This window comes from Thermobia domestica, chromosome 11 (genome assembly GCF_964235325.1).
Source record: "Thermobia domestica chromosome 11, izTheDome1.hap1.1, whole genome shotgun sequence".
NCBI classification, from domain to species: Eukaryota; Metazoa; Arthropoda; class Insecta; order Zygentoma; family Lepismatidae; genus Thermobia; species Thermobia domestica.
This window is the reverse complement of record NC_137464.1, coordinates 220345654-220417742: the sequence shown is the minus strand read 5'-3', so window position 1 is coordinate 220417742 and position 72089 is coordinate 220345654. Positions and strand designations below refer to the sequence as shown.

Here is a 72089-nt window from a genome sequence, read left to right as displayed (position 1 = left end):
TTGCTGTGACTTCGCATGCTTGCTTAACCAGTAAAATTTCAGACGTAAACCGAATCAATTCAAAATGTACTTCATTAATATTCACTCGCCTCCTAAATGCTTACAAAAAAAGAAAAAAAAAATACATACATATGATGTTATTAAATTCCGAAATTAAAAATGCATTAAGAAAGTATTTTATTTCTTCCTTCATGATAATGTATGTATAACCGTCGCAAAGAATATTGCAGAGTTGTACCTTGAAACAACACGACTTATGTCAGTCTATTTCCCCAAAAAGAAGGTCTTTCCCCCCACTTTCATCTTGTGGAACGTACTAAATCAGCACAGCGCTGAGAGGGACATTCTCCCGCCTCCTATTCTCTCCAGCGAGCCGCAAGGAAATAGTTAAAAAAGCATGTTTTACGTTAAAATTGTGATTACATTGCGGATAAGAGCAGGCGTTTAAAGATTTTTTTGCGTGAAGTACAAACTAAGCTGAAAAAGAGCCAGGTGCTAAGACGTGAACAGAGAGTAACATCATGTATTATGACTTACGCTATGTTGCCAAATCTCTAATGGATATTAATCAAGGATACAGACTCCATACTAAATGAAACCATTAGACTTTCGTTCGATCGCTCCTCATTCCTATACTGAAATAAATGTTCACAATTATTTTTATATTATTCCTTTTTGTATTTATTGGGAAGCCATGTGACTTTATGATAGCATTACAAAACCGCCTCTGGTAGTTACACATTTGTTTTGATTTCGTCTTGTATTAATGTGATATGTTAAAACTAGAGTAGAATATTTATACTATAAACTCTACAGTTAATGGTATAGTTCGTAACCCACTTGCAACATCATACATAAATCCACGAATACGGATACTTGCAACACTAATATTCGAAAGCGAGTATATATATATATATATATATATATATATATATATATATATATATATATATATATATATATATATATATATATATATATTGCATCAACATTAGCACCCACCTAGTTTCGAAGCGCCTAGTTTCATTTCCTTTTTAGAGTAAAACATAATTTTTGATACATATTTTACAGTGTCATATGCATGAAAGTGTTTCGGAGTTTTGAACCCTAGACCAAGGTTTTATATAACTATTTCAAATATTTTGGAAACAAATGATAAAAGTAATATTAGCCTCTAATTAGATACATTATCTTTCTCGTTTCGTTTATGTATAAACTTTGTTAATGTTAATTTATGCGGAAAGACTCCAGTGCTTAGAGAAACATTAATTAAATAAGTAAGTTCATCAATATAGTTTTTGGAAATGAACCTTGGTATTTCATCTGGCTAACATGATTTCTTATTCTTAAAGTTTTGAGTGATAAATGATTTCTTTGATTTCTTTTCTATCCACAAGTGTAAAATACAAATTATCATCATTGAATTCCATGTTTTGTAAAGATTATTTATATGCTTGTTGAAAATGTGAGTTTTGTAATTCTTCTAGTGATTGTATGAAATAATTATTGAAAATATTTGATACTTTATTATAGAGGAAATTCGGGTATTGTGCCGTGTTTCTTCCAGGCATGTTTTTTTGGGGGCACTGCCCCCCGGAGGAGACCAAAATAATACCTTTATAATATAATAATAAATAGAATAGTACCCGCAGCGCCCCCAGGAATACTAAGTGTGCTCACCCCGGAACATTGCTTCTGAAAGAAACACTAGTATTGTGGAATACTGTTTTTATTTTCAATGATACAAGAGACACAAATAAACTTACAATAATGGGTTTTATGCTAAAATATGGTGTAATGTATGCTCTTTAAGAAAACAAAACTGCAAAAGCTATACACGTTACATTCTCTGAGCTTGACAAGTATTTTCAAAATATGACAGAATTTGAGGTCACCCAAAAGTGAAGGGTAATGTGGAATAGTTTTCCAAATTATTCTCCATCAGTTTCAAATAAATATTGATATTACAATCTATATTTTCATGACTACTGAAATTTAAAATTCACAAAGAAAGTATGGAATTTCAACTGTTGTTCAATTTAATGAGTACATATAAATATACAACGTAAGAACTGAGCTTGAAAAAAGAAGCAAGAAATAATCAAAACAATAAACGAATTGTGAAGAAGAACACGTACAATACTGCATGGTGTGTAAAATTTACGAGTAGTCATAATAAATGAAGTCCACTCTGTATCCTCCAGTGCACTCAGTATGACATAATTGATTACACGAGAGACACCGAATCCACTTGTCACCTGAATTGTCTTCGAAAATTTTCCCACAGTGGTAGGTGCAGTGAGTATCATCATTCTTATTCGCTCTTTCGGTAGCATCACTGTTATGATTGTCTTCGGTTCTTCTTTCTGAGTTGCAAATGAGAGTTCTCGCTGTTCGGATATAGATAACAAACGCTTGTGGATTATGAACATAATTCTGATAGTCCCACTTGCTGTTATTTGAGTGTTATTGAGGTTGACGTCGTCATTCACTTGTCTGCTATGCAATAACGTGTTTACTATCTTATTAAAGTAACATTTGTTTTTTTTTTAAAAAGTTTCTCTCTCTCTCTCTCTCTCTCTCTCTCTCTCTCTCTCATGTAAACCAACGAAAATGTAATGTTCCTCTGGTTCTCATACCACGATATGTCAAACAAATACAATTATTTTATAAACTTTATTGGCATTTTTCATTAATTGTAAGGCGAATTATAGATTTAGAATCAATTTCCTGTTTCTTTTAGTTTTAGATAAGCAAAATCTCAATGCGGAATATTATATAACATTTGTGTTTCTTCTCTTTCCTTCTATAAAGGTAACGAAGAACGTTTTGTCGTTTTTCGTGACGGTCTGTGTTACATTGGCCCTCACACCGTGAGTTGAATGCGAATGGAGATATGGCGAAAGCCTGTTGTTGTTGTTGTTGTTGGTATATCCAACATACTACTTGGTTGTGACAGTTCAGTTACACCGTGAACTTACTTAAGGACACAGTGAACATGGGACCTTCACAGAGCGTCATAAGGGCTTGTATTTTGTACGAGTTCAAATTAGGGTCAAACGCCACTGCAGCGAGGCGGAAGATATGCCAGGTCTTTGGTGGGGGTGTCGTGACTATGCGGACAGTGCAGTGGAGGTTTAACAAGTTTAAGGACAGTGACGAACACTCGAAGACGCACCACGTGCCGGAGGACCAATACATGTACAAAATGAAGGTCTTCAGGCAGCAATTGAGGCGAACAGTGGCCAGACATGTGAAAAACTGAGACTACAATTCAGTGTGAGTGGACAAACCATTCGGCAGCACCTCCATCAACATGGGAAGCACTATAAGTTGGGTCTCACTTGATTTACTCTGCGCCAGAAGATAACGCGAGCAGACACTCTTATGTCTTTGCTGTCTCGCCTGAGGAAGGAGCCATTTCTGGACAGGGTGTTGACATGTGATGAGAAGTGGGTCCTGTCCGAAGCTCCATGGCACTGTCATCATTGGTTAGCGTTCCAAAACAGCCGAAACCAGCACTGCATCAGAAGAAGGTCCACCTGTATGTTTGGTGAACTGCTCGCGGCATTGCGCATCGGGAACTGCTACCGTCAGCAGTTGAGTCGTGTTCAAGGAAGCTCAAAACTCTGGAGCCAGCACTTCTGTATCGCAAAGGGGTTCTCCTCTTACAGGACAACGCTAACCCTCACGTGGTTAGAATGGCCAGGGACACCACTCTACGCCTTGGGTGGAAAATACTATTGTTATCGCCATACTCCCCGGACATTGCACCATCCGATTATCACCTCTTTCATTCCTTGGACAATAAACTTTAAGGACGCCAGTTCAAATCCCTAATAGAGGTGCAAAATGCACTTGATATCTCCTTCGCTTCATGGCCCACCAAGTTCTACCGCGATGGAATCCATGGCCTTCCAGAATGTTGGCAAAAGGTCGTCGATACTCCAGATAAAATAATGTAAATATCACAGGGAAATTTATTCATTTTCGTTATTGAACACTTGTTTTAAGGCACGGAGCTCACCGTAAGTTTTTCCGGTTGCCCTTCGGGCAGTGTTGCCACAGTCCTAGCTCTGGAGTGGGCTGAAAAATAGTACCAAATTGAAACAAAAAGGGCTGAATTCATTATTTTATACCAGTGTAATACATGGCTCTATAACACGAAACTAAGAGAGGTAAAGTTCTAGAACACCTACCCCTCCTCTTCCAAGAGTCCAAATCAAGAAAGTGCTCTTTCTTTAATGAAAAAATACTTTTTAAAAATATCCAAATTGGAGGAGCCCGAACAACCGTGGAAGTAGATGAAACTTTTCTCGCACGTAGAAAGTATAACAGAGGGAAAACAGTTATCATGTTCGGTATGTATTGTAAGGAAATCAAACGCGCCTCTATTTCAAAGTGACCAGTAAACCAAAACGGTATTATGGCCATATATGAATATATATATATATAACGAGAAACAATTCAATCATCTCCGAGTTCGTGTGTAAACAATGAGTTATAATAAAATATTAAAATATAAATTATTACACCTTATTCTCGCTTATTTCACGACCGAAGGAGAATAATAGAGTGTAAGAAGAATAGGTCAGTAAATTAACATTTGAAAAAAAAAAATGTAAAACCGGTCCAGAGTCCTAGAACCTTCCCTGAAAGACATCACAACACATTATTAATAACTTTAAGTCACAATGGTATCTATTATTTCCAACTAGCGCAACACACACATACATAATACACATACAGAAACAGAAAACATATAACATCACACCAGTGCATTTTTTATAAGAAATCGCTACTGGGTATCCAAGCACAAAAGGGCCCTTGACACAAATACCAAAATTCAAATGTACAGTGATTTTTTAAAGTGTATTTTTGTATAATGTACACTTTTGAATTAATTACATACAATATGACGTATTTGTCAGACTTCTGCTAACCGTTTCGTTTCCGATTCAACACATCGCCATCAATACAGGAGCGAACATTTTCTTTTTTACATTTTGGCTCAGATACGTCTTCAGTCCGGTACTTAAAGATAAAACCGAGCTGTCATAATTGGATATTTTTCTTCATTCATTTATTTATTTATTTTTATATCTATAGTTTTAAGTTGGACATAGGTAGGACAACGACAAAGAAACACGACTGACACAAATTGAGAGGGTACAAGACACAAACTACACAACAAGGAAATAACAATACGTGAACTTGACTAAACATTTCCCTAACGAAATCATTTTGTGTGTTTAGGCCTACCTATGTATTCAATACTAAATATTACCACCAATACTTTATTTTTTAAGAAACAATATAATCAAAAATTTATTTTTATGGTTTAAATGTTATCAATGGTTTAAATCGAAGCATGTAAGAATTTTTGTTAATGGTTAAACTTCAGCTATAATTTTTACACTTTAAATCACAATCTATTTCACATTGTTTAGTTTTTCTCCTGTTTTAAAGCGTTATTCCACTTGTAATTGGTAAATTTCTAGTATTATTTTCACACTTCAATTGCATTGCTTGGTTTCTTACATGTTTAGAACATAATTGAGTAAGTTTCTTACCTGGTTATCATAGGTTTGACGGAGGCGTTAATATCGTTAGCAGTCTTGGCACCTCTATTACTGTTACGACAATTGATACATGATCTACTATCACCGAATAAAGGACATTGACTCATTACCAAAGAAAAAAGAAAAATTTCGGCAATATTTACGAAAACTCGCGCTGAAGAAAAAAAAACAACGGAAAAGTACCAGTGACTATAATCTGAGTATTAGAGATTCTAATATCTGAGTATAAGGGAAAAAGGGGATGGGCACAATGGTAACCAGCGACAGATTTAGAAAAATATTTTGGTGAGGGCTTCTCTTAGGAATACTTCATCTTTAGAAATCACAAAATTTTAGAGGGGGGCTTGAAGGTTATGAGTAACACTTGATTCGTTTTCTATAGAAATCCTAAAATTTAGGAGGAGTTCAGCCCCCTTCCCAGCCAGTGTAAATCCGCCACTGAAGGTAACTGTGCAACAAAGAGGAACAAAAATTGTTAAAAGTAGCGCTTTGTATTTGATAGACAATCCCTTACTTTCTTACAAGTTTGTGCCATCTAGGCCTATTAATTATGTCAGAAAATTTACCTGAACAAATATTAATTACCGATATTGTCCAGAACAGACACGAAATGATTGCTTGCCAAGAAATGTTAGGCCAAGATAAAACAGGTTAGGTTAAAGAGAACGATCTTTGAGAAGACTGGAATTGGGCGATAATGAGAATGGGAAATCTCTGGAAAGCAAACCAAGTAATTCTAGTAATTTATTGTTCAAGCACTCTTCCAGTAGTTTAAAGATCTATGAAGTGCACTGGGTATCCAAACTGCTGGGCCTGGGTATCCAAGTGCTGGGCCTGGGTATCCATTTGGATACAAAAAGGTAGCTTAAAATATGCCCTGCATCACACCTTATATGCAGTAAGACAGTACACAAACACAGAACACACATAAAGTAATAATAGGAAATACATGACATCACATCAAGTCTTACTGACACATTTGAAAATGTGACAAGTATTTGTTAAATGGTGCTGAATTGGGTAGAAATGTACCAACTTTTTCACAAAAGAGGCAGAAAATGCCTAATGGTACCAACGGGCCGATGAATGGCAAAAAGGGCTGAATTTGGTACAATCGTACAAAGTGTGGCAACACTGCCTTTTGGGCAGTCTACCTCTGCTCTGAACTCTTGTGAAAACGTTATAGGAATTGTATAGTTGAGATTGTTGCGTAGGATACCGCATGTTTGTTTCAAATAATTTTATATTTTCTTATTACAGGAGAGATCTACAACGCCACTCTGAACATGAAAGGCAAGAACCCAGTCATGGCCTTAAATGAACTTTGTGCAAAGATGAAGTGGGATTGTCCTTCGTTCAAACTAGTTAAGGAAGAAGGCATGCCTCACGAGAAGAGGTTTCTAATGCAGGTCAGTTTCTAATTAATTTCTGTACCATCTGATGAGTTAAAACACACATAGCGACTGCAACAGAAGGAAATGAACGCTCTGAAGCAATAATAACATGCTGGCTGGATACGGTCTGCGAGTGAGTTTCACACGGGTCGCAAATAGACGTAACAAAAATATCGTACGATTAGTTTCGTTTTTTAAAACCGTTAATAGGATACATATATTTTTTCTTGCACAGACGATCGCATTTGTTTGCTCTATATAGCAATTAGAATGAATGTGTATTTGATGAAATGGAAATGAAATATTCACGTAAGTCAAGTAATAACAGTGATAAAAAGAAACTTAATCGATTAATTAATGTTTTTAACGATTAGTGACTTTACATGACCATCATTATATACGTGTTTGTATGCTTAACTTGTAACCTGAAAATATTTTCTGTAATCTTTTGGTTACGAAGATCATTGGTATCGGTCCAATTTTTGAGAAAAAATGCATATTTCATTAAGTTCCTTTCAAATCCGGCGTTCCCAGACACATAGAACTTAACTTATGGAGTTACCTGATTAATTGGTGTGTGAAAAGAGAACAACGTAATACGTATATCTACAAGGAATGACCCAGCAGGACCGCCGACGACTTTCACGCGTAGACACCGGAAGTCGTTTCACACCTGATCTGAATTGCTACAGCTCGGGAATCCAGCTTCATCCCAAGCAATTTGCGGAAGGAACTTCATACAATGGCCACTTTTCAATACCACCAGTGATGCTATTCAGCCAGTTCGCACCGGTTCGCTAGAACAGTTTGTTAAAGTAGTTCGAGTTCGCATAACAGTTTGTTATACCAAAACATAACAGTAAATTTTATTCTGTTATACAGGGGTGCCCACAAGGGGGGGGGGCTATGACGCAAAGTGCGTCATTGAAGTATTTGGGGGGGGGTAAAAATCTGTATAAATATGTTTCAGGGAGTGTAAAAATTAATCGAAAAGAAGATTTTTTTCATGGAAGAACACTTACGGCTAGACAATTGGGAAGGGGGGGGGTTCGTCATGGACGTAAGGGGGGGTGGGCACCACTGTGTTATACCTAGAAACAGTAAAATTTATTTTAACTATCTTTGTTTTTAGGAATTCTCACAGCTACAGGGTTAAAGTGTGATCTCTCAGAACAAGGAATGAGGGTTGTCCAGAAAGTCCTAGAAGTTTTTTCCTATTGGGGCAGTGAGCAGGACCAGGATTGCTATCTTGGTGTCAGAACGTTGCCACACTCAGTACACATCCAGCTATGTTAGCGTGAGGACTGAAACTCTTGCTGTGCTTTCTGAGACGTGTTACAATGTGCGCTGCAATAGACAGTAATGTCAATGACTTTTTGAATAAATTAGAAAGGCTTATATCGGAATTCTCGTCCTCTAAAAAGTCGTTTGTAATTTGTGGTGATATTAATATTGATTTTTTACTAAATAATAGCAAAGAAAAAGAAGATCTCATTTCTCTCTGCACATCATTTAATCTGAAACCTATCGTCAATACTCCTACCAGAATAGGCAAAACAAGAATCTCTGCTCTTGACCAAATTTTAATTCCACGTGATGATTTCGTATCTCATGTTGATGTACTAAACCTAGGCTATTCTGATCATAATGCTCAACTTCTCTATTTTTACACAGAAATAATTAATAAGAATACAAACGTGGGCGTGGAATGGTCTGAACGGCGTTCATTTACACCCACTAACGTAGCATATTTCAGATACTTGTTGAAAACTGAGTCGTGGGAAGATGTTTATATTGAATGTAATGTTAACGACCAATTTAATTCCTTTTTATGCATATTTACTCATTATTTTAATATTGCTTTTCCTAAACAAAAAATTAAGATAAATAAATCGGTAAATGTCAGTTCGAAGTGGAAGACTTCTGGAATAAAGGTTTCTCTAGAAAAAATGCGCTATTTACATCAACTATCCCGACGGTGCCGTACTCCCGTGTTTAAACGATACCACAAAATGTACAGACGAGTTTTACATAAGGTCATAAAACAGGCAAAAATGTTAGAGAATGATACTTACATTGGGACAGCTTCCAATAAAATGAAAGCTACATGGCAAATTATTCGGAAAGAATCTGGGGAACGAAAACCCTCCTCTAAGATAACTAGCGTTTCTTGTCAAAATAAAATTATTAAAAATCCGACTGAAATTGCAAATGCTTTTAACGATTACTTCACGAATGAAGTGGAAAAGCTTATCACTAATAACGTGAACAATAAACTACCTAGCAAACAATACGTTAGTAGACACAACGATATTTTTGAAAAATCATTGTTCTTGCACCCAGTAACTAGTCAGGAAATCTTAAATACTACACTGAAAATGAAAAATATGAGTTCTTCAGGATATGATGAAGTTCCTGATAAAATTCTAAAGCAATGCTCCTATGAAATTGCTGATATCTTATGCTTCATAGTAAATAACTCTTTTAGTAGTGGCGTTTTTCCTGAGGCATTGAAGCTAGCAGTTGTTAAGCCCTTATATAAAAGTGGCAAGAAAGATCTTACATCGAACTATAGACCAATATCATGTCTGTCTACCTTCTCTAAACTTTTTGAAAAACTTATGTATATAAGACTAGTTAGCTTTCTAAATAATTTTAACTTAATATCTCCTACTCAAAATGGCTTTAGATCAAATAAGTCTACTGAAACTGCTCTTTACTCCTTTCTCTATTCTGCTTTAAATTCAATAAACGCTAAGAAATATACAACCGGCATATTTCTTGATCTTAGCAAAGCTTTCGATACAATTGATCATCAAATTTTACTTAAAAAATTGCAAGATTATGGTATTAGGGGAAATGCTTATGACTGGTTTAAATCGTATATTTCCAACAGAAGGCAGACTGTTGAAATTAACTGTCAAACTCAGGGAGTAAGCAAATGTTATTCAGATACAAAAGAGTTAAAATTTGGAGTTCCTCAAGGTTCCATCTTAGGCCCTATTCTATTTTTAATATATATAAATGATTTGCCACAATGTTTAGACTCTGCTAAAATTGTTCTGTATGCTGACGATACAAATATATTAGTAACTGGAGAAACTTACGTTGAGTTATGTGATGCAGTAGATTCCACCATGTCTGCCGTCAGTGACTGGATGGATAGAAATAAACTAATACTAAACACAACAAAGTCTTCGTGCATGTGCTTTCACGTAGTAAAAAACGAGATAAGAAAACGCCCTTGTGTAACAATTAACGGCAAAACGTTGAATTACGTCTCGGATATAAAATTTCTTGGTCTTTGGGTGTCAGATACATTAGATTGGAAAATTCACATTCAAAAATTATCTAGTAAATTGGCTCAAACCTGTTACATGTTAAAGCTTTTACGAAATAGTGTCAGTCAGCATGTTCTGCTCACAACTTATTTTGGACTTTTTCATTCTAAATTGAAATATGGTATTATATTCTGGGGATCTACTGCACTGCTAAATTCCATATTCGTTTTACAAAAGAGAGCTTTAAGGTTTATGACCGGAAGTAAACCTCGAACTTCTTGTAAACCTCTATTTAAATTTCTTGAAATCTTACCTCTTCCATGTTTATATATATATGAACTTCTAAAATTTGTAATAAAAGATATACAGACAGATACAAGCAGCTTCCGGTTGAACTCAGATATTCATATGCATAATACAAGACAAGCGTCTGATCTTCATGTAGAGTCCTCACGTTTAAAAGTACATAAGAATAGTACATTTCCTATGGCAGTGAATATTTATAACAAGCTTCCTTCCACTTTAAAAAACAAAACATCTGGTTTCAATAAAGCAGTCAAGTCCTACCTACTCGAGTACTGTTTCTATTCTGTAGAAGAATATCTCGCCTGTAATAAATAAGGTTTAAAGTATATATATTTTGTATATCTATAATGTAAGGTTTTATTAACTGTTATGTTGTTTTATATCGATGTATGTAAATTAGAATAATGAAAAATTGTACCTTTTTTGTATATAAATTCACACTATTTTAATATTGCATGTAGATCTAAATGTATACATATGTACACATTCAGTGTTCTTATGACGTGTCCAACTCATACGTTCACGTTGTGAACAATTTGTATGAAAAAGGATGAAAATAAATACAATACAATACAATACAATACAGAAAATCCCACGTCTTGTGATTAGGTTTACTCGGAATCCATTGCCAACTGTGTGAAGTGTACGGACATGGTGTAATCAGTAAAGGCTGAGTTCACACACGGTCAAGCTTACCCGAGAGCTCTTGGTTGGTTTTGGATGGAACGTGATCGAACAACATGCAGCCCGGATTTCGCGCCGAGCGACTACCACTTCTTCCCAGCGATGAAGACGTGGCTAGTCAAACAATGGTTTGATACGGATACCGAACTGCATGCTGGGAAAAGCAAGCGTTAAAATCGCAGGCTGCAGATTTCTATCGCGACGGTATTGAAAAACTTGTGCCAAGGTATGATAAGTGCCTTAATATGCATGGCGGTTATGTGGGAAAATAGCCTAAGAGTGCACCTTTCAAATGTATGTAATACAATGAGATTTGTTAATTCTGTTACTTTTTTTTATTGCAGAACGAATTCTTTGCTAAATCTTCCTACGCCGCGGAAAATTTACCTCAAACTAGCATCACTGATTGTAAATTGAAATAGAATAAATAAAACACAGGTGAAGTTAAAATAAAATAAATGAAACAAAAATGAGTTTACTTAATTACATATATCTTCCTGGAAATTATAAAACCAAAAAGATAATAAAATTTTACAGTTTAAATTTTCGTCATGTTTTTTTTTTTTTTTTTTTGCACCACGAAATTGCATTCTACTATATAATCTATACCTCTATAATATCTATATTATATCTCTACAATCTCAATAAAAAGAAATGTAAGCCTGTCTAATTATTTGCGTTATTGTTTGCAGAATATTTAAATTTAGGCCTTACAAACAAAATTACACCATGCGCCACAATTGGACGAATCTCCAGCTCAAATATTAGATCAGCGCCACACAAAAACAACCACTAATCTTCATCTCATCTGCTTGTCAAGTACCTCTACGTATGTAGCGTGCCCAACTGAGTAAATAATGACGCCTTGTCACGTCATTTATCAGATACGTATTCGCAATAGGCCTAGGTGGGTGGCGAAATTGAAAACTTACCCATTTATGCATACCTACCTTAGATTTCAAACCGTACTATTATTAGTTTAATTTATATGTAGAATATTATACAACCTGTTTCAAAAAGAATATACGTATTTCGAATGCATATATTTACTAAACTTTAAGACATACGAATATGAAATTTTACACACATATTTACGAACCTCTCAAGTTCAAATTACAGTTCAAAGCTCAAATTACAGATGTTCAATATGTCTTCCATCAGCGACACGAACAATATCACATCGATACTCAAATTCCTCCCATACTCGGGCAAGGATGTCCTGCGTCACTGATGTTATGGCAGTACGGATCCGGTTCTTCAACTCTTCCAGGTTCTGTGGAAGTGGTGGTACATAAACGTTGTCTTTAACGAAACCCCACAGGAAGAAGTCACAGGGTGTAAAATCCGGTGACCGTGGAGGCAAGCTCGCACTTGGCGACTCCAGTGAGGCGGTGCCCCGTCTTCTTGAAAAATGAAGTTGTCTTTGTGCTCTCGGAAACAACCAGTTTTGTAAAATAGCGAGATACTGTTGATTGTTAATTGTGTTTCCATTAAAGAAGAATGGGCCGTAAACAGGTGATCGGGATATTGCACAAAACACATTGACTTTGGGCGAATCTCGTACATGTTCAATGACTGCATGTGGGTTCTTTAGGCTCCAAATTCGAACATTTTGCTTGTTTATCTGACCACTAACACGGAAAGTTGCTTCATCACTGAACACGATGCGTTGTGCAAAAGTGTTATCATGGTCAATAACATCCAGAATCTCGTTACAAAATGCTACACGTTTGCGTTTGTCATCAGGACACAGAGCTTGTAACAGCTGTAACTTGTATGGCTTCATAACCAACCGACGTCTCAAAACACGCCAAATTGTTGTTGTCGGCACTTGTAACTCCCGACTGGGACGACGATTTTGGAGGACTACGTTGGAAAGCAGTTTAATTCGTGTAACATTTTCTGAAGAAACACGAGGGCGGCCAGAACTCTTTCCTTTACATACACATCCTGTATCTACAAACTGTCGATACCATCTGCGAATGTTCCATCCATTCGGAGGATCAATTTGGTACCTCAACCTGAAACGTCTTTGCACTGTAGCCACGGAATTGCACTACTCAAACTCGAGAACACAAATGATTTTTGCTGCGGAGTAGCCATTTTAAACATATGACGGTTACCAAGCAAAACAGAAGACAACTGATATCTAGCGGCTATTAATATAAACTAGACTATCTATTCGTTTCTCCAATAGCCAAGCCGAAGCGTAGCGATCGATAGTTTGGACAAAATAATTCTTCGTAATACGTATATTCTTTTTGAAACAGGGTGTATATTTGGCAATGTACAATGTTTTGTTGTGTTGCAACAGGTGACGGTGAAAGGTAAAGACTACGTCACAAAGAAGACCTACAGTACAAAGAAGGAGGCGAAGACGAAAGTAGCAAAACACGCACTGAAGAGTATGGGATTTCTTTAAAGGGAATATTTTATAAAAATTTAGAATACTTTATTTTAAGAGGTCATTTTTGTTTATTTCGGTTGAGAAAATCTCAAGTGTATACTTTTAGTGAATTATTTCAACTTTCCAATGTGTAAATATTAAATTGCTTTAATTGTATTCAAATTTATGAATGTGGTTATTTCTCAGTGATTCTAAAAATGAATAATCGGACAATGAGATCTTCATTTGATTAAGTTTAAAAATAAAAAAAATAATAAAATTGAATATAGTGGCGAAAAATGAAAAGAATAAAAATTTTTCATATTTTAAAATGTGTTTGAAGTCAATTTTAGAATACAACAACTTCTTTTTAGATAACTTAAGTGGAGATATGCCATATAACAATCGCTTAATCTCACCGAACTCAACAAAATGGTATACCGTATTTCTTCGAATATAAGGCGGCATCGAATCTAAGGCGCACCTGAAATTTCACCTCATCGAATTTAAGGCGCAGAAATAATGTAAAAATGGGAGTAATTTCGATAATCATTTTCTTATCAGTAAAACGAAATGTTCATTGTTCGTGAGCGATTACATCTTTGTGCAGTCTGTCATTGTTGTAATACAACCAATTTTAAGCAAATTAATTGTAACTACCACTATTAAAGACTGCAGTAGATTCTATGTTGTAACCTACGTGCAATGAATAAATATATATATATTGCAGTATATACATCGAATCCAAGACGCCATCAAATCCAAGGCGCACCTGAATTTTCGACGTCTAAAAGCTGACAAATGATGCGCTTTATATTTGAAGAAATAGGATAAGTAAGACCAAATCAACATGCATAGTTTCTTTAGCAAATAAAAAAAAACAATATGTCCTTAACTTAAAAAAAATAATGCTGTATACGAGAACGATGGTATCAGTCATCAAGCTTTTTATTATGACAAGTAGCTGAACCTGCGCTCTTTATACAGGCATCATTCACATATGAGCATGAATCTTCTTCTCATTCCTCACAACATATGTACATGTCCTTTTGCAGGCAAAAGTTAAAGACGTCGTGATAAAAATCGGCAAAGGATAGTATAAAGGGGAGTTTTTTTCTATAATTTTTTCAATATCTCACACCGTTTGAGCCTATTCATGTATGATCAGTGTTTTCTCTCTTCTTGCATGCAGTGTGTAATAATCAAATACATACACAATTAAGTAGAATGTCATTTATATATGGTGTTCATTGGGTAAAACACTCCAAAAATAAAGATCCATCTTAGACTGGAAAAATGGTTATCCTTCCTTTTTCAATATTATTTGTCAATGAAACAAACGCCTGAGACATATACAACCCTTATATACAAACATGTGGTGTAGCATTGTATAATGAGTAGGATATGGTGCTTTAGTTTTTTTTTTAAATTTCAACACTTTCAGTGTACCCGTAAAATGTAATAAAGAAATAATGGCCATGTTTTTTTTAAATATTCAATTAGAACTGGACAATCTATTCAAAATTTGGAATCGATCAGTGAAAACGTCATCTTTCTAGAGCCTGTAGTTTCCAAGATCTCATTGTCGAAAGGATTGGCCACAAACATATAAACGTCCACAAGCATATAGTTTAAGCGAACTCCAAAGATGGCAGCGCCCCTCATTTCCATTGATTTTGGACAAGGCTTAGTAAAATACAAAGGCTTTGAACAATAATTTCAAAACATAAACTTTATATAAAACAGATGTATTTAATTAATTTATTTAAAGTACACACACATTAAAATATTTGTCTCTGTTAAACGTGAAAGTACAAATAACCGTAAATCTAAGGTTTCAAATCCAAAGTTAGAGATTGGAATTCAGGCATTTTCATTCTTCATGGTCGCTAGTAATATCGACCGTATCAACTGTGACGTACCAAACATCAGAACAGTTGCATTTTGAGAAACGTTTTCCCACATCCTGATCGAAGAAGCTCAAAACTGTGTGTAACCGCTGAGAGACTCATCAAGCCCAACCTAGCTGATACCAACGCAATTGGCAAGCGTCTTTAGGTCCACCTAGGCCACTATCCGAACTATGCCGCTACATACCAAGATCTTCGTCAGATCTATTTACGTATTTTGAAATACGTGCCTAGAACTAACGTCAAACAACTCATTCATACCAAGAATGGTATCATTATCCGCTCGCCAGATCCAAGTCTAGCTTCTACCATACGTAACACTTACTCTTATGAAATTTTCGGACCATCATCAGATCTTAAGAAACTAAATCCCAAACTAGCAAAGCAACCTCCGCCTCCACGTAAACCGCCGGCACTTTCTGTTGTCATACGAGATGTAGACCCGCAATTCAGCGATGAGGAAATCGCTAAAGAATTGCAGCTGGAGGGATATTCGATATTAAAGTGCATCCTTATTAAGAACGCTAATGGTTCTACCTATATGGTGCGGGTTCTTACGACTTCCCAAGACACCATAGAGAATCTTCTTAGCGACGGTGCATATATGTATTTAAAACGTCATAAATTTGAATCCTGTCGCCACCACTGCCAGTTAGATGCGAGCGCTGTCAGTCGTATAATTCACATTCTACATCTGACAAGTAAACCTTACGTTTGGGTGAATCGAGTTGCTGACTGAGACTCATATGAGAAAGTAGTACTAAATGTGGTCAGTATTTCAGTGAGGTTGTAGGTGCGAAGCTCCAGGGGTTTAGGAGATACAGCTACCAGAACATCACATGGAAGTACAGAATAGTCTTCATACACTTGGAGGTAAAAGCTCTGTAAGACCTCTTGTAACAAAAAAAGGTGAATAACAAATATATGGGTACATATTAGGACTAGGGGGAAGTCATATAGTAAGGGTATACCTGACGGCGGCCATCTTGAAATCCGCCATTTTGAATTAAAGTTAAGTTTTCAAAATAGGAATAGGGTCATGTGATACATGATTTAAGGCGCAAATTTAATCAGAAGAACAATGGTGACGTTAATTTTGATTTACGCGCAGTTGGTAAAAAGTTACAGGGAAATTAAATATTGTTGCTGCATATGTATGTCCTTTACCCCACCTTGTAAATTTTGTGTTAATGATAATTATTAAATAAAAAGCAGGTGGATAAATATTAGGTCTATGGTAAGATTTGCCTTGATGGCGGCCATGTTCAAATCCGCCATTTTGAATCAGACAAAAGTTTTAAACAAAAAGCATACCAGTGACATTTTATTAATAGCAAATTTTACCATAAATCCAACGGTATAACCATTTTTGCTTTATCATTAACCAGCATTTGTTATCGCAATAAACAAGTTGCTAATTTAAGGAAAAATGACCAAAGTGGAATTGAGTCATAATTGAACTTGGTTCTTTCTTCCAGAAAAGTCCTCAATTAGTACAATCAATATGTAGTTCAGAAAAGAGTGCATGACTTGCACAAATGCTCTGCTCACAGTGAGCACACCTGACAAAGGCAATCGAGTTACACTTGACACATTTGTCGTTAACAATTCCGTCAAAGCAGTGGTCGTAAGGAGCGATCCATTTAATTTTGTGCTGATTAATGATAAAGCAAAAATGGTTATACCGTTGGAGTTATGGTAAAATTTGCTATTAATAAGGTGTCACTGGTATGCTTTTTGTTTGAAACTTTTTTCTGATTCAAAATGGCGGATTTGAACATGGCCGCCATCAAGGCAAATCTTACCATAGACCTAATATTTATCCACCTGCTTTTTATTTAATTATTATCATTAACACAAAATTTACAAGGTGGGGTAAAGGACATACATATGCTGCAACAATATTTAATTTCCCTGTAACTTTTTACCAACTGCGCGTAAATCAAAATTAACGTCACCATTGTTCTTCTGATTAAATTTTCGCCTTAAATCATGTATCACATGACCCTATTCCTATTTTAAAAACTTAACCTTAATTCAAAATGGCGGATTTCAAGATGGCCACCATCAGGTATACCCTTACTATATGACTTTCCCCTAGTCCTGATATGTACCCATATATTTGTTATTCACCTTTTTTTGTTACAAAAGGTCTTACAGAGCTTTTACCTCCAAGTGTATGAAGACTATTCTGTACTTCCATGTGATGTTCTGGTAGCTGTATCTCCTAAACCCCTGGAGCTTCGCACCTACAACCTCACTGAAATACTGACCACATTTAGTACTACTTTCTCATATGAGTCTCAGTCAGCAACTCGATTCACCCAAACGTAAGGTTTACTTGTGAGTGTAAAAATCAATTAAAGTGCGGCTTCTGTACCGGACCTCATGCAATGAAGGCCTGCACGAATCTCCACAACCCTCCTAAATGGTCGACTTGTAACGCTCAGCATCCCACCTACAGCTATAAGTGTAAGGCGAAGCCGGAAGCAGAACCTCTCAAACCTGAACTCACTCTACCTATTCGTCCGCATGAATCGCCAGACAATACCTCTGCTGCAGCTTCAGCTTTCCAACTATCACTATCAATCAATTTCTCACATTTCTTACAGTCTCTTTACAAAACATCCATCCGTTCCTCAGACAACATATCCTTCAGCAAATTCATCTTGCTGCCAAAAGCATCTTCCACATTAATTTCACTGGTACATACTCTGGCAACTATGTTCATTTTCACTCAACTCCTTATTACACAGCCGTTTAACACCTTGCTACACGCACTGTTCATCACTCTGCTTATGGCCATTAATTTCTTGTTTCTAAATATTCGCTTTTTAGCGAAACATAAGCCCTTGTTTGAATAACTACTTTTGGAGGAACGTATCAATTGCTTCTTACTGAATGAAACCTATCTTACTTCTGCCTCGCTCTGCAAAATACTTTTCTAGCATCTACTCCGTCACGACTGCCTTGTGCCATCACGTTGCGCCAACGGTGGTGTAGCTATTGGATTTCCTCCTTCAATTTCCCATAGACTCCATAGCTCTGGGATACACTCTTTGCTCGAGCACCTAATTAGTACCTTATATGTTCAACAATGTTATGCAACAGCGGCCACCTAATACATCTGACCTGGACATCCAATTCCGTTGCAGTTCTTCCAATTTATTTCAAATTCATTTCGCAGTTATATTATCATGCCAGACGTTTACTTCCACAGTCGCTCCGATAGGCAAAAATCGGCCTTTTGCACATACATCCAAACTCATACCACTGGTTTTGAGTTGATTTTTGTTTAGCGTCCCGTTCAGCAGCGAGGCTATATGAGACGTGGACCTACTGATTAACGTGGAATCCGAACCATATGAGCTCCAGCCGGGAATCGAACCACTGGTTTTATCCATAACTTCCCAAAACCTACCAGACCCAGCAGTAACACTACACCTGAATGTCGTTATTACATCATCCAACTTACTTTCTCAGAAACAAGTGGATGTACTGGATCTCATGGGCAGCGACCACGTGCCTATAGAACTTACCATTACTCCACACGGCCAGCAACATCCAGTTACTCCTGCCATGCCTTACCAGTCTCATTTCTCGTTACGATAGGGCAGATTGGACGAACTACCGTAATTATCTCTCCAACCACTAAGAAAACATTACCGCTTCCACCCCCGAACAAGATTTACACAATACTCTCCATACGATCACTCACAGTATCCAACAAGCATCCTCTAAATGTATACTGCACACGTATCTTCATCCATACAAACCTACCTTACCGCCTCAATACTTGACTTTGATTCGTCGCTCGCGACAATTCTATAGGGACTACAAACGTACCGGAAATCTGGAATCGCTTCGCTTATCTCATCAATACCAACGAACTGTGCATAATTATATTGAAGCATACAAGAAACGAACCTGGATCAAAACATGTAATAACTTATCAGAAAATACGCATCCCACAAAATTCAGGAAGCGATTTAATGAACTAACTGGTAAATCCTCTAGCACTCCATATCCGTTAATTGTGAATGGCCTATCCATACTGATACTGAAAAGGCAAATGCTTTTGCACATTATCTTCTAGATATCTTCACACCACTCTCACCCGACATACCGAATCGTCTCCATCCTGTCGATCATCTTAATCTTCATGCACCTGCCTTAGAACCAAATCACGATCACACTCTTTCACCCAATTCACCGCTCACAGTCACCATCACAGTCGCCGAAATTCATAATACCATTGCTCGTAAACGCAATACCGCTCCTGGTATTGACACTATCCCTTATCGCCATATTAAAGAGGGTCCTTACGTTCTCCTTTACTTACTCTCTCTGATTTTCACCTTTGTTCTCCGTACTGGATTTATTCCTGCCGACTTGAAAACTTCTAAAACCTTAATGTTTCTCAAACCCGGTAAGCCAGCAATCTCTGTTTCATCCTACCGCCCTATACAACTTATCCTAGTCTTCAGTAAAATCCTTGAACGAATATTAATCTTCCGTCTTCATCTGCGTCTCACTTCTCACAACTCCATCCCTATTCATCAAGCAGGCTTTAGACCATCTTCCAGTATTAATGATCAACTTCTTCGCCTCACAACACATATCACTAATCAATACAACCTCCAGAAACCTTCTTGTCTTGCGCTCTTTGACTTAAAGTAAGCATTCGACGAAGTTTGGCATATCGGACTCCTGTATAAACTTTTCTCATTCCACCTTCCATCTTGTTATATTCGCTTCATCTTTGGCTTCCTTTCCTGCTGCCTGACATATGTCTCAATTAACAACAATCTCTCACATCCTGTCTTCATCCGTTCAGGCGTTCCACAAGTTTCCGCTCTTTCCCCTTTATTGTATCTACTATACGTGGCTGACTTCCCTCGCCTTCCATTAAATGTCAGTCTATTCCAATACGCTGACTAGCCACTGGAAACACCATTCATCAGATTAATCATCTTCTCCAACAAGCCATAAATTCTTTCTTCACCTGGTGTCAACATTGGCGTCTCAAAATCAATTCGAAAAAGACTTAGGCAATTGTGTTTCATCTTCCACGCACACTCAGCCGCATCCACCGTATTCCCACAAGATTCCGCCTCCAGGTCGATAATTCACCTATTTCCGCAAGCAAAACAGTGACATATCTCGGCATAACCTTCGATTCCCAGCTGAAATAGAATGCTCATCTTAAATACATCACAGCCAAAGCTACAAAACGCCTCAACCTACTCCACCGCCTTATAGGTACCAATTGGGGTCTCCAAGCAAATACCGCCTTAAACACCTATAAAGTCTTCATGCGACCTGTCCTGACGTATGGGTATACAGCTTGTGTCGATGCCCCGATTTCCTTATACAAACGATTGCTCATTTTAGAACGCCATGCCCTACGTCTTGCTTACCGTATCAGGCTTCCTAGTCTTATCAGAGATCTGTATGCTCGGACCTTCTTCGCCAACCTTCTGTACCACCTCGAAGATATGCGACTTCGCTATTTTACGAAGCGATTCCAGAATCACCATCCTATGCTGTTCGATACCATGCATCGTGATGCTACATTTCTCAAGTCCTCTGCACTCTTACGCCATACACCACTATCTATATTATTCACACTCTATCATTACACTCTTCCGCCCAACAGTCCATTCCTACCAATCATCGAAGATTGCATCACAGACTTGAACTCACCTTACATACTTCCATCATATGTCGCACAGTAATCCTTCCGTTCTAACAGGGCTTCCAATGTCTCCATTACATCCAGAGCAGCCCCTGGATAAGAATATAACCTACATTCGTCCGACTAACATTTCCCTCATGTTGTGTCGTCAATAGCACCTCACTCCTATCTCACCATATGCTCATCACATGATCCTTATTTTCCATAGTGTAGCTCATCAATGGTCTCTATATTGATTTGTATTGTAATAGTTGTATTCACAACCTTGCTCACTTTCCGTTCCTAATGATAATGACCAAAAGGCCATAATGACCATTATTGTTTTGGATTTATTGGAATAAAGGTAATAAATAAATAAGACTCTCTATTAACCAACTACATGTACTCCCCATCTTCCTTCTTTCCCTCATCCCGAATAAAGGGAATAAGCCTTTGGGCGGGTGCTAGCCTCGGCTAGTAAAAAAGCATTTTCATGGGCTAAGGGATGACCCATCGAAAATTATAGACCTCCACTAATACGTTTACATCTATTACCGCACAGAAGGCGCAAGTTTCTAACGGTTGCTGGCTGAGTGCCAGCATTGAAAAAAAAAGCATTTTCATTTCTGTTGTAGCATTTTAATAGATAGATAGCAAAATGACAGTGAATCATTAATTCTTGACTTTTTAGTTTTGTTTGTTTATTTATTTATCACGAAGTTTCATACGGCGCAAGGCTATTTGGCTGAAAGCGAGCAACAAAACAATCAAAGATAAAAATAAAAAGGAAAAAAATACAAAAAGGAAGGTTCATCTCTCAATATACAATATTCTCTTCAGTTGAGTTCTAGAACTTCTTTCAGAAGTAAAAAAATGTTGAAAGTGTATTGTAATCATTCGCTAGTCCGTAAAACAAAGCAGTGCTTAACATTTGATAACCTAGGTGTCTCGTAAGTTAGCAAATTTAGACAGCGAGATCGCCGCGGAGGAACACGAAAGTTAATCTGCGATCAATCCAGAATCAATTTTACCATTGATAATCTTATATGGGTAAAGTAAATCAGCAGCGTGACGTCGTTTGACAGGGGTACTTAAGTTCATTAAAGACATTAGTTCCTGTCTTGAGTGATGCTGTAACTCGGGATTTCTAAATCTAACTATGGCAGGAAAGAAGTTTGAAACCGAGTCGGTGCAAGGTAGGTTAGAAGGTACAACCATATTCCATACAGGTGAACAATATTCAATGAGTGGATAAACAAAAGCCTTCTAAAACATCGTAAGTGCAAGAAGTCTTTGTATTTCAGGAAATCTCAAAAGTAGACCAAGTAGTTTTATAGTTCTGAATGTGGTCGATATGATGTGATCCGCAAAGGGGAGTTTTTAGTTAAAGACTACACCTAGATCTTTTTGAGATGAAACCCGTTTAATGGCATATTGTTGATATATATCTGAGGAAGTGCGTTCTTTTTTAAGGAGATAGAAAAGGTAGAACATTTATTGGGGTTTAAGGTCAGATTCCAGTTAGAGCACCAGTTATTTAACATATCTATGTTAGCTTCAGTGAAGAAGCATCATCTACGGTGTTAATAACTCTCCAGAGTTTATAGTTATCAGAGAAGAGCAAAATATTTGACGAAGAAATTGAAAAGATGCTAGGTAAGTCATTTGTATACAGTAAAAACAAGTAGATCCAGTATACTCCTTTGAGGAACTCGGGATAAGACGGGACTAAACGGAGATACTGATCCAGGAAGAAATTAAATGAAATGAAATCTTTAAGTTTTACGTCCGACTGTTATGCCAGCAAGGCTAAAGGAGACGGTGATGGCGAGAAATGAATGAAAATGGTGAAATGAAGAAAGTGAGAGGAAACGGGAGAACCCCGAGAAAACCCACGCACACGATGTTTGTCCACCACAAAGTTAGCTGGGATCGAACCAAGGACCCCATGCACCAGAGGTGAACGCTCTACCACTGAGGCACCATAACAATACAATTGTTGTAGAATAGCGTCAATTAGCGTAGCTGCGTTGTAATAAGCATCTATGCAATTTGTGAATGAAACAGTCTGATGCTGTGGTATTACGTGTGAAAGTGGTGTACATCAGGCTAGAAAGTGCTGTGTTCAACGGTAGGCGGTTTTGACCACTGTTCACAGTCGTGTAAAACTGTAGACGTGTGTCTTCAAGTAAAATTTATTGTTTATCTGTACGTGTCTGTGATATGGCAGATTACTCTGTCCATAGCTAGCAGATATTCACCTCATTTATGAAGAGGCAAGAGATAATAGAGGAGAGGCGAGGCGTTTATATTGTGACTGTTTTCCCCAAAGGAGAGTGCCTTTTCCTATATTTTTTCAACGCCTCCATATCCATCTTTCAGAGACAGTCTCTTCAATCTCCCCGACGTGAAATTGGAGGAAATCGCACCATGTGAACAGTTGAATTTGAAGGCAACGTACTGGGAACGAAACTAGCAATAGCCATGTATGGGATGTGGAAAGTCCATATGCAACTCTGGTAAACGATCTGTAGCACAAATTTAGTGTGAGCGCGCGGCGCTGTGCAGTGGATAAATTTGTGGTAGAAGTTTACTTGTATGGGGGTATATATCTTTAATTTTTACTCCCACTAGAAATGATTCCAGTAAATTCCTTCAGATTCTAAGCATTTCATATATAAATGGAACAATAAGATCACTGGTAATGACCAGTCTTTGAAAAAGACGAAATTTCCCTACTCTACAACTGCTTCAAGCTGGAAAATACTATTATTTCCCTTGTTTACATTCAATCTTAATATTCCCGCGCAAACAGTAGCTTGCATGTCTCTTTACTCCAATCATTTTTATACCTTCATTCTCACCGCCGTGATTAATCCGACTGGGTAGAAAAGCGGAATTAACTAATCAAATTCATGACCATCAAAACAGTGAACACGTATTTGAGAATTTGACCATTTGTGATTATGAAAACACTCCTGCGTACACTATATATCACATCGTTATTTGAAATGATATATAATAACTTCTTATAAGTAATCATTAAAAAAATGTTGCAACTACCTGTTACTGAAAAATTTGGGTTGTGTTTGACTACACGAGCACGAAAGTTTTTACCAAATGTACTCCTTTCTAAATGACAACAATATTGATTTAATAGGACGCCAATAGTTTTACTGGGTATCGCTTCGTTTACTTTTTTTCAACACTTTTTCCTCCTGTTTCTCGTTCGTCGCCCTCTTGCTATCAGCGCCCGGACCGATGCACAGTGGGCCACATGCAGAATCTGCCTGAAAAAAAAAAAAAATAGAACCCCACCTGTACATGCAATATATGTCACTATACTAGTAAAATAATTACTCGGTGCCATGAGTGACCACGATATATGCAAAACAACTGAAAAACAAGTAAGAGAGAAATAATGAACTAAAAGCTGAACGTTAAAAATGACAAAAAGAAATGAGCCAAATAGAACAATAATGTACTTTACCTGCAAAACTTGGAGAGATAAATCATCTAATCTTCTTTCAGTGGCCTAGGATTCATCTCTGCAGTCTTCGTTGTCGCCGTCTGGATCGTTATTTTATATTATTATTATTATTATTATTATTACCATAATCATCGATGTCATCATCACCATTATCATCACAAGTATCACTATCGCGACCTTGATCATGTCCTAGTTCACCCTCCTGAGATGCTGCGCATTTAGAAGTAGGTTCTGTAATTAACTTCCTGACATCAGGGTGTAGTAAGTTTTTGTTTTTGTTTCGAAAAGGAAATTGATTTGAAATTATAGGATTAAACCTAAGTAGGAGCATGTGCAATACATGGCGAATGTTCTCTTTTCGAGAAGTTTCCCTTGCATGAAAGGCCCTATCTGCTCTAGTGTTGTTATGTGTTGTTTCTTGAGCTTCCTCGGAGAGCATTCCGATAGGCAGGATGGTTAACTGAATAATTCTTCCTCCATGAATTTAAATTTATGAACAGAAACCGACATGAAGAACCATATATATAGACTAAGATATAACTTAGTAGTTTATAATGTGAATGCATGAAATCTTTGTACATTACTTGGAACACTACATGATATACCAAATCGCCGAATCAGTTCTTCATTAATTCCTGTAATCTCAGCAGACTGTGATGGATCTTGATAGGAACACCGTGCATGTTTCCATCATTAGAATTCCCTACTCCTCCAGGTGTAGGCTATTTATAATTAACCCAGTGGCGGCTAATGTTAGTGTTGCAGCGTTGCGCAAACCAAAGTATTTCGAGAAAAAATATTATTAACAATAGTAGTGAAGAACAGAAAAATTACTTTCTAATACTTCCATATATACTTTAAATAACATACTTTTCTACTTCTGTAACTGTCCGTTCCGTTAATCCGTTTTAAAAAGCGAAAAATAATCCGTCACAGAGTTTCTAATTTATGTTGTGTTGCAGCGAGCATACAACGACCAGATTACTTCAGCGCGGCAATTGGAGCGAATGTTAAGTCTCTTTTCCCCTTTCTTAGAAGTTAAAGGCCCTGGTCGTTGCAGTGCTTCTGCAACACAACACGGTTTCCAGTGAACGAGAAGGTTATTCGCGCTAAATAAGATTTCTGAATTTTATTTCACTAGCAATTAACAAATGGAATTTGTTTTTATGCGTTCAGATTTTTAAATTACGGGACTATACTGAAGCAAATCATATAATGACAATTGAAAAAAGTCATTGCAGAATTACAATATAAGAAAGAAAATATGTAGTAGAGCAGAAAACAAATGAAAATAGAGCTGCATTTACAAGTTAATTCTTAGCTTATATAGATAATGAAGGCTTCTTCTATAGTAACTTGTAAACCAAATATTAATAAGTCAATATGTAGAATTCCCCCCCCCCCCGTCTGTGCATAGTATTTTAGTATATACGTACAGGTATTACTTTTATAAAATAAGTATATTTTATACTCTTGATAATTTTTACATGAAACTGTATTATGGGAACGCCACATTGGATTTGGGACTAGTTAGCAATGTTCAGGAGCGTAGCCACGATGGGGGTCCACCGGGTCCGGACCTCCCAAAAATTTCGAAACTTGACTAACATTTGTAGACTTTCCTAACAAACTATATTTGTTTAGCAGAGAAATGATTGATGTAAGCTAAATATTTTATTTTACGCCTCATCATGTACTCTTACTTTTCTTATAAAAATAATCGTTCAATCAGTTTTTCTAAAAGTATAGATGATAGTAATTAAGAATTACTTATCGATTTTTCGGGTGCAGTATAAGATAGGTTCGATATTACGTAGACGTATTGGACCTCCCTCAAATACTTTGGACACCTCCCAGCTAACATTTCTGGGTGTAGAACTGGCAATGATGTTTGTTTTGACGTTCTTTGATTTTTGGCTTTTTTTTTTTTTTTTTTTTTTTTTTTTTTTTACATCTGGCGGGTTTCAAGGTTTGCTTTCCAGAACGTATCACATTGATAAGCATTGTTTCGTTTCATGTGGAAGTACTTTGTGTTCATCGTGCATTGCGTAACAACAAAGACGGATGATTTGAAATGTAGTTTCTTCCTTTTACGCATATGTGTGTGTGTTGATGTATGAATATGTGGCATTCGCAATTCATATACCAGTACCTCTTTTGTATCAGCTGTTTTAATTATTAGATTTAATTTTATTGCGTGTGCTTTAATTCTGTAAATAACCTACAAATTCTGAATGAATTGTATACCATGACTTCTGTAAATAACTTACAAAAAACTTTTTCCAGCTTTCAACTGAGGAAAAACTTGCAATTAAGGCTTAGACAAAACAAGCAAAGGGCAATTCAGGAGAGTGTTTAAAAAATCCAGTTTAAATTTACAAGACATCTTATGGCAGTAATGTTGTTTGCACTAGATAAATTTCCACGATATATTTTAAATTTTCCTAGATAAACTGTGAATAAAGTGTGTTCAATGTACATTTTTTTATAACACTAATCTCTGCTACGAACTCTCTTCAGTCTACGCTGAAGAGGAATTCGGATTACTGTCAGGGACTGAGTTTGCTAGAATGAATTGTTTGTAATAATCTAGAAAAATTATTTAGTGAATCTACAAAGCTTCTGAAATTAATATTAACTGTACCTATGGCGTCAGCAAAAGAAGGAAAGTTTTTTTGCACATCAAAAAGAATTGACACTTTCAAGGAATTGAATGTCCCAAGAACGGTTATCACCATTAGTTATGCTTTCCAGAGAAAAAGACCGACAATAAGAATACCAGAGTTCAGCCAACATGTATTAGGCAGATTTGCTCCAATCAAAGAGAGGAGAATGAACGTACTAATTAAATAAGGTGATTAATTGGATAAAATGTTCTGCATTTTTTTATTTTTTAAACACAGAATTTTATTTAATTTCACATGTCACATAGCATTTGCATCTAAAGTTATGCTGATTAGTCAATGTGTCCACTTTATATCTTCTGTCTCCGTTCGTTCGTACTGCAACATCCGAAACCACAATCCACCGACCGCCACTGAATTAACCCCATTTTTGTTCGGAACTCGAATAATTTTCTCCTTCCGTGCAGAGAATTAGACTTTGTCTTAGGAATCCCCAACCTGCCATTTTTGAATGTCAAACCGATAAACTATGTGAACTATGCATTCGAAAAATCGGATCCAAGCATGTAAGGGGGGAGACTCCAAATTCATATCTGCTAATATTAGGGTGACCAAATCGTCAACTAGAAAAAACGGGACACCTTTTATTTTTGGATAGGTTGCTATCCTAAATATATATTTTTTATCTTCTCCGTTCTCTCTTTTTTTGTATCTCTCACAAAAAAGGGCAAATTTACATTTTTTTCGTTTTAAAACCTATTGAAAAGGTAGCAGGATTAATTACATAATAAAAAATGAAATATTTGAAAACTACTAAAAATATATGTAACATTTCTCAGTTATAAAAATGAGTAACATGAGGTATATTCATGAAAATAATGTAATGCAAAACATGAGTTCATTTCATGAGGCAGATTTATGAGAATACTTAACTGTTGTCCCAGCCATCTTTAAAACTTCCTTATTTTCTGATACAAAGTTATAAAAGTCACAACAGTCCATTTTGAAATTGTATAGTACTTGAAGAATTGCAGAAAGGGTCTCCACTCCCATCCTGTTTCTTTCATCTGTCCATTGAATGTTCATGAGCGAAAATATTCTTTCAATATTGCCATTATGGGCAGGGATCGCAAACACATATTGACATATCTTTAAAAATTCAGAGTGCTGTTCAGACCTAGTATAGGTTTTGAAAAAACAAACCCACTTCTCGTGGCACTGGAGTGTTTTTTTTATCTTCCTCGTTCCACTGCTTCATATTATTACTAACAAAATCCTTCAACGAAGCCACTTGATAGAATAGCAAAGAATCATTTATTTCAATACCTTTCTCCTTGAAGTACGCAACACTATTTTCAACCTGTCCCCAACTGGGGATGTCCTTCAACAACATCCATTTGAATATTGAAAAAGTAGAGAACGATACACTCCACTTTCTTAGATATTCAATGCAGGTTTCATAAAAGCCATTAACTTCATTTTTGAAGTTGATTTTCTCTTGTTGCGTAATTCCATTCCTTTTAAGAACAGATTTTGTCTTGTCTTGTCTTGTCTTCTACACCCTTATTGGTGTTTTCTGAACGATCACTTTGCACCCACCAAGTTTTGTGCAACAAATGTATGATAAGGCATGATGTTTAGTTGATTACACCTGTGAAAAAAAGGGGGAAAAAACTATTAAATTAACATGTAATTATGTTGAATTTTTTTTTATATGTTAATGTCAGATTTTATTAAGTATTAAACCATTGCTTTTATTGCTTTCCAGTTGTTGGTACCAAGAATAAATTTATAGGAAAATGGGGAATATCCCAAAGTCGAAATCAGTTGATGAAGTAATGTTGATCTGATGTCTCTATATAGATCGCACTCAAATAATATATGATTCAATGTTCCAATGCCCTTGTCACACCAACAATGGTATGTGTTCTTTTTCTTGATTTGGAATAATTTTGTTGGTATTAAGGCCGTGTTGAACAATAAGCGATAATATATTATGACTTCACGTCTCGACCATGTGGATAATTGCTGTATTCGACTTGAGTTGTTATGATCCTTGATTTCCCAATATAATTTACCAGGAAGATCATTATTATTAATTCTCCATTGTGTGAAATCAGAATTTATGAAGTGGTTAATTACATTTTTAAAGTTGCGTTGTGCCAATTTAATATAAGAAGCAAGACCTTCCTTACATGCATGTTTAGCAGCTAAGTCAATAATGGTCAAATTCGGATCCAGGTCAACATGAGCTTTTCCAAATATTAAAGTTATATTAAAATTATTGTTCTTCATTTTTGTATATAAATATTTAATATTTAGAATGGTCCAAGAGGTATTTTTCGTCCAATTAGTTGAGTTCAATGCTAATAGCACACTTAAAGAATCCGTACATATTGATGTTTTAGGTAGATTATGTCTTTGAATATAGAGAAAAGCTTGACGAATTGCAAATGCTTCTCCTTCACAAATTGAGGTAAATTTCGGCAATTTATATTTTATGATTTTTGATTTGTCAGGTATGTATATTGCGGCTCCAACATGAGAATTTGGGAATTTCGAAGCATCCGTGTAAACTAAAGTTGTGCCATCTTCCAATGACTGAAGTGTCGTTTGCCAAATATTTTTATAGATTCATTTTCTTAGTTCTGGGTGATGTATCTTCAAGAAATTTGGAAGGATGGGCGTAATCTGTGTTAAATTGACTTGATAGTCCCAGACAAAACAGTTGATGGACGGAACCTTTTGTATGTGAGCGTTGATGTGTCTCAACCTCTTGAAAGCCTGAAGGAACCAGGGTTGTTTCTTTTTATATGGAGTTTTTCTTTTTCCCAATATCTCATTGATATAATCTAGATTTTTAATTGTTTGAGAAGAAGATTTTCCCATTGTATTTAAGATGAAATTGTAGGCTTGCTTCATGATGATGAAGTGGATTGGGTTGCAACCAAGTTCTGTTAGTAAGGCTTTTTTGGGGCAAAAGGAAGGCTGTGAGAAAATTAGTTTCGCCAGCGAGTAAATAATTTGTTCCAGTTTGTTGAGTTGTGTTTGATTATGCAACATAAAGATGCTACCGTAAGAGATTTTTGCTATATATCCTTGTTTTAAAATGGTATTTAAGGAGATTGGATTGATACCCCATTTTTTTATGATAAGCATCTTAGTAATTTTTGGTATTTCACTGCTTCGGCCAGTAAGTATTGTACATGATGGTCCCAGGTTAATTTCTTGTCTAAAATTATTCCAAGATATTTAAGTGAGTTTTCCGAAGTAATTGTTACATTATCTATATTTAAATTAAAATGGTTTGAAGACTTCTTCCTTGTGAAAATTACGAACTTTGTTTTATTCCAGTTAAGATCCAAACCGTTATGATACATCCAAGAATAAATTTGTTTTAGATTTTGTTCTAACTTTGGGATACTTGCTTTGATGTTAATAGATGGTAACGTTACTAGTATATCATCCGCAAAGCTTATTAATTTACATGGAGACAAATTTTTTTCCATTAATTCCAAAATGTAAATATTAAATAAAATTGGACTGAGTTTGCTTCCTTGAAGGAGCCCAAGAGAAATTTGTCTTGACGAAGAATAAGAATTATTCAGCTTGATATAAACTTTTCTGTTAATTAGTGAATTATGAATTATTCGGATCATCTTCCCAGGAATTTGTATTTGATGTAACTTTTGCAGTAGTAAGTCTAAGTTCACATTATCGTAAGCTCCTTGAATATCCAGTGAAACAACTAAAATATTTTGTCTTAAGTAGAAGGATTTGTAAATGTCTGCCGTAAGGAGAGATAAGGCATCGTATGTTGAGAAGTTTTTTTTGAATCCAGTAATATTTGATGGAAAAATTTGATTGTGTTCTACGAACCAAATTAGACGATTCAATAATAAATTTTCGAAGATTTTTAATGAGCATGTCAGTAGTGCTATTGGCCGAAAATTATTGGTGTTTTGAGATGCTTTTACTTTCGGGATAGGAATTATCAAAAATTTTTTCCACTGTGCTGGTATCTTGCCTGAATTCCATATATTGTTGAAGTAGTTGAGCAATATAGTGAGTCCGGAGGGAGGTAAGTTTTTATAATGATTAAAGCATATCCCATCAATCCCAGGTGTTGTATTTTTCCTTAGGTTATTAATTACTGTTTCTAATTCAGTCAAAGTGAAGTTTTTGTCCAGTAAAGTATTTGTGTTACCAAATAAGTATTTTGTTAATAATAATCTATCATTGTTTACTGTACATGGAGTTAATTTATTATGAAACTGGTCATACCATGATGTATCAAACATTGATATATTATTTGAGTCATTGGATTGATTATTTTTAAATTTCTTCCAAAAATTCCATATTTTAAACGATGAAGTTCTTTCAGACAAGGAGTTGCAGACATTCTGCCAATGTTGACGTTTCAAATTGTTAATTACAAGATTTGAGATAGCTTTCTGTTCCTGGAATAGTCTGAAGTTGTTTGGAGATTTTGTAGTAATAAAATTTTTGAAGAGTAAAATACATTTATTAATGTTTCGCTGGCATTCTGTATTCTACCATATAGGTTTAGGAGAGTATTGCTGTAGATTGGTGTTCCTACTTGACGTAGTTCTTCTGCGAAGGTAATTTTTTGTGTTGACTGAGATGCTGACTGTTTGATGATTGTAAAGATGTCCGAATCATTCCTGAGATTATGAAGGTTGTCTTGAATTATTTTTTGATATTCAGACCAATTAATATTTTGTGAAACATGTTGTAATTTAGATCGGAAGGTTAGATTGTTACTTTGGTTCGTACTGGACGTTAGTTGTGATGTATGAGTTCTGAAGATTATGGGAAAATGATCACTATGACACGTGTGAAAGTATGTAGACCATTCAGTTTCTATATAGTGGGCGTGATAGGCAAGGGTTAAGTCTGGAGCACTGAAAGAATCTTTCTGAGCTCTAGTAGGAGCACCATTGTTTAAAAAAAGAAAAGGAGAGTCATTGAGGATGTTGAGAAATTTCCGACCAGCAGTGTCTGTTCTGTTCGCTCCCCAGATCTTATGAGAGACATTGAAATCACCACATATATAATCAATTTTTAAATTATTGATTAGTAAAGCTTTCCAAAAATCGATATCAACCTTAATTTTGGGTGGAATATATAAATTTACTATACGTATATCTTGAATTTGAATACCCATATATTGAATAAAGTTATGATGATGTGGCAATTGTAGATTAAAAGTTTGAAATTTTATATTATTTTTTTATGCAAATAGCGATCCCTCCGTGTGAATCATGTCTAATTTGGTTTAAACAATTGTAGCCTTTGAGTTTTAGAGGTATTTTTGGTGTACACCACGTTTCTTGGAGGAGTAACAGATCTGGAGAAAATATATTTATTAAAAGTTTTAAATAATAGATTTTCCCATAAATGCTCTGAGCATTCCATTGCAATATGGTTAACTTCCTATTTATAATATGTTCCATCAGATTGATTTGAAAAATAACACAGAAACAGAATAAAATTAGATTTTTTTTGAAAAATCGTGACTTAAAAGTAGAGATATCAGATTTTTTTTTATGGATTGATGATTGATTGCATATCATGTAATAAAGATAGTAGCGTTTCATCTCTGTCTTTTGGTCAGTATTGGTTTGAACTAACAACGTGCATCGTTGTATTATTTGATTTAGTTTGTCAGAATTATAGCTATTTAATTCCTGAAGACTACTTCCATGCTCTGAATCTGGGGTAAGTCTTTTTAAGTCTATGAGTTTAGGCTTAAGAGGTAAATTTTTGTTTTCCATTGACGACTGAGTTAGGGCTTTATAGTCTTGAGTTTTGTTAATTGTTTCCCTCTGTTGTTGTTTGAATCTCGGAGAGGATCTTCGTGGTACTGTGTAGGCTTCCTCCTTATGGAGAGATGGGATTGAACTATCATTAGATATAGGGAGAGTTTTTTTTCATCCAATTTGTGGATGACGATGCTTGATCTAATTGAATGCTAGGGTCCGTTCTGAATTGCAAATTAAAGTCCAAGGGCTTCTTAAACAGTGATGAGTTAATTTTATTTGTAGTTCGATTTTCGTTAATATTTTTCCGTTTTTTCCCAGGTGGACTTCGTAGGAGATCTTTACGCGGATTTGCAAAATGGTCTGCTGGTTTATTGGAAATGATACCAGAGTACGTATATATTTTGCCTCCAGAAATTGGGGATGTGGAAGGTTTGGCTGATGGAAGATCATTGGGGGTCTGAAACGTTCCAGTACTGATTTTGATTTGTTCCAAAGCTGGCGGCCTTTTAATTATTGAATTGGCTTCATTGAATGAAATTCTTTCTTTGGCCATAAGAATCATGATTTGATCTTGTCTTATTCGTTCTGGGCATTTTTTGAAATCCGCCCTGTGATCTCCTCCGCAGTTGAGGCATTTGGTTGGGTTGTTGCAAGAGTCAACTGCATGGAACTGACCACAATTAACACAAGCTGACTTTTTCGAATTACAGTTATTTTTCCTGTGTCCGAATTTGTAACAACCCATAATGCACTGCTTTGTTGTTGGTATGTACAGATGTACATCCCGTTTCATGTAATATAACTTTACATCAGTTGGTAAGTACTGGGAATCGAAGGTAAGGATAATTGTGGAAGTTGGTTGGAGAACATTATTATTGTCTCTTCTATAAATTCTACGAGCTGAAGTTATTTGTATGTCACATTGGATATCTGACAATAGGTCATTCATTGGAATGTCTGTGTCCACTCCATATATCACTCCCGTTGAATATAGTAAATGTTTGGGAACGAAAGCTTCCCATTTATTTTCTGCCAGAATGGGATGATTCAAAAAACTATTAGCTTCGGTTCCTGAGCGAAATTTAACTTCGATAAGGTTGCGCCCTATCTTATCTATGAGTTCCATACCAGGAATATCCGCGTAAAAAATTTTCCTGCTAATCGCCATGATATGTTTTTCCCCAAATCTTCTGAATCGGAACGTAAAAATACAAAATATGGTGCAAGGTGGTGAGATTGATATTTATTTTTCCCCAAATGAGTGGCATGCGTTTGCGGATTATGAACAGTATTATCAACTTTGACAGATGAATGATTGTCATTCTTAGTACTCATATTTATATTTAGATTTGCAGTAATAGTAGTAGGAGTTGTACTTGTATTTGGTGTTTCAATGTCCATATCTGAATTTTCAGTAAGTGACAACTCCTAATGAATTGTTGGCTGAGGTATCCATTTTATCCCTTGTGGACATGGTATACCATAACGAATATGTAGTTAGGCCTAATTTCACACAAGAACGAGTATAACACTTAGAGAAATAAAGAAATATTTACAAGAATAATTATATACAAATAACAGTAATGGAGTTGACTTAGTTTGATAGGCGAAGCAAATAATTAAAGTTGATCTCACCTAGAATATTGTGAGTCCCTATAACGATGAATTACGAATGTTCATGCATAGATTGCTGGGAACAACCGAACAGATTTTACATTCAATGATAAAAACTGTTCATCTTTTCTTTTAGACATAGCTTTGAGCATGCCTTCCAATACATCACTGACTTCCATAACACTTCTTGCACTTCCTTCAATTTTCTTAATTGCGTGATGGAAAATACTAAGCTGGCTATGGATAAACCATAAGTATGCTTCACTTAAAGGATTATTAAAAAACGTAAGCAAAATCTTTGGAGCTTTCTCCTCGCTTAAGAAGAAATCCTTTAAAGCATCAAACAGTTTTAAAATTCGTTCTACTGCAGGCATCAAAGACAACCAACGAGTTTTGGAATGTGACAAAATAGTATCAAATTCAACGTCAACCATTTCACAAAATTCTTCTAGCCTCTCTGTTCGTACTGTGTATACAGAGAAATATGAGAAGAGCTTGACAACAATACTTTCTACGTCACAACTTAATCTATCAGCAGCTGTACCTACGCAGTTATGTAAGACATGTGCTGGACAACCCACACCTTCAATATTTCCATGTAAATTAGCTTTCAATTTTTTAAACACATTATATTTGCCCTGTCTGTTCAAACCACCAAAATTTGTGTTTGTATTGTCACCACAAAACGCAATGCAACTGTTTTTATTTAATTTAAACTCATCAATACAGTTCAAGCAGAAACTAGCTATCTCGTCTGACGTTCCGCAGGGCAAGGAAGCAATTTTCAATAACTTTGACTTTACCCCTTCGTTTATGTCGAAAAACTGAATAACAAAAGGAAAGATTTTGATGGCTTTATGATTACTCGCATCTGTTGAAATGCCATAAAAGGGGAATTTATTTATATCTTCAATGCTATTTTTTAAACTAAATGGAGCTAAAACACCAGTTATCAGAGCCGATTGCTTTGTTCTGGCAGAACTGAACTTCGATGCGATTGATGAGTCATTAAACATAATCCTGTTTAATTTATTGGTACAATCATTTGACCGAAAACTGTGATGATGTTTTACCGTATGGTAGGACTGAGTTAGCTCAGCAGCTTTCACTTTTCTTTCTTCATTTGACTCTTGTTTTATAAAATAATGTTAAGAGACTTACTGCAACTTGGCGCACTCCGTCTGTACCTATGTTTGACTGATTTGATGTGTTGTTGTATGTCTGAACGACCACCGTGTCCAATACTAAAAACACTGCTGCAAACTGTGCACTCGACTTCATTGTCATAGCGTCCTTTTTAAATATAGTTCCACTCTTTAGAATACTCCTCCTTAAACTTGCACACACGCTTAGGCATTGTTAGCAGATAGCACGGAAAATAACAGAATAAACAATTCGTTTGCACAACAAAACAACTGCTACACGTCCTATTTGATTTGAAGCTGGACTCACTCTGACCTGACCGAAGATAATATTACACAGCGGAAAGACAGGTAACTACAATATTAAACTCATGTATCGAGTTTGTGGCTGGAGCGATCAGATCTGTCACCGGCAGAATTTATAACAAGCTACTTTCAGCAAATCACCATCGGATTCCAACTTCTTTTATTTGCTTTTTCTTTACTTTTAAACATTATTTCACTTACAACTAGTTTTCGTTTTACTATAAGTTTTATGGTTCTATACTTTTGTTCCCCTTTCGTAAATGAAACTATGTTATGTCTTAGTCAAATCACAGAAACACGGTACTGTACTGATGACAGCGCCTCAATCTTCCACTGCCCAAAACAAAGGGAAAAAACGGGTTACATTTGAATTTCGTAAGCTTTCAGCCTTGCACTGTCGTCTGCGGAGTGGGAGTCTTAGAGTAGGGACGCCTGGGAGGGGAAACAGTACAGCCAGCACATCCACCATCGTAAAAATAGTAATGACGTTGCTCAGTAATTCCAATATAATCACATAGCTTAGAAAATAATAGTATAAATTAGGAAATTTTAGCGATTTGAAAGATTTTTTCTATGTAATGTAAATACGGGACATTTTGGCGTCCCGGAAGACTTTTTCGGGACACCGGGAATGGTAGTGAAAAAACGGAACAATCCCGTTTTTACGGGACGGTTGGTCACCCTAGCTAATATCTATTTCTTTTGTTCGTAATTCAATATTGTTCATAGTCCTAGGAGTAAATCCACATATATAGCACGTTTGAGACGAAGTTTTTGTAACAGACTTACACATCTTCCCATCCACCATCGTGAACACAAGTTCAGGGATAATATTTACTTCTTTCTCCTAAATTATTTCATTAATAGGCTTTAAATTACGTATTTGTGTTACCATTGAACGTACCTCCTTTCTCGACAGTTCATTTACCTCTTTCTGGTACAGCAATATAAAGAATCGACAAAATCTAGGCGACGCGACGATGATCTGGGATTTTACCACAAAATTGCTTTGTCAACTTCCCCATCCGATGTTGTACACAATTGTAAGGGATCGAAGGAGATAGCAAAAATATATGAGTCACTATACACATTGTTCGATTCATCTTCTGTTAGAATTTTCTGCTTATATACACTATGGCAACTGTTTCCATTGGAACTCCACTTACACACTAATTTTATTATGTCTCAATCTCTGATACATTGTTTAATAGCATCTTCCTGTAAAGTCACGATGCACTCAATTGTCTTATCTATTATTGCTTGTAAATAAACTTCGGCTGACATGTCAGTTACTATAATATGCTATTCTCTGGAATAACACGTTAATTTTGCTTCCCGCACCACATTATACGAAGGATATACGTTACAACGTTTTGCGTTAGCGCCTAGTCTCAAATTGGTATACTGTCTTTTTGATAAGGTGATATCTACAATAAGTGCCACGGCTTCATCCGGAGAATAAGTGTTTGGATAGAGTTTTGGTGAATGATAAGCCTTGTATTTCGTTGTTCTCTTAGGTCTGGTTTGAATACTTTTCCTAATACAACTGCGGGATCTCTTTTCCCATCAGCTTTCAGCGACCTTTGGGCAGTGTTGAGTAAGTTACTTGTAAAAATGTAACGCGTTACAAGTTACTTTACTTTCTCTTAAAATGTAACGCGTTACTAACGCGTTACTTGCCTGAAAAAAGTAACTGTTACTTTACTTCGAAAGTAACGCGTTACTAACGCGTTACTTTCGGTCCGAAACTTTGAATATGTGAAAAATCTTATTACTTCAGTTTTCCGTACTACTATTACTACCGTTATTATTATTATTATTATTATTATTATTATTATTATTATTATTATTATTATTATTATTATTATTATTGCACGTTCTGAATCGATTTAAGTAAAAGCAAGGACAAACTTTTACTTGACAGCTATATGAACATTTTAATGTAATGTAACATTGACTAAAATGTCATACTTCGTTACTCGCAGGGATGGGCACGAGTGAATTCGAGCAAGTTTTCTTTGAAACTCGATTCGACTAGAAACAGACATCTTTGAGCTCGACTCTAGAACTCGACTTGAAAAATTTCCTCCAACTCGACTCGAATTCGAGTCGAGTTTCAAGTCGAGTCGAGCCAAATCTGGTGTATAGTTTGGAGTACTCTCTTTAAGTATCTTACATAGACAATATAAATATTATGAATTGTACTACTACTTCGACTACAACTTCTTCTTCTTCTTCTTCTTCTTCTTCTTCTTATTATTATTATTATTATTATTATTATTATTATTATTATTATTATTATTATTATAACAACACTGTGTATAAACATGAAGGATAGGCGGTTTATATCTGAATACTAAAAACGTAGTTGATAGCCAACCTCGGTAGTCGTGAAGTCTAGGAGTAAAGGATATTATTCACGAGCTTCTGTGTTTCGGTTGAGGGTCTAGGTTTAGTATTTGGGCTCGAGCCAAACATTGTTAAAAGTTATAGGGCAATGGCCAAATATCTTCAAAACTGCTCAGCCCGGATTTAGAATTGTCTACGACTCGAGCAGATCAGCTTACAGCTCATACACTATCGACCCAAACCGAGAAGTGAGCCGAGCCAACAGCTCACCCAACCGAGTTGGCTAGAGTCCTTCGCTCAGTTGAGTCGAACCGAGCAGATGGCTCATCCCAAGCAAGCTAGCTCGAGACAATGGTTCACCCCCAAGCAAGCCGGCTCGAGCCATCGGCTCAGTTAAGCCGAGCCGAGCTAAGCTTGTTATAAAAAATCTCTTGTAGTCTCGCTATCGAGACGAGACGAGATGCGAACACTAAAAGTATTCCATATTACTGCAAGCTTACATTACTCATGGCTTTCGCTTTCCAGTGTAATCAGGTCATGCTTTCAAAACGAGTTAAAACGAGCGAGTCATTTATCAAACTCGACGCCAGAAACAGTGAATCGGCTCGGAACTCGACTCGAGAATATTAGTTTTGACTCGACTCGAAACTCGACTTGGATTCGAGTCGAGTTTTAGCTTGACTCGTGCCCATCCCTATGCGTTAGAAAAAATGGTTGCTTATTATTCTGCTAAACTAATTATATAATAGTTACAAGGTTGCCATGTAAAATTAAAAATACAGATTATAGAGAAACATTATACTACAACTGACAAAGTGAGAACACATGAACTGGGGGTGAATCAAAACTTGCCAATAACTCTAAAATCGATACATGCTTTTTAAAGCTAGTTGTTCCAAACTATAATCAACGGGATCGATATATGCATTTTAAAGCTAGTTGGTCCAAACTCTACAATCAACGGGACTTTAGGATATGCAAACTGATCTAAGAGAACTCTAATATTGCATACCATCAACATTACGTCAATAAAGTAGGCCTACTCATCAGAACACAGTTTATTCATATTAACCCCTTACTGAATGTCGTTAATTATGGCACCCTAGTTTTATAAATATTTCCCGCCGGGGCACCACTTTACTTTTAAATTCTGTTCACCATCATCTTCAGCTTTTAAGAAAAATATTCTTTCAAATGTTCGAATGATAAAATATTTTCGTTCTCCATCTTTATAAAAACAACACCAATCAAAGTAAAATAGACTACCAGTACCATTGCACTTGTAGTTCACTCACTGAACGTATTGATTTGGAGCTGTCAACATCTAAGACATAATATTCCAGTTGCTTGCAATCACTACACGTGATTTCCCTGAGGCTGCCCTCATCTTCCAAAAACATTAAGTGGCACTATATTTTGTTATATAAATAAACAAATCAAATTGTATCTATGAATGTATTTGCAAGCCTACCAACATAAAGTTCGTAAGGCGAAACGAGAAAATGCACATCGAGATTTCCCGTTCAGCCTGACATTAAGATGAAAAGTGATAACAGGTTTTACATGCAAATTTCATTGCTAGAGGTCATAAGGTGAAACGGGAAAAGGCGAACAGTGCAGGAATCATCGGTCGCTGACATCGTTCATGCTCCATTGTTTCATTCTGGGAAATTCACTTACAGGAAAGAAACATTTGTTATCGAAAAAAATACATATATTGTAGTTACTCATCCGAAATGTAACGCGAAAAAAGTAACGCAAACAGGTACGTTACTTAAAAATTTGTAACGCGTTACCGTTACAGTTACTTTGGAAAAAATCTAACGCGTTACTAGGAAACGTTACTTAAAAAGTAACGATTACAAGTAACGCGTTACTTGCGTTACGTTACTTCCCAAGACTGCCTTTGGGTAACCAACAGCAGCTTTTCTCAGAATACTTTGTAACAAGTAGCTGTACAAGCTTTTTCTTCGACTTCATTTCCGAATCTTCGAAGAGTTTAGTAGGTCTGCCTGATTTTCTTGTCGAAGGCCTATGCTCTTGGCTTCGAGAAATCGTTTTGAAAGCAGTAACCACTTTATCAGAGAACTTAATATGTCCTTCCAACTAATCATTATATTTGGATAAAAACAAGCCATTCTATTACACAGCTTCCACCGCTTCTCGAAATCACTTTTGGAGGCAGTTTAAGTCACTTTCACACTACGAAGAACATCCACAGAAAGAGTTTCCATTCCATATTTGTTCGTAACATAAAGCTTCGTTTGATGGTTTAGAACGCAACACTTCGTACAGCCCCTTCCGCGTCACGTCGATCATGTCCGGTTCTGTACACCTGTCTTTGAAAATAAGATAAATATAAAAATCGGGCAAGAATGGGCAATAGATCACAACTGTATTTCTAAATACATATACCAAACTACACCATGACGAAAAATCTCGCTACAGACATGGACGTACAGTTTTAAATGTCAATTTAAATTTCTAATAGCAGTTCTTTACTACGTAATTACTTCCACTCTCTAGGGCAGCGTTTCCCAACCTTTTTCAACTTGCGGCACACTACGGGTGTAACTTGAATTCTCGCGGCACACTTATAGATATTATTATTTGTAAATATAAAATACCGTGGTATTTTTTTCTGTGATTACTGATCATCTGGTCACAGAGAAGAAAGCTCGATCACTGGTTTTTCGCCGTGGCAAATCATTATGCTTATTTTTCATTCTAATTTAAAAATAGAAAACAATTGCAATGAAATATTGGAGACAAGTTTTTAAAACTAAGCTTTCTTTTTCGAAAACTATCCAACCTTTCACTAAGAAAAACAGATCACTAAGCAACGAACGAACAAACAAATCTCTTTTAGTTTTAAAACACAAATGTAGGTAATTTGTATGCATGTTTGCTCTATCGAAAGAATTAAATGATATTTTAAAATTTCAAGTTACGAAATAGTCTGCAGCAATAAAGAAGCAATAATAGGCATAACAATGATAACAAATACTTTTTTCAACATTAAAAATGTACAGAAAAGTAACACGGTATGAAACTTAAAATTGTAGGTTCATATAGAGGTTCATAGTAATGTGAAATACAAATATACACTTTTCTTTGTCTTGCAATTTGATTGCTAGAGAATTAATAATTTGTTTCGATTTCCTCGCGGCACACCAGCAGCCCATTCACGGCACACCAGTGTGCCGCGGCACACCGGTTGGGAAACGCTGCTCTAGGGGATACTTCTACAGAAAAGCAACATAAACCAATTAAACAAAACTTTAGTCAAATAGCAAGTACATACACATACCTTTACTCATAGCTTATTTCGCGAACGTTCCTTGCCTTTTCACATGCATAATTAAACCACAAACCTTACTTCATACCACCCAAATTCAAAGCGCTACAAAGCAGATAATGAACTACCGACTTTGACGTGCTACTACTACCACTATATCCGTGTTTACTGATATGCTGCAAGAAACCTTGTTTATCATTTGAAACGACTATGCTGTTCGAATGTAGATTAGTCATAGTTGCGCAAACTACTTTTTTCTTTTAGTCAGATTCTGTTTCTGGCCCACAGTGCGACGGCCCCGCTCGCTCCCCGGTAGTTACGGATCTGACTGCGAGCACTAACAATTTCTGGTATTGACCCAACATCATGAGGCACTTAAGGAGCTACACAAACTAAGAAGTAGCGAACTCCGATCCCAGCCACTAATAATGGCGACTGAGAACTAATGTGCTTCACAAGTATGAATCAGTTGAATGTGAGACATCTGATTTTGTAGCGCCAGGATGTTTAATTTAGTACTTCTAAGCAAATTTTATCATTATTTCAATGTCGTAAAACTTATCTAATTTGTAATTTGCAGAAATGCAGAAAGAAAGCAGAAATAAACAAGAACAAGTAAAAGGAAATATTCGGGGGAAAACGCGATTATTCCAAATTAATTGTCATTACATTTCCTGAACACGTATTTTAACTTCTCTCAAAAATTCCGCTCTTTAATGGGAAAAAAATAGTCAATTAATAGTATGTTAGTATGAATCCACAAGCACCCATGCTGTCAGTGCTTTCAACCATTCTAGAATAGATTGTCTCGTAAGGTTACCTGACCAGATTTAATTCCTTCTTGATTCGGAAAATCCATTTTCAAGAATCCATAAATCCAGCAATCCCAAGATCGGTTGCTTAAGTACATTTACGTCTGACGCAAGTTTGTAACACGCATGGTAGGGACATCTCCAATTGTGAAAACACTAGGATTCAACAGTAATTGTCTGCTGCACGGAAGGTGCATGAAGGGAATAGTTTTCGTAACTTTTTTGTACTATCTCTTGATCCATCTTGCTGATTACCTACGCTCCCCATGATTGTATGGTGGAATATGTTGTTAACACTGTTGAACCCTGGATACGTATGGCCCAAATTTAGCGTGTGGCATGCCACATAATATGGTATGATGAGCAAACTCTAAATCGTGGTTTCTCCATAATTGCTTTCTATATATCACAATGGAGCTCCTATGATCAGACGCATGCATGAGTTATCCAACCTTTTCTTTCTATACGAGCTCCTAACCTGTGCTGTTCGTTCTTGAGTGGTGAACAGTTTGTCACATGACATACGTTCAGCGTCATGTTCATATCATTAGACAATATAAAAATAGCACCAAGCTAGTATACTGCTATCTGACGAACATCCATTTTGAAAACATTAGCAATATTGACAGATTGGGATGCTTGAGGAATGGTAACAACCACAAATTGTTTGCTGTAGTGTCGAATGACATTTATGCCAAGTTGTGTCTCTATGCATGCAATGCTCAGGCAACCTTTCGAGAAAATGTATTTTACAATGGTTGGAATCACTGACAACATGAGTGCTTGTGAGTTCACACTAACATACTATAAGCCTAGTATAGGTCACAGTCTAATTATGGCCGCCAATGCTGTAGACTTCATACGAAAATCTTGAATGTTCAATTTGGTTGGCAACACTGCCAAATTAGGGTCCTTGGGAGACGGGGACACACACACTATGTTTTCCAATGTCCAATGCTGCTTCTGTCACATTTGTTATATATTCGTTCAAGGGCAAGCACGCCATTTTTAACATTGAGATGGTTACACTTGGATAGCAACACTGACAACCTAGAATGGTTGGGAGACAGTCACGCTAAACATATTTTTGCTATAGGATAGTGTGATGTTTCTGCCAAGCTTGGTGTCTCATCGTACGGAAACTGTTTTACAACTTCTCATTTTTACATTTGGTTGGCAACACTGATGAAGTGGTGTTCTTGGGAGAGGAATACGTGCACAGTATGTTTTTTTTTCTGGCGACGAATGATATTTATCCCACGTTTCATGGATATAGATCCAGTGGTACAGAAACCATCTGCCACATTGTATTTAAACTTGGTTGGCAACACTGACCAAGTGAGTACGTTGGGAGCAAAGTGATATTATCAAACCCTTGCCCGAGTCACGTTCTAGCAATGAGCCAAAAATGAATATGATGGGCTCAGGTGTTTATGCGTGATGCATCATAACATTCATGTCGAATATGGGTATAGGGTCAAAAACTCCAACAAACTGACCCCTTATAGGGTCAGGTTGTGGGTTGCCCGTAATTTGAAAATGGTTTTGTACTTCTCATGGCAAGAGCTTTCAGACGATATATAGGTCTTCTCCAGGTACTTGGTCCCGGTATGGAATCATTTCTAGTAAGTTAACCTAACTAACCTAACCTAACCTAACCTAAACTAACCTGAAGCAACAAAAAATACAGAAAATATACCAAGAAAGTAAGAAATTTTTACAAAAAAATCTGGCTCCGATAATCAAAAATTATGCCCGGGTTCCCATATGCCGTATGTGGTTACACCCAGTGTTTCTTCCAGACAGGTTTATTTTTTCGGGGTGGGGGCACTGCCTCTCCGGAGCTCTGAGAGTGCCCTTCGGAGGAGACCAAAAATACTTATTTAATATAATAATAAATAGAATAGTACCAACAGTGCCGCTCCGGAATACTAATTGTGCCCCTCGGAACATTGTTTCTGAAAGAAACACTGGTTACACCCCTGTACAGGGCATTAGGCAATGCTTATTATATATTTATTTAAGTTATTTTCGTTTATGATCATTATCCATATGCTAACCTCAAGTAAATACGTTGCATTTAGGTTTGGGTAGGAAAATTGGGAACATAACACGACTTCTACACAGTGGCGGTTTCAGCTGGTAGGCACAGGTATCCAAAAATTTTGAAAAATATATAAACGCTAAAAGATACAATAAATAGTATATATATTTTCCCCTATTTATATTAATGGTAGGTAAATATTTAACAAATAGCATCAACAACTACTGTAAAAGTAATTTCCAACTGTCATTAATCAATCAAATGTTTATATGTATCCATAAGCGAGGAAGAGGCCGCATATTTGCGGATCCCAAACGTTTCAGATATCCTCTGATCTGATTGGTCGATACAGATACGATATCACAAGCCATGATCTACATATAGCACAAAGTAAACGGCAAATAGTGTTGGCTCTGGTAGCCTAGTGGGCTAACTCAACATGCTTCTACAGAAAGTGTTTTTGGCGTGGGTTCAAATCCTGCCTGCGGATGGTTTTTTTTTTACTACTTTTAAAATTTTTTATAACACTTCTTTCGTTAAAATAAGATTAAAAATAATATTCAAAAAGTGATTTAACGATCATTTTTAAAAAATTTTCATTAAACTTCTTTCATTAAAATAAGTTTACCCTTGTACTATATAGATCCACAGCAAATGTAGTAGTAGTATCTACGTTGCCCTTGTACTATATAGATCCACAGCTAATGTAGTAGTAGTTGTAGTAGTAGTAGGAACGGGTTAGAAGCCCCGCAGGGGTTGTTTGGGTTCTATTCTCGACATCAAATTGGCAAGAATGTTGAAACGTTTGGGATCGGCAAAAATGCGAGCGGGCCTATCTAAAATTAAAATCCTAAAGCCGCATGTGCTTCTACACAATTTCAAGAAGTTTTAAGAAATACAATATTTACAGAATCATTATCTTAACAGCGACTAATCTTAATCCAGACAATCATTTTTTCTGCAAATTTTGCGACAGCGTGTTAGCAACCTATTTTTCAGAGTAATATGTTATGTTATGTTATGTTAATAGCAAAATGGATACAAACGACAATTCTTTACCGCCATTGTATTATTGTGTACTATTTTTGTTGCTTAACAACTGTTAACCACAATTGGTGTTCGTTTTAGACATCAGCACTTGGGCAAATAAGCCCTAAGCCCTCCAACTATTTAGGTCTGATAATCTAAATTAACAAGTTTATACCTATCTTTAAATTTCCATTTCTGTGGTATGTAGTCGAAATTTAATTTTATTAACAAACTTAAATAATAGTAGCCATGCTAAATGCTACGTAGTTATAAGCCTAACGATGTTTTTGAATGTTTTGTAGATATGATTAATATCTTAAACGTTTATAATAGAATAATATTGTAATGCTTAGAATTAGAATTAGATTTACCAAAATCTAATCATATCTACTTTAACAGGTGAAACAAGCGTTGCTACCCGAAACAAAATAATAATAGAAATGATGATAGTGTCTGCCATTATAGGTATTTCTGGGTGCTGCTCAGAGTTACTAGAAAGAGAAGGGCTATTGGTAAATGTTTAGCAGACGGGGTCCAGAAGTACTTAAAAACTACAAAATTTACAGGAGAAATGGAAGATGCAAGTATTTAGACCTAACGTAACCTAATCAAATCTAACCTAAACTAACTTATACTAACCTGAACTAACTTAAATTAGGGTTAAATTCCAAAGTTGGGCGTCCGTTTCCAGCGAAATTTTTAAAATTTACAGGAAATATATAAATAATTTGATCGTTTATGTGCGTGATAATATATAAGTCTCTCGAAAAATCTGTTTATTTGTTATATATAAGCGGTTATAAACATGGGACTATATGGCGAGCGGAGGGAACTACTTGGCGCAAGGTAACCGAACAGTTGCATTGTGGGAAAGAAACGAGCATTTATGTTACCAATATGGCGAATGTACAAGGGCAATGAACTAGCAGTTTTAACATTTGTGAAGGAATACATTGATAACGAGCAAAATCTTTTAAAAGTTAGTGAAGAGCACGGATTAATGAACCTAATAACAAATTGCAGAAAGTGTGGAAAGGAGATAACAGCGAAAAACCTTGACGAAAGCGGACGCCCAAATTCGGAATATATGCCTTAAATTATCCTAATATTAATAGAAATAAGCAAAATTCTATCAGTTTTTCCCCGAAAATTTTGCTGGATCCCTACACTAATATGATCTAACATAAAATAAATTAACCTTACCCAAACTAACCTAACCTAACCTAAATTAACCTAATATGAACAGAAACTACCGAAATTATAACATTTATTAGAAAAATAGCTGGACTCCTTCTGCTAAACATTGTCCATTTTCCGCATTGACGGCTAAACATCTCACTTTTTCGGTGTGTTGGTTTAACACGCAGTTCAAGAATAGTTCGGTATGAAGACAACAGTAGCGGATCTAGGTCGGGGCCGGGGAGGCCTAGGCCCCCAAAGTTTTTTGAGTGACAAAAATAATTTAAGATATTATTTACATATTTTTGAAAGTTTATAGTAAACTCATGATATACTTCTTGGTTCAACCTGTCCCCTTCCCGTTTTTACCTTTTAGATCTACCACTGGGAGACAATGGCTATAAGGTTTCCTTATGCAACCAAAATATGTAATAAAGATTTTTTTAGTTTAATAATCATCGCCTCCTTTAGCCTTGGTGCATAATCTTGGGATGTTAGGCTGAAAAATATGTTGTGAATCAGGATCACTCACGGGAGTCCTCCTTGTCCGGACCCCTCCAAAACTTTAACTCAACATATAGCTATTTGCCTACTTTCTCAATATAACTATATTGGTTTAATAGGGAAATGATTGATGTAGCATGAAAATTTGATCTTCCACTTCATCTATACTCCCTCTTTTATATATAAAGAGATCTGGTTCTATCATTTTGTCGTAAAAAAAGAAAAAGAAAAAAATAAGTAGAAGGGTACTGGTTTACTTTTGGCGTACCACATTTTGGAAGATTTACAGCTAAAATTCAATACTTTGCTTGAAAAGACACATTTATAAAGAACAAATTTCTGCAGGCGATAGAATTAAATACAACGTAATACAGCTGTATTTTAGATTTACAAGTACCCCATGTGCAAGACGTAGTCGGATCGGCCGCAAACCGCGGCGGCCTGCCGTTGAAAATTTGGCGCTCCGATGGCGGAGGTACCGTTACGAAATTGCACGAATCCCGCAATTTTACCGCCATGGCGGTAATATAGCGGCATCCGTAGTGTCGTCCTTAAACAGGCATATTTCTTATGTAACCGCCGGTGCCGGCTTTAAACCAATCTCCATTAACCCACCAGATAGGAACTTCGCTGCCGCCTTTAATCCTCTACTCTCAGTTTTGCCAGGGGGCGCGGTGGCTCAGTGGTAGAGCGTTCACCTCTGGTGCTTGGGGTCCTGGGTTCAAACCCTGCTCCCGCCAAGTGAACTTTGTGGTGGACAAACACCGTGCTAGTGGGTTTTCTCGGGGTTCTCCCGTTTCCTCCCACTTTCTTCATTCCACCATTTTCACTCATCTCTCATCATCACCGTCTCCTTTAGCCTAACCGGCATAAGCGTGGGACGTAAAACTTAAAGATTTCATTTTCTCAGTTTTGCCAACAACGAATTGCATTGGTATTTATAGCCTGAAAGTTTTATACCAATACATGGTTAAAACATAAAATAACTACAAATTATGAGTGTTACTTGTGTGTCAAATTAACATCAAAGACATGTTCTTCCGAGCATATCAGAAGTAACTTGTAATTTTCAGAGAATTCTAAATTGGATTTTATTGTTTACAGTGAGCAAAGCTTTACTCAGTATATTTGACATTTTTCCCAGGTGATAAATAACGTAACATGTTCTTCTGTAATCGGAGTGGCCCCGCGTAGCGTACTCGTTAACGCTCTCACCTTCTGCCCCGGGTTCGATTCCCGGTGGGGGCACTCAGTCGAAAACGTGTAAAACGCCTTTTCAGGCCAGGCATCCTAAATTGAGGTTTTCCTCATTCGCACCAGGCAAATGCCGGGATGGTACCTAACTTAAAGGTCCCTGGCCGCTTCCTTCCTTCCCGAATCATTTCTTCCTTCCCTTTCCCCGGATAGTGTGCTCGCCGAGGGACGACATCCCTCAAAACGTGAGGGCTGAAAGCCCAGAAATCTAAACCCTAAAACCCTAAATCTTCTGTAATCGGTCACGAAAATAGTTTTGTAAGCGTATGAACTGTCTGACAACAGTTACATGAGTAGTAGTGTTACTTGTTGTTCTTATACCCTTGCAGCGGAATTTACCGAGTTCTCACAATCGAAAAGTCTCTATAACACCGTCTGGCGGAAAAGGAACAACTGTCATCTAACTTGACGACGACGGCAGCCACTTCGCTTCCGCTACGGTGGCTTTCCGCCTGGAACCGAAAGTCATTTGTCCATCACTTCGGCGGCTGTCCGCCAAAAGGAGACAGTGGACTGATGATAGTTGGCGGCACTTTGCATACAGCGGGGTTACTAGTGTCAAATCATTACAAGTGCTCTACGACGGATCAAATAAGTGAAATGAAATGTTTCACTTGTACGTTCCACGCTATGCCAGCTAGGCTACAGAAGACAGTGATGATGAGAAATGAATGAAATGGTGGAATGAAGAGTGGGAGGAAACGGGAGAACCCCGAGAAAACCCATGCACGGTATTTGTCCACCACAAAGTTCACGTGGTGCGAGCTGGTATCGACCAAGGACCCCATGCACCAGAGGCGAACGTTCTACCACTGATCCCCGCCCGGAGAAAATGAGTAGGTCTACATATGAAAGATGAGTGTATTAAATATTTCCATCGTGTATTTCTGTAGTATACAAAAGCTGTATTTTATGTTTATAAGTAGAGCGCTACTAGTATGAACCATGCCAAGTGGTAGTGAAACTTATCTCTGTGAAAACACACTTGTTTTCACTACCCCAGCTTAACTGTATACTCACCGTCACTTACACGCCTGTTCCCTTCAAACGCACCGTCTCGCTATTTCGCGGGCTCGCCAGTTTCGCCCTTCTCTGACTCGGTTAGATAACATTCGTGTTTTAGTGGCCATCTAGCACAGGTAGGTTTATGTTTTTTGCTGTGTAATTTTCTGCCATACATCCGGACGCCGTATTTATAAGCAAATCGTAAAAGAATTGTAATTTTTCAACACTTACTTTTGATTTCTCCCTTGAATTTTGTCTATACCAAGTGAGGTATATCCATATAGCTCAGCACAAATCATTTGGAAGACAATAAGAAAGAAATTAGTGAAAGAATTATGATTATTTCACAACAATTATTTTTCAACAATTATTTCGAATGGCGTGCCAAAAGTAAACCTGCACGGGTGGAAGTATTCTACGATTACTTATCGTCTTTTCGGGAGGAGAATAATACCCGTTCTATACCACATAGACGTAGTGGCTTGTTGTATTGGACTCCTCGCAACAAAGATTACTGGGTGTACGCTTGGACCACGCGTCCTCGGTGCTTAGAAGATATTAAGAAACATTCGAATCTTCCAGACAAGCGATCACGCAGCAGAACTTTTCCAAAACATGTTCTAAGTCTAAAACTCAGTACATAATCTTCTGACGTTGTTGCAGCAGCACCGTAATCCCCTCGTTGTGGAACGTCTCTTGTTTCTAGGCACGTGGTTTGAAGAGTCATTTTTAAAATTATCTGCATTTAGGAAGTTCTACAATCCTAAAGCAAATGATAGTCTGACGAAGCAAGGTGGGGTGGAAGCATTAAAACCTCCTAGCGAAATTGTCTCAATATCTAAAGATGTATGCGTTCTTTCATTGTCAACGTAATACGAGGGTGTTTCAATAATTATTGTTCTTGACCTATAAGCAGTATTATTTTCCCAAAAGGTCTACTTTCATAGTAATGCACTTCTTCCACCTATGCTGTAAAGCAACTATGTCTAGCTTCAAAGAAAGTCTCTGACTGAGCCGTGAGCCATTCCTTCACAGCTTCAATAACAGCTGCATTTGAGTGAAACTTCTTCCCCTTGAGGTGCTCCTTCAACTTGGGGAACAAACGAAAGTCTCAAAAGGTGAGGTCGGGTGAGTAGGAAGGATGTTCCAACACATCAAAACCAGTAGTATGGATTGCGGAACCAGTAAGATAGCTTTTGTGGGCTGGAGCATTATCTTGGTGGAACAGCACTGTTCGCTGCAACATCCCGCGCCGTTTTTCCTTGATTGCTTCACGTAACTTAGGAATTAGGGCTGCATAATAGGCCCCCGTGATAGTGTGTCCAACCTCCAGGTAGTCAATAAGGGGCACGATCTTCGCATCCCAAAACATTGTGGCCATAACCTTGCGTGCTGATTCTTGCACCTTGAACTTACATGGGGGCGGCGAATTGCTGTGCCGCCATTCCACGCTCTGTCGTTTGGACTCAGGATCATAGTGGTAAAGGCACGTCTCATCCACTGTCACAAATTTATCAGGTCTGCCCTCATAACTTCCAAACCAGCCCTCGAACATCGAAGTCTGTCTTTCTGATGTTCACGAGATAACATTTTGGGTACCCATCGCTCTGACACCTTTCTGAATCCCAAGTGTTCATGCACAATGGTATCCACTGAGCCTACAGAGATGTGCATGATGTCTGCTAACTGTTGCACCGTGATTCGTATGTCTGCTATAATCGTATCATGCACAACATCAATGTTTTCTGGGGTGCATGCTGTTGTTGGAGGACCAGCACCAGGGGCCTGTTGACAGCTGCCGCAACAGAAGTCGCAGCACCAGTTCTTTACCACCTGGTAGGAAGGAGCCCCATCACCCAACACACTGATCATGTCCTCATGAATTCTCCTTTGGGCTTAACCTCTTTTTCTGGAGGTACTTGATGACAGCTCGTTGTTCGGTTTTCTCCATTTTTCAAGCTAGGTGCCACCTCTCACACCTGAAATGACAAAAAAGAATATTAACATAGCAGCTATGGTTCTGAAATTTAGCATATAGTCATCTAAGACATTAGGCTACAATATCCCTCATAATCCATCCCAGCTCAAATATTTTTAAAATGCCGGGGACAATAATTATTGAACATCCCTCGTCTGACATTCCTTCTGTTGAACAATTTAGGCTGTTTGTTTTGAATATCTAGGTGCATTCACTCTAAGTATTGAGAGTCCAATGAGTTTATCATTCTGTGCAGAGGCAGCAGCTCTTAAGACATGATGCGCTTAGAGTAACACCAAACGCATAAAATGTGCTTCCTGGGAGGCAGTGTGGGCTTTGCCACAAATTGTAAAGCTTCTTTTCGTTTTAAACATACTCCTTTTCGCTAAAGGTTTTTGTCGTAGCTTATCCACTTTCTATCATTCGTGATCAACCGTCTCAGAAAAGGCTCAGGCTCATTGTTCCAGTAGGGATTCCCAGATAGAATTTCCAAGTAAATGTTTCTTTTAGTCAGTTCATGTTGCACTCAAGTGTGCAGTTTTTTTTTTGTTTGTTTCCAGCTTTCTACAAATAGTTTAGCACAGTTTGGTGATATCTTTGGCAGCGTCACGAATGCTTACACAGTCCTGTAGCTCGACTCTTGCCCGAAAACCCTCCACTTTATCTGTGTTTGGTTGTCCACTGCATGGAGCTTTTTGGACATCCAAAAGGAAAGCAACTTAACCATCTTTTGCTTGTTCCCTGTGATATTGTCGTATTTTGCCCACAAATAGCACAAATTTCTTCACGGGCCTGCGCTACGCTTGTGTCTTTATCGAAATAAAATTATAAAATGCACTTTTGCGGAGAGTTCACTCACCGGTAGGAGACGATACTACTTTGGACATGTACTCGTATTTCCGACATGAAATGAAGTGAATGGAATCTTTGTCGTTTATTCTTTTTGCTTCTTTTATTTTTCAGCACCTTTATGCTCCCTTTTTCTGACTTTTTATCGACACAATAAAATAAATTATTTTTATTCTATTTGAGCCGTCGAGACTTCAGGCGATAATTTGTAATGTTTGAAATTATAGCAGCGAAATGTGATAGCAAAATTTGGTACTGAACTTCAATATTATAAAAATTGATTTTTGTATTCTTCCGCGCCATTAACTATAATGTTCTGGACAACAACAAAAAAGAGCGAGAATTCTCTTTCATCTCGCAAAACTCTGTGAGCGAAAACAAAACTTGAATGAAACCAGAGTCTCCGTATCCAAAAGCATTATGGTGTGTACGTACATTCGCGGCGTGCTGTACAAAGCACGGGAGGAACAATGGAAGAAACTGACAACTGTGAGAGACAACTTTGACAGATTTGAGAAAGTCAAATTTGGATTAATTTTCAGAAACATTCCGGATATAGAAATCTGTGCAACTTCAACTCAATTTTCGTTTTGTAAGTTTAAAAGAAATGCTTCATTGGTTTCAGTTGATGTTGAAAGATATTTTTCTGCATACAATGATCTCCTGAGCCAGAACATTACGTTCGAGAACATAGAAACCTTACAGTAAGTTTCTTGAAACTCAGTAATCTATCTTCGTTTCTATAACGTTATTTATTTATTTGATGTTCTTGAATAAAGAATGTTGATATCACTGTTTTTCACCTCAACAAATACACTTTCTCATCTTTATTTCTCTTTTTCCGAGCAGACATAAGGTGTTATCAGTCGAAAGATTTTTTAGAAAGAAACTTAGAAAATACAATTTTGTGTGGCTGTAGTTTTTAAACAGAGTCTCAAGGGACATATACAGTCCTTTGGGCACTTTTAGGATAATTGAGACAGATTGCCATCTCTTATAATTTAAGATGTTCAACAATAAAGTTCCAGGACTACTGCTGGTATCTGGAAAGTTGAAGTTGGTGGAAGACTTCAAAACAGTCTCATTTTGCGCGTTGTAGGGGTCTCTAAAAGTGCTTTTGATGTCATTCTTAGAAATACGGTTGAATTATGGCATCACGGGTATCGGGATATCAAGGACAGTAATAAAATGCCTTCCCTTCTGTGCCAGTTTAAGTTTAAGGAATCTACGTCTGAAGAGTTTGAGTCTACAAACTTAATCAACTTATGCACAGTTTTTTACTCTTCAGTCACAAATCGGAAGTGGAGATATTTTCTTTCAACAACTGCAGTTCATGTCCATGTGACGTGGGAAATCCTCTGAACGACTGGTTTCCTTCTGAGGTCCTGTTCCTGATTTGCCTAACTTACAGCAAAACTTAATGTTCAACCTCTTTCCGTTAAGATTCCATGACGATTGGAACCAGGGTTTGTTCGATGACCAATGTTTACCAAATATTGATATCACAGCATTAATCACATGAAAAACAATTATGCGTCATCAGCGATTGCAAAGCGTCAACATCAGTCCTGGAACTTTAGTGTCATATCTCGTATTTTGTGTCAGTTTAGATGTATATACGATATAAAGTGTTGTCCGATTTTTCGAATTTCAGACAATGTTTTACAGTGTAAGTCAGAAGCATTTGGACTTCGTTTGTCGAAGGATGTGTAGCAAACCTCTCACAGCAGTTCCTGGGATTGGGTATTCCTTTGCCTGCAGACTGAAACAAAGAGGCATATACAATGTAAGTCACTGCGACAAATATTAAAATTTATTATTATTATTATTATTATTATTATTATTATTATTATTATTATTATTATTATTATTATTATTATTATTATTATTATTATTAATTTTGTCTGTGCATTCCATAATATTTTTTATTTAAACATTTTTTTGTGAGCAATAACAAATAATATCATGCATTCCAAGCGAAATCAGTCAATTTTGAAAAATGTTGTAGTTTCACCGTCTGTGGTTTTGCTCGTGTTTTGATATGAGGTATCAAGAGGGAGTTGAAATGAAAAGTGGTACATGTTGATGGTTCACCGTTTCCAAGATAGAGGGCACTGAACACGTGAAAAATGCTAAAAACATGCATATATTAAAATATTTGTAGTTACAGTTTGGTGAATGTGAGGAACATAAAACTTTGTCACAATACACATAGTAATATACGGGAACAGACAAAAAATAATAAAAATAAAAAATAAAAAATAGATAGATAAGAAACCAATATCACGAATGTTGCCACCACAATGGCGGGTCGAATGTGTAAGGTCATTCATCCAATAGTGACCCAAGTTTGGTCATCTTTATGGTGTAGAAGGGGAAAGAACCACTAACCTTTATTTTATGACTGACAACCTTGGACTTTCCTCAGAACATCGGTTTATATTTCACATGGTGGTATGTTGCCCCTTCATGTGTATGGATGTTATTGTAACTTAATGTCAATATCGGCCATATTTGGGCGACTATATTGCTAAAGGGCCTGGAGAAATATTGTTCAACATGTGGGGAAATAACCTGCTGTGGTATGTGTCCTTGCACAACAAATGTGATTTCGTGATTCACAATATTGTGCGAGTTATCAAAGGTACAATATGGCTGTGTTCAGGTAATAAAAACATAGTCGAATAGTACATGTAATATGGATATCTATGATTAAACCCATATATTCAACATAAAAGACATATTATCATACCAATAGGTAGTTGACATAAAAAAAATTAATGCTTGTATGTGGGTCAACAGCAATTCTTTGGAACATACTACCACTGCTGTGTACACATTCCGGAAGAAAGTCTTACAACTTTTAAAACACAATCTACCACACATACAGAAAGTCGTGTACTTCACAGATGATGCTGGTAGGCAGTATGAGAACAAAAATCAAATTTCATCAGCCTACTGCACCATAGGAAGACTTCAACCTGTAGGCAGAATGACATTTCTTTGCCACTACACATGGGAAGGGCCCATGTGATAGTGTCGGTGGGACTATGAAGATTCATGTGGCTAAGGCATGATTACAGCGAGTGGATGATCCCATTCAGACAGCTCAGGAAAAGTTTAGATTTTGTGTGAAGAACATCCGTGGAACACAGTTCACTTATGTGTCCCTGCTTAGACGATTAAGAGGCACAGCTACAAAACAGTTATGCTTCACCTGTGACTGTGAAGAACACTAGACAACATCGCTATTTCATTCCGACAGCCAGTAACCAGTTACGGATTCAGCGTGTTTCCAACAGTAGGAAGTTCATAATTGTCTAACAAGTAACACTTCCAAAGTGTAACACTCCGATTTTGATAAAATTTGCCAGGTAGATACTACTCATGAAATAAACGAATAACTGTTTTTTATTTCCTGCGGAAAAAAACGGTTTTAGGGGGGAAAAGCCCCCACCCAAAACTTTGAAAGTTGACGCCCGAAAGCCAAAAACAAGTGAACCGAAGTCAACGAAATTGTACACATATTGTAGACATAAAATGAAGCAATACAGGTTTCATATTTTCCTGGAGAAAACGGTTAGGTGTTGTACGGACCCCTTCAAAACTCTGATCTCGAAATATCAAAAGTGCTAGTAACAGTATGTCAGATGTATGTAGAGGACATAAAGAATTGCAGCGAAACTTTGCGTATGAAAATACGCAAGAATTAAACGAATACGTTTTTTTTTATTTTCTTCGGAAAAACTGTTCTAGGGGGCAAAAGCCCCCATCCAAAGTTTTGAAAGTTGAGGGCCGAAAGGCCAGAGGAAGTGAACCGAAGTGAATGAAATTTTGCATAAATATTCTAGACATAAAATGAGGGAATACGGGTTTCTTATTTTCCTTAAAAAAAAAAAAAAAAAACGTTTAGGTGGGACAGGGACCTCTCCAAAATTTGTAACGTGAAATATCAAAAGTGACAATAACAGTATGTCAGAAATGCTTAAAGGACATGAAGAATTGGAACGACACATTGTGTATGGACAATACATAAAAAATAAACGAATGCGTTTTTTCATTTCTGCGGTAAAACTGTTTTAGGGGGCAAAAGCCCCCATCCAAAATTTTGAAATTTGAGGCTCAAAAGGCAAGAAGAAGTGCACCGGATTGAATGACATTGTGCACAGATATTGTAGACGTAAAATGAGATAATTGGGTTTCGTATTTTCGTCGAAAAAAGCGGTTGAGTGAGGCCTGGACCTTCTAAACCGTTGGTTACGAAATATCAAAAGTGCAAATAAGCATACGTCAGAAGTTCCTAAAGAATATGGAGAACTGCAACGAAACTTCCTATAGGGACAATTTGCAAAACAATAAATGAAACGTGTTTTAATTTGTGCGGAAAAGCAGTGTTGGGGCCTTGGCCGAATAAAAAAGTAAATATTACTGCAAAAGCGCAGGAAGGAGTGGACCGAAGCAAATGAAATTGTGTGTAGATATTAAAGATATATAGACCCTATGTAAAATAAGGCCTTTCGTGTTTCTCAAGTGTCCCTATCCGTATTGCTTCAAATTTGGCACATCAACAGCAAACTGGAAATAAATCGACACGTGTTTTTGTTTATGCGGAAAAACATTGTAAGGGTTAAAGGTGCCTCCTGAAATACTATAAAATACGCTATACTGTTTGTGCTTGTAGTTGATCTGCCAAAGTTGAAGAAATCGGATGGAGACACTTGTGAAACACGAAAGGCCATATTTTTCATATCCAATATCTAAATACAACTTCATTCGCTTCGGTCCACTCCTTCCGCCACTCAACGGCTCGGTCCACTCAACAGTTTATTTTTCTTTTCAGGAAAATACGAAACACGTATTCCCTCATTTTACCTTTACAATATTTGTACACATTTGATTTACTACGGCCCATTTCTTTTTGCCTTTCGGGGTCAAGTTCCAAAATTTTGGACGGAGGCTTTTACCCCCTAAAACCGTTTTCCCCCCGAAAAAAAAACCGTATTCGTTTATTTTTTGCCTATTGTTCATACACAAAGTTTCGTTGCAATCTTCACGTTCTTTACATACATCTGACATACTGTTACTAGCACTTTTGATATTTCGTGATCAAAGGTTTGGAGGGTTCCGTGCCTCACCCAACCGTTTTTCCAGGAAAATATGGAACCCGTATTCCCTCATTTTATGTCTACAGTATCTGTGCAAAATTTCATTCACTTCAGTTCACTTCCTCTGGCCTTTCAGACCTCAACTTTCAAAATTTTGGGTGGGTTCTTTTGCCCCCTAAAACCGTTTTTTCGCAGAAAATAAAAACCCGTATTCGTTTATTCTTTGCGTATTGTCTATACACAAAGTTACGTTGCAATCCTTCATGTCATTTTCACAGATCTGACATACTGTTTCTAGCACTTTTGTTATTTCATGATCAAAGGTTTGAAGGGGCCTGTGCCCCACCTAAGTCTCAACCCCACCTTGAGAGCTTAAGCATCCACCAACCGTCCACTGTGCTTTAGAAAGAATAAAAGCTGAAGTGAGAATAAAGCTGACTGTTTTACATGTGAAAGCAAGTATTGAAGCTTTCAGAAGAGTAATGAGTAACAAGTTTCTGCCTTTTTCCATTTGTTTTTATGATATTTTTCTTAGAAAACTGCCAACGCAAAACATAAATCACACGAAAAAGTCTATTTACCTCTCAGAAAAGTAACTTTTAGTGACAAATCTAAAAAAAAAAGTAACTTTTAGAGACCACTTGAAGAAAAGTAAATTTTAGTTAAAAAAGTGACTCGCTACGAGCCCTGTTCCGCTCAATGAATTTACGTGAATAAAAATATACTTTACAAAAAATTAAGGTAGCGCCAAATGCGTTCCTGTATAACACTAGACTCAGTCTAAAATATATATAATTCTTACTTCGATCGATCTCTTCATTTCTAAAAACGTTTTGACTACACCCTTCTAACGTCCGTCCGTTGATACACCACTTGAAAAGCAGGCTCGAAACCAGCCACAGAGCTTTGGGGGGCCATGAACATATTAGGAGGGGCCAAGTCATTAAAAATTCTCTTACAAATATCTAAATTGTGCATTTTGTATTGAGGTCTGGAGGGGACATGAAAAATTTAGGGAGTGCCAGGCCCTCCCTAGCCCTCCTCTGGTTGCGAGCCTGTTGCAGAGTAGTACTTACTAACTGAATCTGGTATAGGCTTATTACTATATTGTCACGTTTTTCCTTATTGAGGAGGAAGTAGGTGAATGACAGCTCAAGACGTTGCCAATTTCAGTCATCTGCATCTGTCCATTAATCTCTTTTCTCGGAAACGACCTCGGAACCCAGGAGGGTAGTATCAGCGGTCTGTTTTGTCAATTGTTTCAATCGAAACACCGCCCGAGACAATGAGGTCATGTGGTTCTCGAAGCCGTACATGAGAACGAGCTCGCTTCGTATTTTGAAGTGAAATAAATAAATAAGAATATTGCCTTCCTTCCTTAAACGCTAAACCTTTTTTAACTTGATGTAACAAATAACCTATATGATACTGATTGATACAATTGGATTTGGGGGAGTATTCCTTTTCCCTCCAGGGGTGTGTGTAAAGAAATTTGGAGGGTGTTGGGGAGTGTAGATTACTCCCTGCCCCTACTGACTTCATGTAATACATTTCTATGAAAGTACAGTAGGAAAGTTAAGGGAAAATATTTAATATTTCTGATCATATTTTATTTTATTGTGATGATTGTATCTTCGTGATTCTTTTAGATAACCAGTTGAGATTTTGATCAGAATGGAGGCCCATATACACCTGGAGGCCCGGGGCTATAGCCCCCTATGCCCCTCCCTTAATCCGGCACTGATCCCTCCGATCCAGCAACCACATTCTCTCTGTCCAACACTAACTGTGTCTGGATTCCTGACATCCCAGTTCCTGACATGTGGACATCCGCAGTCCTGCCACCACTGCAACGGACAGGGTTCGCAGTAGCAGTACTGACCTCTGTACTGCACTCACACAACAATTGCACGACCACAGTCGCAATTCAGCAAAAAACAATTCGTACGCTATTCATGTGCGTTTCATTTAGTCGCGAAATTATCATTTGAGTTGTTTTTGATAACTCCCTGGGCAAACCTTTTGAATGCGAGCAACCGTCGCAAGCCTCTGGAAAATTCCATCGATCACTATAAGAAAAAAACTATATATATAATGAAATCTTATAAAAACTTGAATGTTGAGTTCGTTAAATAAAGTTGAAAGAAATCCAAGCAAGAAATACACAGTTTTAGCAGATATACACATACAAATAAGTAAGCAATCTCCAAGATGAAATTATAAATATATAACACATAATACGTATATACGTAGTTAAATATATATGCCTGGCCAGACTTGCCTTTATCAGTAACAAAATTATATAAACTTTTACACTAATCCTCTTTAAATTTTTACACTAACACTCGTCCTTACAACAGACAAGATACATTCAGTCTCGCATTACAAATGCTCATCCGCTGCAACTTGACACCTTAAGAATTGCAACTCTTCCAGACACCCCCTATCGCTATCAACACCCGCTCAACTACCTTACCACTCTTATGTTCACAGGGGCCGCGGTGCTTCAGTGGTAGAGCGTTCACCTCTGGTGCTTGGGGTCCCGGGTTCGATCCCAGCCCCCGCCAAGTGAACTTTGTGGTGGACAAACACCGTGTGTGTGGGTTTTCTCGGGCTTCTCCCGTTTCCTCCCACTTTCTTCATTCCACCCTTTCACTCATCTCTCATCATCACCGTCTCCTTTAGCCTAACTGGCATAACCGTGGGACGTAAAACTTAAAGATTTCATTTCATTTTTCTTATGTTCACACAACAAATCTGGACACATCAGAGATCCATGTTTCGTATTTATATCATCGATCATCTACCCAATATTTTCACAACTTAGCACCGTTTCCACTCATAACTAACATTAGGTTTTCATTACGTCTTACACCACTCTCAATGCGCCATGAGACAGAAGGTATAACTATCGTGTGCTTCAACTAACGTTTCACAATAAGATTGTGATGTCAATGCAGTTCTTATCATACTACACCTAATTAAATTCTTTCTCTACATATTTGTATTCTGTATATTAACCCCATTAGTGCTCTATCTTGCACTGCTTTATTAATGTTAAGTTCTCTCATAAGTATTAATCTTTCTGTATTTCGTTGTTGCTTTCTTACTTTAATGTTACTACATTTAGCCAATCAGATGGTATTGTATTGACTCAAATACAGATGTTTTTGAAACCAGTGGCACAGAGAGGGTGTAAGTCTCTAATGGCTGGTGTTAGGCGACGCTTTGAAACATGAACGGGAGGATGCAAAAATGATAGATAAAGAACTACCGCAAATCTACCCCGTTATTCTTTTAGAAAAAACGCTTGAATCATCTTATTCCTCCGATTCGTCAGATTTCCAGCTATCACAGCAAAAAAGAACAGACGCAATGTAGACGGCCCTTAGATACGACAATGACTGCGATGCTTTTTACCTTCAAGATATGCCTGATGGGTATATACAAAAACGTGAGGATTACTATGCCCCGAATGTCAACACAAGAGGTCTAACGTCGCACCATTATACTAACACTTTTACCGCATTTGTATAGTTTTCGCCCTCGTTACATTCAATGCCAAATAGCAGACGCTTATCCGATTCTTCATGAACTCTTAGAACAGATTCCAGCACTATCAAGTTATGCATATTTATCAATAGATAATCTTGCTATCTATGAACGTGTTCAGGCCACCATTGTCTATCTAGGCATAAGCCCCTTCGTCGAATATATCGTCGTTATCCATTCATGCATTGCACATATTTTGATCAATGCACATGTTTATTTTTTAAACTAATGTGGCTCCAAGTGTCTGAATCTGTTCTATGTAACCCCAGAGCATATTAACACCCTCGTCGCTACTATGGCTTTATATTCTGTTTGATAATTACGTCACATGACATTCTGATATCATCTTCTTATGTATGCTTAACCAAAAATATATAAAATAAATAAATCCTGAATCCATCTTCAAATGGAACTACAAGTAAATAGATAGTCATGGCCCCAGAGAAGGTGTTACCTTCTGCGGACCGCCCATCGTATGAGAATGAAATTTTATTTAAAAACCCTCGAGTGACAACACGACGTTTCTGGCTCTTGAATCTACAATTCAATAAATTAATATTGAACTTCAAACAGTGATCAAGACTTTTTACACCTGGGTGGCGTGCACGTTGGCACATCAACATCAACGCGGCAAAAACACACAGTTCTTCTCATAATATTAAAAAAAAAATAATAAAAACAGTCGTGCTCAACGCAGTCCACGCCGCCTTTCTTTGCCGTTAGGCTCAGTACGTGGTCAACGGACTAGGTACTATTCTAAATTAACAGCCACATATTTCGACATTATAGTCTACACTCTTGTCATGCATCTGATTATGCGAATATCTTTCTATCTTTCTAATATACTTCTCTCCGTTTTTTCGTTGTGTAGTGTGAAGATAGTGAATGTCTGATTTTGTTAGTATCCACATCTCCGATCCATATATCAAAACAGGTAGAACTCATTTATTGAAGATTTTACGCCTTAAGCATTCTTAAACGTTCGTATGTTACTTTTCAATACGAAGCTGTTCCTGGCGAAGGCATTCCAGCCTTAGTGCCAGAAGCGGATCCAGGGCGCATTTCTCAAGGGGGGGTTGTAACACTGCTACTTAGAGTTACTTTTAAAAGTTCCAAACTCTGGGGTGGGTTTTATTTATATATAATATAAGAAAGTTTCCTCTTCTGGGGGGGATGATTGTCCCAATCGCCTCCCCTGGATCCGCCCCTGCTTAGTACGTCGGTAAATTTCTATAATGTTGCCATCCATGGATATTTTCGGTGCTAGTTAGACGTAGGTTTCATTATTCTATAACCATGATTTCACTATTCAATCCTTGACTTAGTTGCCAAGTTGTTAAAGATTATATATATTTTTTCATATTTGTTTCTATCTTGACTTCTTTGCTTTTGATATTAAGTTATTGTATCGTATTTTGTAGATATGTGTTCCTGTTTGGGAAGAGAGTAAAGTTATTAGTAAAATCAAGACGAGTCACGTGCTTTCCATTTAAATTTATTCCTTTAGTTTACCAGTTGAGAAATCAAAACACATACTCAAGCACATTTGTAAAAAGTTTGGGAGGACCTAGTATCATTATGTTGTGTGGTTTTCTTCATTCTTACTATCTTTCTACATCCAGAAAGCGGGACATTTGCGGTGGTTTCTTTATAAATACTATCCATAAATTCTATAAGTGTGTTCGACAGCACTTGATGTAACAGAGTCAATAAACGCCGAAGTCTTTGCCGAATCGAAAGCTTTTTCTTAGTCGACAAATGCAGCACAGAAACGCGCAGACATTCATAGTCATTTCACCTTTCTATCGGTTCAGTCACCACTTGAATACGATCTACTGTGCTGTAACCACTTATAAATGCAGGCAATTTTCCTGGTTGGCGAGGTCTGACCTGTTTTTCTAATCTGAGAGTCAATATTTGTAAATTATTTTCCTTGTTTTCTTTCTTGTACAGCCTTATGATTGCGGGACTCCTCCACCTCACGAGAACACGATTGCTTCGTACATAGTTAGTTTGAAGCTGCACCGCTTCTTCACCACTTCCTTTATTAATCTAACGTCATCTCCTGGTGCCTCGGTCGTTCCACGATTTTTATAGCATACGCTACTCCTGCTTGAAGTATATCCGTTTTCTCTTCAGTTTCGCTTTCACTTCCGGTTTAAAACTTGAATATAACTTGCTTTAGAATCAAGGGTGTTATAAAATAGAGGATCTGCCCTTACAAGAAAATCTTGAAGCCATACGTCACAGTTTCGCCACTCCTACTCTGCCCACTCCACCCAATAAGATCGCCATGTTTTGAGCCAACAATCATGGCGGAAACGAAAGTAGCCAATCCGACGATGGAGGAAGCGAGAGTAGCCAATCAGACGTGCAGATGCTCGGTTGTTTTTTGGTTTCATTGATTTAATAGGATAAAGATACGTAAAGATACGTGGAATACTTCAATCTCCTTCAGTTGTGATGTGCTTTTGTCCGTCGCTGATTGCCTTTAATCCTTTTTCTGACTAGGCTGCTCTTAAACTTTCTTGTATCATCTGGAATACATATTCAAATTGTCTTGCAAAGTTCCACATATTCTATTTTTTTTTTATGTCGTGGTATCACCGTTAATATTCATTCCTCTTATTTCCATCATCTGACAGTGTGTTTAATTAGAGATTCTCTCTTCATTTTTCGCGATCAGAATTCTTGTGAATAATTTCTGATATATCCATATCCTCCTCGAGTGTGGCAAAACTGTATTTCAGATCTAGTTGAAATACGTTACGTTGCTCTCTAAAAGTTTTTTTTCTTTCTACATGTCCTTGTCCTCCTACAAGCATACCTCTTTCCAGTTTGGACTTGAGGTGAGTTTTATACCTTACCAATGGATGGTCACTTTGTGTTTAGAACATGGCACTGTTCAATCGCATATCTTCTGATTAATATGATGTTGTTATTTTTCATTGTCCTTTCAGTTTGATGTTCCCATTTTCTGTACGCTTTTTTCGTAAACAAGGTGTTCGTGATGTATATCTGCTCGACCTTGGCGAATTCTACTAAGAGGTTTCCACGTTTTTATCGTTTGCCGTGTCCGAAATTTATTATTGATTCTTCGTTTTGTGCTCTCTGTCCTATTTAGTCATTGAAATCTCCCATAATAACCGTTACATAATTATTTCCTCTGTTATTAAACACTCTAATTTCTTCGAGAATTCTTGCACTTTCTCTTGTGAATGTATCGTTGTAGGAGCATGCTAGTCCGGGTTCAAACCCTGTTCCAGCCAAGCGAATTTTGTGGTGGACAAACACCGTGTGCGTGGGTTTCCTCGGAGTTCTCACGCTTCCTCCCACCTTCTTCATTCCACCATTTCATTCATTTCTCATAATCACCGTCTCCATTTATCCGGCATAACGGTGGGACGTAAAACTCAGAAATTTCATTTCATTTTGAATAACTTGCAGTCTGTATCTCCGAGAGAGTTCGACAACTAGCTTTGCTACTCGACTAGAGGTTACCATCCGTACATATACATAATAGGGTGGCCATTTGTTCCAGAAAATCCGGGACCGTCACGGAATCGAGATCTGCGTCCCGGCGTCCCGAAAATATTTCTCGAGACGCTTAAATGTTCCGGATTTCATCGAAGAAGAAGGAAGAGAATATTATAGTATAGGAAGGGAATCAGGGCATATTTTTCACAGGATTAGGCATATAATTATTCTCTTCAACTTCTGAGTATGGCAAGTCAAATGGCAAACTTGAACGAAGCACTCGTTTTGTTGGGCCAGGGACAAAAGGTTTAAAATAAAGTAGAAAGTCAAGGAAACAAGTTCACTAAAGATAACAAACGCCGCCAGAACATATTGCCAATGAATTAACCGTTCTTAAAAAGAAAGAAAAAAAAAGATAATACGTGTGATAGGAAACATCATACCTTCAATGAGTTAAAACAGACTCTGAAAGCCACGAAATGTAACAGATTCTGAGAAATTTAAAAGAAAAAATGATAAGCAGATTATTTACCCCTTCCTCCTGGTAATGTTTGCCTAAAGTAGAGAGGAGAAGGTCTGCCAAAATTACTATAAATGTCATTACGTAATACTTGAGCAACTCTATGTAATGGAAGAAAGTAAATTAGTATATAACACTTCGTTTCATTTTAAGCATTTCAAAGATTCTCGTAATTTAGTACGATACTCGTGTGGTTCGGATCCCACATTAAGCTGTAAGTTTAAACTGATATACTAGGTAGTTTTGGTGCTGAAAGGATGACTTACTTCTCCAATCCAATGAATCATCATTTGTCTTAAAATAAACCAATAAATGTGAATTAAACAAAGCATTTAGAGACGAGAAATAATAATAAAAAACAACCGTTTGATAGAAGTATAACTTTCTTCCACGGCACCAAGGATATATATATATATATATATATATATATATATATATATATATATATATATATATATATATATATATATATTGTAATATCCTATGTGATGTCGTAAACAAGCAATTCCACGCATCAATGTTTACAAACACCACCACATGGTTCAGCAAGAGGGTCTCCCCCCAGAGGGACCTATAATCACATGCAGACGAGGCTTCTGGCCCCTCCCATGGAGCAGAAGACGACATCGGAGCAGCAGCGCCACCGCCACCCAAAAGGACCCTATAAATTGGATGGATGAAGGCAACTCGACACCAGTTTTCTGGTGACCCTCCTACTGTCTGCTTCGGGACTTTAGGAGTAACCTAACCCCAGGGCCTCTAGTCTGCTTCGGGACTACGCCTATCCTTTCTCTTGGCTTTGCCTGCTTCGGGGCTCTGACTGGGAATCCCAACCTCAGCCGCTTTGCCTGCTTCGGGGCTCTGTTAGCCATCTAACCTACCCACTGCTTGCTTCGGAGCTTTGGGCACCTAAAATCCACTCCTCTTTGCCTGCTTCGGGGCTCTGTTGGAGATCCCGTCTGCGACGTTACGGTCAAAGACCACCTATAACTCACCTTGATTCTAGAGAGATCAATTTGTATAGTATTTTGTGAAAATACTTTTATAGAGGAAACTTTTTATAATAAAACTGGTAGTGGGAGTCGATTCCGGACGCTCTTTTTATTAAATGGGCCCAAAATCCTATATGAGACAAAGTTTTACATGGAAGAGGCTTTGACCGGCTCAGTATCGATCTGAATACTCCCCTACCGGACAGTATTTTATTAACTTGAAAGTGAACTATTTTTTTGCAAAGGTATGTGATTTTCTTAAGTGTACAATTAGTGAATCAGACTTGACTTTGTTTTAGTGCATGCCTCAAACTAGAACAGTAAAGAACACTTTTCCGGAGGACGATACAAATATGGAGCAGAATTCGCGCCCTTCCTTTAATATACCACACCTCACTAAGTATTCGGGACACGTTACGGAGGACCCCGATAGATTTTTTATGCTTTTCGACCATCTTGCATTGTTGCAATCGTGGAATGATCAGAAAAAGAAAGAACTATTACCTATGTACTTACAAGACGTAGCACTTGACTTAGTCCTACAGTTAAAGGCCCAGAATCAGTTAGACGCGCTTAATTATGAACAATTAAAAGACAAATTAGTTGAACTCAGTAAACCAAGATTACCGGCATACCGGGCGGAATTAGAAATTTTTCAAGTCCAACAAGGTGAAAACGAGCCTATAGATGCGTATTTTCTCAGAAAATTAAAAGGTCATTAGACAAGTTCTGCCTCAGGCCATCGAGGAGCAGAAAATAAATTTTTTATCCTTAGGTTTAAAGAAAACTTTTTTTTTTGCAAAAGATAGCGTTAGAAACATTTACAACTGTTCACGCCTTACAAACACATTTACATAATCTCGAGAAAGCAAAATAGACTAGAAGAGACCAAGTCACTTTTTGATGTTAAGTTATTTGACATCAATCCAAATTTAACGAGTCAACAGAAAAAAGCTGTGCATAATTTACTTTTTAGATACAGGAATGTCTTTTCTTATACACCAACTGACATTGGCTACTTTCGTGGCTATGTGCATGAAATAAGGATAGATAAAGGAGCCTCTTTTCATCAGAGATCACCTCCCATTCCATTGGCAGTAAGACCACAAATGGATTTACAAATTAAACAACTTTTAGACGCCAATATTATTAAATAGACTAGTGACAGTTCCTTTTCCTCGCCACTTCTCATATTGAAGAAGCCAAATACTTCAGAGTTCCGCTTAGTTCTGAATCTACAGGCTTGTAATAATTTCACACAATATTTAAGCATTCCGTTCCAGTGCACAGAAGACATTTTACATGTACTTAGAGGCAAATCTTGTATTTCAACAATCGACATAAAACCAGTTATTTCCAGTTATTATTGCATCCCAAAAGTCAAAAATACATGACCTTTGAGCTCAATCATACTAGGAAGGCCTATAAGTTTCAACGCTGCGTAATGGTACACACTTCGTCCGCCGCTGCCCTAAGTATAGCTGAATGCTTTTAGAGGGTCTACCACCGCGCATAACAGCCTTTGCGGATGACCTCGTTATAGGGAGCAATAATTGGAAACAACAATTGTCAGACTTGGAATTGCTCTTTAAAACGTTAAGAAAACACGACTTTAGAGCAAACCCGAACAAGACCCATCTATTATACTCGGAATTAGAAGTTTTAGGATTCACAGTTAATGGAAAGGAGATTAAAATATCGCCTAAAATTGCCAACAAAATACGCAATTTTAAGAAACCAACCTCTAAACGGATCTTGAAGAGTTTCCTCGGACTATGCTCTTATTTGAGGACGCATATTAAAGATTTCACGGAAAAGGTGGAACCATTCCAAATTCTTTTAGACAAAAATTCAAAATGTAAATGGACAACACAGCATGATGAGCTATTTGAAAAACTTAAAACGGATATTATACAAGCTCCATCTTTATTTCATTTTGATTCATCATTGGAAATCCGAGCATATTCAGATGCATCGTCAACCTCCGCAGGCGGCATATTGGCTTGTTATGATAATAAAACTAATCAGGAACGTGTTGTTTCCTATTGTAGTCGACGTTTTATCAAAACTGAAAGGCCTCAACATGGCAAAAAGAACTATATGCACTGATATATGTTCTTCGAAAATTTCGATATTTCTTACTGAATAGGAGATTTAAATTATTTATAGACGCTAAATGTTTGACTTCACTCACTACCCAGCCGGACAAAGTCGGGAAATTTAGTCGCTATAAAATATTCTTGGCGGATTACAATTTTGAAATACAACACATTAAAAGTCAGCAGCATCTGGCAGACATTTTTAGCCGCTTAGAGGACAAACAAGATATACAAAAGGTCGAGAACCAAGAAGTTGATAACTTCTCCGACACAGAAGACGCTAAAGTTTTTGCTTCACATTCTTTAGAGCACACTTTTCAAATTGACCAGTCCATTATGTTACCTAATTTAGCAGATGAACAAAGGAAGGACCCTTCATTCTCGGACATCATTACTATATTGGAGAATAAAGAACCTAGCAAATTATCTACACTCCGTGCGGCGAAATACTCTTAAAAATGGATTATTATATAGGACTCAGAAACACTCTCAATTAGGACTGCTGTATTTACTTTGCGTACCAAACTCTTTACTAGTCAAATGGTTCGAGGCTATCCATAACAACCCAATGGCATTGCACTTCGGTTACACCAAGACATACCGGTCGGCGCTTAGGAAATACTATTTACCTAACATGATAGCTTACATAGTCAATAGAATAAAGACATGCAATCTTTGCCAAAAACTCAAGAAGTTACCAGCTAAACCATCGGGCCAATTACTGCATCACCCATCTAAACCCATTGCCACTGCCTGGCAGTTGATTCAATTGGACGAGTGCCGGTCGGAGATGGAAAATTCAAACACATACTAGTTGCTATTGAAATGTCCACGCGATATTGTGTCACCAGAGTTGTAGACAACATCACAGCAGAAGAAATTGAACAATTTCTTATATATGACATTATTCTTAAGTACGGAGCTTTTTTATACCTGTATTTGGACAGACACCCTGTACATAACGCTAAGAGGCTACAGAACTTATTAAAATTCTACAATTTTGAATTTAAATTTTGTCCAGCGTATGACCACAAAAATCTGGGTGTAGTGGAAACATTTCACAGAATAATACAGAACGCTCTTAAATTTTTTGTACAGGAAAATCAAAATCAATTGCCAAAACTAATTCCATACATAACATTCGCAATTAATACATTTGTACCAGCCGGAACTAAATATTCAGCTTTTTTCCTTATGCACGGTTATGAACCTAAGACCATCTCTGATATAGCATTAGCATCAACTCCGACGTTATGCGTCAACAAAGAACATCTGAATAAGATACGTGGGATCGTCCAGGATAATTTAATCGCAAGTTATAAAATATATTTTGATCGCAGACATCAACAAACTAATTTTGACAAGGGCCAGAAAGTACTTGTATTTTTTCCCAATCGGCAAGTTGGGATACCTTTTTATTAAATGCTCTACCCAAAATCCTATATGAGACAAAGTTTTACAATATATATATATATATATATATATATATATATATATATATATATATATATATATATATATATATATATATATATATATATACACAATAACTTGCTTACTACTGTCTTTGAGGCTTAAGGAAGACCAATGAACCTTAGCCACGAAGGAGTGGGCACGGGATCACTTATTACGGTGAATAACAAATTTTAAATAAGATAATTCTATTACATTCTTAGCACGTTTCTCCTGTTTTTAATAGAACTGTGTAATTTCATTAACTCTTTCGCTGCCACCTTGATGTCAGTATCCCAACCCAATGTGCCACCTACATTTTTGCAACATTTAGCCTTTTGCAACAAACTAGCTACATCTAGCGAAAACAAAGCACACTACAGAAAATGACAAGGCCAACACTGTGTGCCACCAGAGTACAAGAGCTCTATATCACGGGCCGGAATTTTCAGCCCGGCCCGTGAGGCCCAACCCGAGTCCGAAATATGCTTTAGCATTTAGGCCCGAGCCCGACCTGAGCTCGTGTGATAATCAAATGAGCCCTTAATAAGCCGAACTACAGAAACGTAATCAACGCAAAATTGTATTTTTATTTACAGTAATTACAAGTTTAATTTTGCAGTTGTGCTTTAGAAGTTCTTCAGAAAGAACGGTCCAATAAATATCGTTGTACAGTATATTTTCAAAGTTAGGTCCGAGAAATATAATCGTATATTTAAAAATGTACTGCCCGAGCCTGGCCCGGGCGAGAACTGATATATGCTTTGTACTCCTGAGTCCGGCCCGCGGTCCGGGTTAGACTTGGGCCTGAAGGCTCGGACTCGCCGGTGCAGTCCTCTAATATCTGCGTGCCTTTTACAGAGAATGTCTAGAATGAGAATTATCTTTTGACGCCAAATGGCGTCAATGACACACAGAAATAGGTATGAATGACGCCATATGTCGTCAGGTGGCAGCGAACGAGTTAATAAGTAATAACTTTTATAATTTAAATTTGATTGATTTATTTATAATTTGAATTAAGAATAGCTTCAATCTGAGGATACATGCTTGAATGGAAAATTATCGTTATATACTTACGGATATGCGAAAAAATGTTCAATACCGCTAATATAGGGTACACATCATATTACGTATTACCCTGAGAAAGCTCTATCAGTTTTGCATTGCCATCACATGGCTTGAAACCCGGCATTTAACTTCGAGACAAACACACATGGCCGTTGCTGTTTTCTTCTGTAAGTCGAGTGCTTAAAAATAGTGATGATTTCAGTGGGAGAAAGGGGGAAATCCCCTCCAACTATGAAACTCCCCACCGGAACCATAACTCATATTGTCCTCAATATGGATTCCAAGTATTTCCAAAAGTACCTCTTTTGTCATCCAGTGTACTGAAATTCCTCGCGACGGGAATCTAATGAAAGCATCACTGCTTAAAAGCACACAGGCCCCAGTCTTCAAATAGAAACGAAAAGGCGTAACTATTCTGTATGCGATTTTGGTAAATGTATGCATTGGGAATAAGAGAAAAAAACATGTAAGTTTATTTCTTTGCTTATTATTTCAGAAACAATGTATTTCTCAAACGGTTTGAACATTTGTGACTGGAAATACAAATTGGTTTCGATGTAAATCAAACTGTGTAATGAAATTACGACAATTGTTGCATATTGTAAGTAAAATGTTAATTTAATGTATTTCCTTTCAGTTTTGGTTTGGTTGTAGAGATGCAGACTTCCGAATAGATATATAATGAATGTGATTTGTTATCTTTCACAGGCAGCAAGTCTCTACTGCAAATGGTTGGAAATCAAGGACAAATACTGCTGGACAAAATGGATGTGCAGTTCACTCGGCATTAACACCAGATACGCTTATTTGAGTTGGCAAGCTTTCCTTGAGTACAATCACAGACATGGAATAGCGATTTACTAAATAAGGTCTATTGTTGTCACGTCATTATGAATTATTTAATAACACTAACAAAATACTTTTAACCTCTTTCAATGTCTTCGAAAACGCCAGTTTAAATATACAACTTTAATATGTTGATAATTGCTTTGCATTTTATGTAATGTACATTGTTATATCAGAACAGAGTATTAAATATATTGTTTTGATTTAATCTGCCTGTATTTATGTTCGTATAATAACATTCTTCACGCATATGTTATTTACTGGTAGATATACGTCAAATGAAATTTCAGTTCTAACGGTCAGTGCTATGTCTTTTAGGCTAAAGGAGACAGGTGATTAGTGAATGTGATGATTGTGAATTTTTTGTGCTGTCCCACCGAGAATCGAACGTGGGACCACATTGACCAAAAGTGCACGCGCTAGCCAGTAGACCACCGAGAAGAGCTGTAGGTATAAGTAAACGGCAACATTTCAACAACGATTAACTATCTA

General features: G+C 37.0%; 3 protein-coding genes across 4 annotated transcripts in view; 2 read left to right on the top strand and 1 right to left on the bottom strand.

Moving 5' to 3' along the window:
• Positions 1–13911, top strand: part of LOC145664762 (uncharacterized) — a 17132-nt gene extending 3221 nt beyond the window's left edge. The window contains exons 2-3 of one of the 2 annotated variants that reach the window (XM_081731703.1): positions 6843–6991; positions 13562–13911. In XM_081731703.1, coding sequence (XP_081587829.1) covers positions 6843–6991; positions 13562–13669 — 257 coding nt within the window. In that variant the 3' untranslated portion in view covers positions 13670–13911. Of the gene's footprint in view, positions 1–6842; positions 6992–11591; positions 11742–13561 lie in introns of those variants that run through there. The other variant, XM_081731704.1, reaches the window with a different exon arrangement.
• A 20885-nt stretch (positions 13912–34796) lies between these two features.
• Positions 34797–35750, bottom strand: LOC145665467 (protein FAM200B-like). Its single transcript, XM_081732777.1, has one exon. It carries the CDS (start codon positions 35748–35750, stop codon positions 34797–34799), a length of 954 nt encoding a protein of 317 aa, XP_081588903.1.
• A 10012-nt stretch (positions 35751–45762) lies between these two features.
• LOC145664761 (barrier-to-autointegration factor-like) lies at positions 45763–71805 on the top strand. Its single transcript, XM_081731702.1, has 3 exons — positions 45763–45914; positions 54138–54269; positions 71460–71805. The coding sequence occupies exons 2-3, from the start codon at positions 54141–54143 to the stop codon at positions 71613–71615; spliced, it is 285 nt and encodes a 94-aa protein (XP_081587828.1). The 5' UTR covers positions 45763–45914; positions 54138–54140; the 3' UTR covers positions 71616–71805.
• The last annotated feature ends 284 nt before the right edge of the window (positions 71806–72089 follow it).

Coding starts and splice junctions, on each gene's coding strand:
- LOC145665467 (XM_081732777.1), bottom strand. CDS start 35,750: ATGTTTAATGACTCATCAATCGCATCGAAGTTCAGTTCTGCCAGAACA.
- LOC145664761 (XM_081731702.1), top strand. CDS start 54,141: ATGTTTTACAGTGTAAGTCAGAAGCATTTGGACTTCGTTTGTCGAAGG. Junction 54,270..71,459: donor AACAAAGAGGCATATACAAT/GTAAGTCACTGC, acceptor TATCTTTCACAG/GCAGCAAGTCTCTACTGCAA.